Raw genomic sequence first — 72089 nt, forward strand, 5'->3', positions numbered from 1 at the left:
ATTAAAATAGGCCTTTGACTATCTCAGTACAGAGCACGGAAGCAGGGGTTCTCAGACCATCCGCTAATGTGTTGAATACAAAGGGGTTGAAAAATACTTCACAAGTAAGTTTTTGGTGCAAATACCCATATTTTTAACAAAGCTGTAAAAAAAACCATAACATGTTCTCATTTCCTTATTTTAAAACAATGTTTCCCAAACCCAGTCCTCATAGAACCCTAACAGTGCAGGTTTTCCAGGTCACAAGTGAAATAATTATACCACATGTGGATCTGTTACAATGTGTCAGTCAGTAATGAATACACCTGTGCTCCAGCAAGGAGATAAGGAAAGCATGCGCTGCTAGGGATCCCTGAGGACTGGGTTTGGGAATCACTGTTTTAAAGTATGGTACTCTGGCTTCTACCTCTACCATCCTTGACATAGTTTGTGTAGGGTTAGAGTGTCAGCTTTACTGAGGCATTGCCTAACTACAGCTTTAAAACTGAGCAGGGCTGAAGCATATGTTTTGCAAATATAGAGCAAGATATTAATACTGATAACAATGGTATTTATCTTTTTACTTTTCTGTTGAACCAAAAGCCCAATATTATTGTCAAAACCATTGTTGAATGAGATGAGCCACCAAATTGATAAGTAAATTAAAAGTCAATAAAGAATCATCTATAAATTTTATTATTAACAGCTCTTTATAAAAATAAATATAACTAAATATGGTCTTCGATAACGAAAAAAAACTATTGTTACATTCAGGTTTTAGAGCTCTGCTTTTCTGCTAGTTGGCCTCTACCTCTGTCACTTCCAGTGTCGGACTGAGGCATGAAGGGTCTACCTAGGGCAACGCTAGGGGCCCACCAGAAGGGGTGTGACTAGCCATCATAGAGGTGAGACCAGCCACTAGAAGGGGAGTGGTCAGCCCACGAAGGACAGCGAGCACCATAGTGTAGCATATAAAGAATGCAGTATGTATATAAAGAGTACAAAGCCTTGACCTGCCCCTTAGATTGGGCGGTATTCCCCAAAAATTGAGATTATTTCACTAGAATCAGAACATTTGACAGACTGTCCTACCTGTTCTTCTCACTTTCACCACCTGTGGCTGCTGGTTTCTTTAGTTGTGGTTTGTCTGGATCCTGGAATGTTGGGGCCCTATTTGGAAAAAAAATGGGTACATTTAGAAAATTACAGCCAGGCCCTGCTTTAAATCAATAGGATCCACGATTAATACTTGTGCCTTACCCCCCTCTTCTTCATCACTTTGTCCCCTTCTGCCTCCCCTCTTCTTCATCACTCTGTGCCTTTCTGTCTCCTCCTCTTCTTTTTCATCACTCTGTGCCTCGCCCCCCCTCTTTTTCATCACTCTGTGCCTTCCCCCCTCTTTTTCATCACTCTGTGCCTTCCCCCCTCTTTTTCATCACTCTGTGCCTTCCCCCCCTCTGCTTCATCACTCTGTGCCCCCCCCTCTTCTTCATCACTCTGCGACCCCCCTCTTCGCCATCACTCTGTCCCTTTCTGTTTCCTTGCCCTTGTCTTTTACTTATGTTCCTATTGGCTTCTTCCATCTCTTTTCTTCTCTTCTTGTCTTCTTTCTTCCGTGCTGGGTCCTCTTTGTGCCGCTCCTCACTCAATGTCGATGTTAGGAACCCCAACAGCCCGCAACACAAAACCCGGAGTCTGCTCAGAAGTCTGGTTTTCGCTGGAGCCCCTAGTGGTGGGGACAGACTTGGCCGCAGACAGCTGAGGGTCGTGAATTGTGCGCTGACTGGGGGGAACCCAGCGATAAAGGGTAGGAGCAAATGGCAGAGTGAGGTCCAGGCAAGGTTCGAGGCCGGCAGCAGACAGAATATCCAGAACACAAAGCCGGGGTCAGAGGTCACGGGCAAAACAGCAGCGTAGGAGTCCAAGCAAAGGTCAAATGGGCACAGGCAAACAAACGTAGTCAGTAAACAAACAAGGGTCGGCAACAGTAGTCAGAATCCTCAAGGAACACAGAGAGCAAAGGTACACAGCAGGCTTAGTATGGCAAGCAGGGACTATAACCGGCAGGAAGGGCTTGTCCCTTCCTGCCTTATAAACATGCAGGGGCCAATGAACAGTGCCCTGCACAGCAGGGAATACTTAGCCCGGCTGGGCTGTAATTATGCACATGCGCACTCACCCGGCTGCCCTAGATGCTGGGACGCGGCGCTAACCATTGCTGGCGTCCGGACCGTTGCCCGGAGCCGCCGTGACTCGTAACAGTCGAGCGTGACTTGATGACGTCATGCCCGACATTCAATGCGAATGGAGCAGAGAGGAGGGAGGATTGGCGCCTGCGCCGTGATGTGGTAAGTGTAGCAGCTCAGTAGCGAAGTGGTTAGCACTTCTGCCTCACAGCACTAGGGTCATGAGTTCAATTCCCGACCATGGCCTTTTCTGTGTGGAGTTTGTATGTTCTCCCCGTGTTTGCATGGGTTTCCTCTGGGTGCTCCGGTTTTCTCCCACACTCCAAAAACATACTAGTAGGTTAATTGGCTGCTATCAAAATTGATCCTAGTCTGTCTCTCTGTGTGTGTATGTTACGGAATTTAGACTGTAAGCTCCAATGGGGTAGGGATTGATGTGAATGAGTTCTCTGTACAGCACTGTGGAATCAGTGGCACTATATAAATAAATGGTGAAGATGATGATGATGAAGTATATATATTTGGGTTATTTAAAAAAAAACTGCTCCCTGTAACAATCTGCTTACAGCTTGCTGCTTTGTATTGGCAGCTAATGTCTCCTGGAGTTTTGGACTTTATTATTTGTGTTTCATTTTATGTGTTAGCAGCAGTACCTCTGATAACCAGAGGTGCTGCAATTGTGCCTGCCTCTTGTGCTTTAGGAGTTAACCTTCCTGATCACTAATTATTCCTTGCACCTGGGTGTGTCCTTCTTATACTTGTCTCTCCCAGCATTCATTGCTGGTTATTGATGTTAATCTCTGTTGTCACATCCTGTTGTTACTTGTTCCTGCCTTCTGATATGCTTCTGGTTACCTGCTGCTTGGGATCTGTCCATACCTCCTGCTTCCCTGCATTAGCTGTGTACCTGGTGGTTTCTGCAAATTCCCATTACCTCCTGCTACCTGCATCAGCTTTGCAACTGGCATTTACTACAAACTCATGATTACCTGCTATTTGTACATTTCTGCAAATAAACATAGAGTGTTTTCACCATATTCGTGGCTCCTATCTGTATTCCTGTATTTAACTGTGACAGTATAACCAGCCCAAAAAACAGCTTAGGAGTCAGGTAAAAGTTTTTTATTCTGGGACCTTTTTTTCTGCAATTCATTTTCATTTATTTTTTGGAACATGTCTGCTTTACCAGCTTTTGAATTGCCACAGCTACAGGCTTTACAAATGGACATAATCCTGCTACACTCCCCACTGGCTAAATTTTCTACTTTGCTTATGGACCCACTCAGGAGACTGTCAGATTCTGTCTCTCCTAATTCAGAAGCTGCTGATCTGTCTCAATCCACCTTCTCTGCTGCTGAACCTGTGCAAACAGCACCTCTTAATTGTGCTTCTACAAAATTTGCTGTTTACTAAGAACTGTGGTGTAACAAATTCCCGGTTCACAGGTGGTCCACTCCCCCATCTGACCGAAGAGGAGCAGCGCTGCAAAATAGCTAACAAACTGTGTCTCTACTGTGCCAGTAATAAACACTTCTTACAGGACTGTCCTCTCCGCAGACCACAACAGCCTACTGATCCATCCTCTGTTGTTTTCTCTCCGTATTCCGGATTTGTTTACGCTTCACCATTTCGGTTCTCTGGGATGAGACCTAATCTGCTAACCTCAGCCGCCAGCTCCAGCCGCCTGTCCTGAGGCGCCAGCTGGTTGCGAGGTCCCAGCCTCTGTCTCCTATTGCGAGCTCCCAGCCTCTGTCTCCTGTTGCGAGCTCCCAGCCTCTGTCTCCTGTTGCGAGCGCCCAGCCTCTGTCTCCTGTTGCGAGGTCCCATCATTTGCCTCCAGCTTGGAGTCTCCTGACACTGTGTCCGGTCCTGAGTCTCCTGACACTGTGTCCGGTCCTGAATCTCCTGACACTGTGTCCGGTCCTGAGTCTCTTGCCACAGCCTCTGCACCCGAGTTTCCTGCTACCGTGCTGCCTGGTCCTGAGTCTCTTGTTACCCTGCTACCCAGTTCCGAGCCCCAGCCGCTGCCTCCAGTTCCGGGTCTCCAGCCGCTGCCTCCAGTCCCGGGTCTCCAGCTGCTGCCTCCAGTGCCAAGTTTCCAGCCGCTGCCTCCAGTGCCGGGTTTCCAGCCGCTGCCTCCAGTGCCGGGTTTCCAGCCGCTGCCTCGTGCCGGGTCTCCAGCCGCTGCCTCCAGTGCCTGGGCCTCCAGCCGCTGCCTCCAGTGCCGGGTCTCCAGCCGCTGCCTCCAGTGCCGGGTCTTCAGCTGCTGTCTTTGTTCCAGAGCTACAGTCCGCTCCAGAAACCTTGCCAGTCCATGCGGTCCAGCCCGAGTTGCCAGTCCATGCGGTCCAGCCCGAGTTGCCACTTGGTGCTGTCTGCCCCCAGGCTTCTCAAAGTGCTGTCGCTACCAAGCCTGCCGCCCAGTCGGGGCCTGCTGCCAAGCCTGCCGCCCAGTCGGGGCCTGCTGACAAGCCTGCCGCCCAGTCTGGGCCTGCTGCCAAGCCTGCCGCCCAGTCGGGGCCTGCTGCCAAGCCTGCCGCCCAGTCTGGGCCTGCTGCCAAGCCTGCCACTTAGTCCGGGCCTGGTGCCAAGTCGTCTGCCGAATCCGAACCATCCGTTACCGGGGTTAAATAGCCGGCGGTTTGAGTTTTCACCCTCCAAACTGCTAGATGGTAAATCCAGCAGTTTGGACCTGAAAATTGCTGTAGATGTTTGGCAATTTGGAGTCTATTTAATACTTGCTACATTTATAATTATTTTACTGCATTTGGTACTAAAATTAAGCATAGTATTTTATGAAATGATGTTTTTCCATGAAAAAAATACTACTTTTCTACTAAAATTCTACTTTTGTCCTTTGTATATGGAAAGATACTTATTTTCCTAATGTGCTTAGGATTAAGCAGTTACAAACATCTGCATGTCAATACATTTAAAAAAGTTAAGTAAAAACATGGCAAAATTGAAATTTATGTATAATCAAAAAGCTGCTCCAAAAGAGCAAGTGGAGTAGTAAGTTTACACTGTGTAACACAGGGTCGCCATCAGCGGGGCATTGGGGGTACCCATGTAAGGGGGCCCACCATGACCTACCTGCCTTGGCCTCAAAACACTATCTAGTATTGTAGTCATACACCATCTAGTGATCAGTACTGGAACTTCTGAAACAACTGACTACATTTAGTTGTTGCTTGAGATTACCTCTGCCAGGGAAAATATAAAAATGTAAAACTTTAATGTTGGGAAGCAGGATTGCAAAAAGGTATATAACGATTAATTGCATTTTAGGTGATGCAGTTGCTCCGGGTTACTCCCTGGCCGGAAGCTCGCTCAGTTGTGACCGCATCACCGTGTGGCGCCTTCGAGTTTATAAGTGCCTGTTAGCTTCCCACATCACGTCAAAAAGCTGGAGAGGAACAACAAAAAACAGAGAAACAAGAAGGTAAAATAAATGGTCTAGAGGGTATGGCTCAAAAATACAAAATAAATTATTAATAAAAGGGAAGAGGCATAGGGGGAGGAAGGCTAAAAAATGCATAATTAAGTATTTATTAATGTAAAATCATTTAAATTAAAAACTACTTTGTAAAACTGAATCTTATTATAGACAGAAGATAAATGTTATCCCTTAAATCTTTGTGAGCCCAGAGATGTTTAATAGTGAAGAAACATTGTTAACCCTTTATGCTGGTGGAGCACATTCAGATGTTCAGCATCAGCCTATATAATTATATTGAAAATGATATACACATTATCTGTATATATTGATTAATATCCATTTATTATCCAGTGTTTATGGTAACCTTCAGGTTTACTATGTAGTTGTTTTTAATTTATATGTTTATTTTTTAAGTGAATACATTTTTTTATGCATTTTTTTGCCATTTTCTTTGACCATGAATTCTGCCTGGTTTTATACTTATTAATGCGAGATCTTTTGTAGTATCTAATGTAGTAATTTTACCTAATGCGAACCCATGAGTATCATCCTTTCTATTTTATTGGTGTTCACGTGATACTGTGGATAAACAGGTAGATTTGTGTATTGTAAACTGCAGACAAAATAGCATACCTCCCAACATTTCAGTCCCCAACAGTCGGACAGAGAATGTGGCCATATCGTGATGCTATGCAGAGAGGCTGTGAATGGAAGATACCTCCCTATGCTCCCACCCACAGGCCAAACATGTCCCCAGACAGGACAAAGCCCTAAAATCAGAATAGTTGGGAGGTATGAAATTGTGTAAAACATGCAGCAGTCTCCTGTCACATCACTGTGTGTACAAACATTTTTTTCCATGCTGGAGAAAGTCTAAGGAGTATACTGTGGGGGCAGGCCAGGGAAATCAAGACAATCTATGTGTTTTCAGCTTGCTTGTAACTAACCCTGCCCCTGGTCAAGAAGACAGAGTATATTATAACTGTGTGAACCTATTCCCCAGAACTGTGTAATAGCATGTGTTGTGGTGCCCCATTGCTAAAGTGGTAATGTTCACTGGTTTAAGTTTCCTCAGGGGCTTCTGGGTAGGTATGACAGCATCTGGGGAGGTCTGATGTACACATAATGGGCATGTAGGGAGGTCTGAGGAGTCTGTTGAGGCATGTGGGGCGTTCTGAGTGGTATGGGGGGGAGTTTTGGTGTGCATGTGGGACTATTTTGGAGCATGTGGAGATCTGAGAAGGAATTGGTAGAATTTTGAAGCAAGTGAGGGCCAAGTGAGTGCCTTTTGGAGTGATGTTGGTGTGCAGAGGTTGTTTTTGGGCTGTGGGGGTGGAAGGGTGATCAGCCTGTCTCATTTGTACTAGGCCGACATATTCTGATGGCAGCTCTGCTGTGACATAACAGTTAAATTGATTTTACAAATATCAAAGTAGCTTTTCTAATACCAACATTATTATGTCTTATTTTTACAATAAACTGGCTTAATTGAAGGGCCTATTAGCAGGAACGATATATTTCATACCTTCCAAATGTCCAGATTTTGGGGGGACATCCTGATTTGTGGGTTATACAAGGGGTTGGGCTTAAAAGTGAATGGCATTTTACCCAAATTTGCCCATTAGTGGGTGGGGTTTGGTCAGAATGGGTGGAGCTTATTTTTGTCCCAATTTTGTGATTCTAAATGTTAGGAGGTATGAATTATTGATACTGGGAGGTTTAATGTTCCACAATATAAAAAACAATGTTTGGAGTCTCTTGTTATCCCAGTGTCCCAAATTAGATTGTCCTGTTTTTCCAAACAAAATGACTTACAATAGACTGCCAACACGTATAAATATTTGCATTATTCAAGTCAATAATATATAATGATGGACTTTTATCATTTTAAGAATTGCTTCCGTATATTTGAATGTCCCGCCCCCTGTCTTCACCAGGTGCAAGCATGCTTAAGTGCCAGATACGTGCAAGACTGCATAGGCACATATGCGTGCACCTTCGAGAGATTTCAAGCAAGATATGCTGTGCAAACATCCCACTCTGCATCAGCCCTTATGTGTGTGCATGATACAAAGTATTCAGTATTTGCCCTGCATGCAACAAAAATGTTTACATATGCAGCCCTAATACATATAAATCATCCCCTATGAGGTTATATAACTTAGGGGTCTATTTATTTAGCTGCGATGAATCAAAAATATGGAGTAAACAGCCATCGCAGCTCTTCTTTCAATTCATCAAGGGGTTAAAGCAGGAAAAATCAGAGCTTTCTACTGCCTAATCCAATTTTACGCTGGTCACTGCAATGAGACACGATTTAGTAAGCATGAAAAGCTTTGCTTTTCGCCACCAGCCTTAAAAAACTATCACCTTTTCAAGATGGCATTAGCATACCTTTTAATGGAGTACATAGCTGTACATTATCACTGGAGAAGTCGGTGTGGCTCCATCGCCGGGTCCCTTCACTGTGCACATGCTAGACCTTAGCCATGTATGTGCAATAGATACACGGGAGTTTTTGGTTAGTTTAGATGGGGGGTTTTGCGAGGGCTCGCCAATGAGTTTTGACATGGTAAATACCAGCAGCAGTACATTTTGTATGGTAGCCATGCAAAATGACACTTACTGCAGCCCACTAGCCACCAATGTTATATAGACTTCTTACTGTCTGAAACTGGTTCAGACAGTATCAAAAGAGACAAACATTTTCTTGTTAAACATATCTGTAAAGACCGTACATTTTAAAAACAAACTGAATGATATGCAGAAATGTAATTTACAAGTCATTGGCTGGCATTCTAGCATCTAACATGTTAAAACAATCTTCCATCCCACATACACAAAAATAGCAAGATCTCATCTCTTCTGAGTATACCCCTAATATCCTGTACCTCCTCTGTTCCGTCCCATGGTTTCCTCTTTCCCCTGTGGGATTTTTTTTAAGCAAGGGCATCATCTGTCTAGCTCCCTTATCACAAAGTCCCTGGCGCTGCAAACCTCATATGGCTCTATCTAGAAAGACTGCCACTATTGTTGGCTGTTCAAACCTTCCCTGGCATGCAAGAGCAGGTGGCAAAGTCTTTAAGATCCTACAGGTAGAGGTTCCTCTCTGAGCATTTAAGGTATGTTTAACATAGTTATATCTCAATACTTTGTTTCCTATTACATTCCCGAGGACAACCATTTAGAACACAGATTTGAAAGAGTAATATATAGAGCCAAATAAGTAACAAATATTGGTGGGATATTGCAGAATTTATGACAAAAAACAGTGATGGGTAATTCATGTGCATATTCTAACATGACAACAAATAAAATTGGTTTACTCAAATTATATAATAATGTAACATGTTTCTCTGTTCAGGACTTTATGCTGCTAAAATACTTATATCTGCTAACATACAATGTAGTGTAAAAGGGCAGCTGAATAACAGGGTATAATGGAATATAGTTCTGCAGAATGGAGAGAGGACATCAGAGGGATGTTTAGTAAAACTTAGTGTAATGTAATATTGTCATCTAATATGTTCAGCTGGAGGGGGATCCAAATATATATTGTTGTTTTCTCATCATTTATGAAAATGAAAAAAAGGTTACCATTAATTATTAATTAGTCATCAATTAATGTTTCAGATGTCAAAAGCAAAGAAAATATTATTGAAAAATTAGTAACATATAAAACTTGACCAAATTTAACTTTAGTAAAAAGCAAAAAAAATATTAAAGATGTCTATTATTGAAGATATTATGGGCATCTCACATATATAAAACTAGTATTTCTCACTAGTGTTCTCCCCACATGAGCTTACAACATGGGGAACCCTATATAAGTAAGGTGAAGGGGAAAGTACTGTATATGTAGTAGGTGGTATAGATAATCATTTGTGCCATTTTAATTGTGCCAAGTCTAAATAATACATACATAGCCTCTTGCTCTGGAATCTTTGAGTGCCTGCAATAGTTTCCTAGAACTTTCCAATATAAAAAAAACTAAAATTTTTAACACTGCGGAAATATTTTCCATAGAGTTGCACAATAGTGAGATTTGAAGACTTTTCCAGAATCAGGACATGAAAATAATATTGCTGTATAAACTGTATGTAAACATTGTTGATTATGTAAATGTTTGTGGATGGAGTGAGCATATATGGTGAAAGACAGAGGTAGAATATATGAAATTCTGGTATATCATAAAAAAAAAGTCAGTCAAGAATGTCAGAATTGGTCATACTTAAATAATTGTATTGAATTAAAAATTCTTAGAAGAGTTTTAGAATGATAACAATGTTAGGTTTTGTGGTTGAAGTATCTACTTCATTTACATCAATTTGATTAAGAATTTCTTTTTTTTATAAAAAGGAGTAAAGAAGGTTGTACATTAACATCAGTCCCAACATAATGCATCTGCTTGCTGCAGATGTCCGTTTAATGATCATATCTTGCAATTTTATGTTCTGTTTGAAACACTTCAAGTTTGCATGAGTAATGCAACATGTACATACTAAAAATATATTTGCTTTTGTAATGTAACATATTATTGAGTGTTATTTCGTGAAATCAACAAACAGTCAAAACAAATAAAAACAATGTTTGGTAACATTGAAAAAATTCAATGACTTAGAATAGTGCAGATTTATCTACATACAAGGGCTTAAAGCTAGCAATTGATACTACCTGCTTTAGAACCTGGCAAATAATTTCCTACGGTGTGAACTGTGAGAACCTTAATGTGTCCCCTTTTTAATAAGCTCACATTTTCAGAAGGATCCCTCTCCCAGTGGCTACCCTCTATATGTTGAAACTCAATGGGCCTGTGGGGGCCTAGTAACTAACAAGATTGGGAACCCTGGAGTAGCAACTTTGTTACCCCAGTTCACCCAGTACAATAGAGAGGGGTACGTAAAACACCATTATAGCACAGAGTAAAAATAAATCACACACATGGTTTAAAATAACCTTTAATTGAGTAAAAGGCTAATCACCCACTCAATACGAACAACTGACGAGACGTGAACAAAGCCAGAATTCCTTTCAGTGAGAGCATATCAAAATATGTTTGGCTTCTTGGCTAGCGGCTAAGGGAAGTCCCAGTTATTGCCGATCACAGTAATTTAGCAAGAGTCGTTTGTAGTGAGGAGGTGGGTAGTTTTTTTATGGGGTTTTTTCTTATGATTTTTGTTTCTGAGTTGGACTATAACAGATCAATGCAGAAAAAGAAGATAATATTTAATAGTGGTTTCTGGATTTAAAGTAAAGTTTTTTTAAAATGGTGTAACTAACATAACTAATACTGGCTTATGCCTATGAACTTCACATATACAACATTTTTGTTGAATATTTAGGCACAAGCTGAAGATGTGACAATTACAATGGAATACATTATGATTTGATTTAGGTGCAATTTGCTTTTATAGCACATTAAATTATAGAGCATATAAGGAAAGTATTTTGTCCTTCACAAATTATAGAGCTAGCATTTTACTCTTGAAAAAGCAGAGAAGCTACAATGTACTATATTTAATAATAAAAGTACCCACATGGTCATCTAGGGTCTTTTGTTATAAAATAGATTTGTTTAGCCTTCTGCACAAGGACATTGTAATCTGTGAACTGAAGTACAAATTGCTAAAGGGAAGATGTCATTAAATCTTTGTGTTTGGTTTTACAGGTAAAGGACCCATGAATTATGGGGGACTGGGAGTTCCTAGAAAAGTTGTTGGATCAGGTGCAAGAGCATTCCACTGGCATTGGAAAGGTCTGGCTAATGGTACTATTTATCTTCCGCATATTGATTCTCGGTCTCGCAGGAGAATCAGTTTGGGGTGATGAACAATCAGATTTTGTCTGCAATACAGATCAGCCTGGTTGCCCAAATGTTTGTTATGACAAAGCCTTTCCCATTTCCCATGTGCGTTTCTGGGTGCTTCAGTTTCTCTTTGTTAGCACTCCCACCTTGTTTTACCTAGCACATGTAGTCTACCTTTCTAGAAAAGAGGAGAAACTGAAACAGAAAGAGGATGAGTTAAGGGCTTTGAGTGACAAAGATCAGCAAGTGGACCATGCCATAGCGGTCATAGAGAAGAAACGCCTAAAAATCTGCATTCAAGAAGATGGCAGGGTCAAAATACGGGGAGCCCTGATGTGCACCTATACAACCAGCATCATTTTCAAAAGTATTTTTGAAGCTGGCTTCCTACTTGGTCAGTGGTATCTATATGGCTTTGTAATGCCTGCTATATATGTATGTGAAAGACAGCCATGCCCCCACAAAGTGGATTGTTTTGTGTCCAGACCCATGGAGAAAACAATTTTTATCCTTTTCATGCTAGTGGTATCCCTCATTTCTCTTCTACTCAACCTCTTTGAGCTTATCCATCTAGTCTGCAAGAACATGCTTCACACATTAAAAAAATATTCCCCCTACATCTCCAACACAAGATACCATAAAGAAGAGGATATTTATCCAGGGAAATGCACAGCGACAGCCCCTGCACCTTATCAGGACAAATCATATATGTACCTTCCCATGAGTGAGAACATTTCCTACCCAACATACAAAATTCAGAACGAGGACAACTGGACTAATTTGCATACAGAGAAACAACTAGCTATGAATGGTGCAAAACAAACGCATCTAGAACATTACAACAATAGCGCTTTCACCCCTGTTTCTCCCACTTCTCGCGTTATAGTAGAGAAGCAACTAAGCAGAGCTAGTAGTTCAGCATCCAAGAAACAGTATGTCTGAGAAAACAGTTTTCACTGCATGTTTAAATTTTTCATTCAGTGTTCAAAGCTATGTTGTGAGGCTTGATCGCTAGCGCCGTCCTCCGAAAATGCTGAACAAATAAAATAATTGTGTAGAAAATTAAGACTTACTTGAATGTGAAATATTTGCCTTTTCAATTGGAATTGGAACAAGTCAACACAACCAATGTCGGGGATACCCTGCTGATTAGATTACTAACTATAACTATATATCCTTCAGTCTAACTGTGAATCTCAGGCTAATGCTACTCTTTGGAACTTATTACGAACTGTTATACATATACTTTTGCTGTTATATGTACTATTGTACTAGATGCAATACAGAATGCTGTGGGCTATTATTGTCAATATACATTTGTATCATATCTTCTGTTTTTAAATGGTGGTTAATAGAATGTTAGATGAAATATAACCTAACATTAAAAAAACCTTACTGAAACAGGATTGTAAATTAATACAGAAAATGGGAATATCATCTTGCCAAATAGATATTTATTTCTTTTGAGAACATGCACTTTTATGGTCCATTGAAGCACACTGAAGATTCATCACCTGGAAAGACCATTGAATATTTGAACTTCATCAGCACTTATTTGTTAAATTTGTGACTGAAATCTGTATCTGAATGAAACATTTGGGGGGTATATTTACTAAACTGCGGGTTTGAAAATGTCATTTTGTTGTCTGTACTAATTAAATGATAACTAGAATCTGATTGGTTGCTATAGGCAACATCTCCATGTTTGCAAACCCGCAGTTTAGTAAATATACCTCTAGGTGACATTTGGCTAATCACACAGAGAAGGCAAGTGTATGTTTCTGCCCTCATAGTTTTTATATATAAAAAAGCAAAAAATAATAAAGACAATTACTACTTTTGCAAATTGATATCAGTGTTAATGTTATTTTAAAAAAAAAATAATTTTTGCCATAGTGCATATAAGTAATTTCATCTACACACAATGTAAAATAATTTGTTGCCTCCATTATACTTTGAATCCTGCAATCCTATGACTTATTGTGTGTTTTATACATAAATCACTATGGTCTACTGTATGAATATGCATGAAGTTGTTCTTTTGTCCTTTCCTTATCTTGAAGCTGCTATTATTATTATTATTATTTACAGTTTTCTAAGCATCATGTCATTTCCATGGTAATCATCCACACCATACTATGTCAGCATGCTCATTTACAGCACAATCCCCCACCACCGTTCTCTGCCAGCATCATTCAAGGAACAAGTTTAAATGCTGAAATGCATATGCATTCCAACTGAGAGACAGCAGACATTTAAATCCCTACACAGAGAGATTTGGTAAAGGGAAGACTGAGTTATAGGCTGGCATCCTAGAAAAAGTATTGAGATTCAAGTTAAACAGTAAAAAACATTGTGGTTAAAAAAAAATCACACAAAACAAAATATGAGGAATGTAGCTTATGTCAAAATTAATTTCACCTAATGTAGCAATGCCAAAATCTCTTTTTTAAAGTGTACAGACAACCCAAAGGGTTATAACATTTCAGTATGTAATGTATTGTCATATTTATTTACTAGTACAGATAAAGTATAAATATATTTTTTAAAAAAGTTCAGTAGCACATAAGCTAAAAAAGGCCAAATAAATAAATATTTAAAAATTCAAACTATTTCCCGAATGCAGAGTTTTATTATGCATTTCTTTTTAAGGAGTGTTTTGTCAAAGGCATTAAAGCAACTTACCCAAATTACGTTCTATTTTTTTAAAGATTTATATATTTTGTTGTGATTTAATAGAATATTTAGAGGTAGGGGGCAAAGAGGGTTTGTGTTTCATCTGTTATTTTTTTAAGCTTTAGTTATATTGTTTTTCTGTGTGTACAACTGTGGAGTGAATGCTTTGTTTGTACTGTGAAATGTTAACACACTCCCATTAAACCCGGGGTTTATATATTCTCAAAGCAGGCAACTTTTTTGAGATCCATGCCCCACATTGCACTTAGTACAAAGTTGTCCCTTCTTTGCAATGTATTGCTTTCATGAACAAGACAGATTAGACAGCTAGCTCCCCATTTGTTGCCAAACAAATTAACAAAGTGGAATATTTTACTCTATATATGTCTGTAGAGTAGTGTATCAAGTAACAATTGCTATTATCATGTATTTTGCTTAAGCCTAAAGATCTGAGGAGGTACCTGTTAAAGAGTACCTTCCACCGCTGAGTATTTTGTGAAGTACTGGCTTTCAATAGCTTCTAGCGGAAAAAAAGAGGGGGTGGGGGCTGGTAAATTTCTAGAGTGCAATGTCTGGCAGTTGGGAGGAAGGGTTTTTGTGCACTATGTGGGGTTAATTTTCTGCAATATTTGATTTGAAGTAATGGGTGTATATCTCTACAATATGAGGTTTGCAATTTGTGGGGGTTGCAATACTCTTGAATATGTGATTTGCAAAGTGGGAGTATTTCTCCGCAACTAATTTGCTATTGGGATATTTCTCTGTAATCTGTTATTTGCTAGGCGGGGGAATATTTCTCCATAACCTATGGTTTGCAGTGGGGCTACTTCTCTGCAATATGTGGTTTGCAGAGGGGTTATTTTCTGCAACATATGGCTGGTAATTAAGGAAAGTAAGGCAAAAAAAAAAAGAGTAAATGTACTTTGGGACAAACCATGTTGCAATGAAAGAGGTGCAATTTAGTATATTATTTTGCATATGAATTAAATACTGGCTGTTTTTTCATCTAGCACACAAATAGTTGATAGCTTTATTTTTACTCTGAAATTTAAAGTTGACCTAAAACTGTCCTCACATTTTAAAATTTACCCCCTCATCCAATGCAACATGGTTTTGCCCAGGTACAAAGTTACTCCTTTTTAAATGCTTTGCTTTTCTTAATGACTCAGGCCCTATATGTCTGGTGATTATAGCCTATTTGCTGTGTTAAAAATGTCAGTAATTAGTTGTGCAGAAGAATGGAATGTGGTCATTGTTAGTTTTAATGTGCTACAATATTCCATTCCATTACATGCTTTGTCCATTCAAATGATATTTAAGCCAAAAAAATCCATTTTTGAGGATGTGGAATAGAGATGAATGCTAATAATATGTTGGTGCTATATAAATAAATGATGATGATAATACAGTAGTGAATTCTGGCACATACCTATTTTTAATAAATAACCATCTGATACTTTTCTGATTATTGTGCTCAGATACAGTAAAATGGGGTACAATATACATCTGATTATTACGTGGTCAATGAACACCTTCTCTGTATTTTTTTTGATTACATTTCCATTTTTAGTTACAAAAAAAGTTATATTTAAGTTGTATTGACCAGGTAAAGTACCCTTGAATCTTTATTATGCACATATGCCACACTACACTTAAATGGGCGTGGTCAGCATGCAAGTGGCATGGTTACCTCTTTAGACAGTGCTAGGCTTCCCTGCAACCCCATCTTCTCCATTAAACCACAATTACACTGCTGCATGCGCCACTGTTGTGCATGCATCTACCCCTTCACAATCTGAACGGCGTAAAGCATGCCTGCAATCTTGACGGAGTAGGACAGTCTACCAACATCTTAACATATGTGTAAGTCTAAATACAGCCGTGTTCAGACATTTTGTTTTTAAATCTAAACAAGTCTCTTTGTGTCTATCTCTAACTCCAACTCTAAGATTATTTGTGGTGTCCCTCAAGGCTCTGTTATAGATCCATTATTGTTTTCCACATTTATAAATAACATGCTGTCTGTAAATCAGCTTCAGTTCATATATATGCCAATGAAACTATACTGGATGTGCACATCTTAAACTTCCCTGGCTTTAATATGTATTGCAATCTGACTTCTCTTAACTGGAAACATTGGATAATTCAAAATAAACGGTTTTTTAATTCAGTCCCAAATAACACGGATGTTCTTTTTTATCAAAGGCTCAACTTGCAAAGTGAATTACACCTAACCTATTGATTAGAGCAAACTCCAACACTAATAAAACATCAGTGGCCAATTACAAAGTATATGGCTTAAGAGTAACCTTTCAAGTGTTTTACTGCATATCTCCCTTGGCCTGAAAGTAGTTTAAACCAGTGGATCCCAAACTTTCTCACTTCGAGGGACCCATAGAGAGTCTCAATAATTTTTTCAAGGCACCCCTAAGCCAAAATAATTACCAAGTAGTCCCCAGCCAGGCTTATTATTATTATTATCATCATTTATTTGTTAGGTGCCACAAGGTATCCGCAGCGCCGCACACAGTACTAACAGTAGACTATACAGGGTGAAACCGTACAGAACAATGATCAAAAAGTACCAGTGCTTCAGAAACTCCGGCCAGTCATATGCAGTAAAGACGGAGCGGAAGAACAGGTATGGAGATAGGAGGGGAGGGGGCCCTGCTCATACGAGCTTACATCCTAAGGGAGGGTAAACAGACCAGGCACAAGAGGAGCCAGTTGAAGCAAGAGGAGAGAAGGGAGGACGAGCTAAAGGGAGGCGATGGGGGTTAAGTAGATGGTTGGTAGGCTTTGAGGAAGAGGTGAGTTTTTAGTGCACATTTGAAGGAGCAGAGTAGGAGAGAGACGGATGGAACGAGGGAGGTCGTTCCAGAGAAGGGGGGCTGCATGGGAAAAGTCTTGGATTCTGGAGTGGGAAGAGGTGATAAGGGTGGAGGAGAGGCGGCGGTCGTTGGCCGAGCGCAGGGAGCGGGCAGGAGTGTGAATGGAGAGTAGGTTAGAGATATAAGGGCAGTAGAGTTGGAGAGAGCCTTGTAAGTGGTGGTGAGGAGTATGAAAAGGATTCTCTAGGGGAAGGGGAGCCAGTGTAAGGCAAGGCAGAGAGGGGAGGCAGAGGAGGAGCGGCGTAAGAGGAAGATGAGTCTTGCGGCTGCATTGAGTATAGAGCGGAGGGGAGAAAGACGGGAGTGGGGGAGGCCAGTGAGGAGGTTACAATAAACCAGCCCTGGCCGTGGCACCCCTGTGAGATCGCCGTGGCATACAGTTTGGGAACCACTGGTTTAAGCAACAGATGCTAACTTCAATTGAGACTACAGGGATCATCATCATCAATTATTTATATAGCGCCAGCAAATTCCGTAGTGCTTTACAATTAGGAACAAACATTAATAAAACAATACTGGGTAATACATACAGACAGAGAGGTAAGAGAACCCTGCTTGCTAGCGTACAAGGGATGCACAGTTTAGGGTATAGCACCTCAAATTTTGCTCAAAATTGCTAGCTTGATGCTCTCTACAATTTAACCTGACATTTCATTTTGCTGTCTAAATACAAAACACACCATTGTCATATAACATAAGATCTTGGCTAACTATGCCTGGACCTATGGTCCTGCAGGTAATGAAGTCACTATGGGGCCTAGAGGTGATAGAAGCAGAGCAATACCAGTTCACACTACTGAGGTCCTCCCCTGCTCTTTTAAGGGTAGCACTGGTGACCCAAGCAGACCGCTCATGCGCTTTAGATACTTCACCTGCAGGCAGAGAACAACATCTCTCAGCATGCAGTGGGAAAGAAGAGCTTGTGAAGAAGAAGTTACAAATGGCAGTTAAAGATTCTAAGAGTGCAGAAGTTGGAAGAGAAGAAGAAGCATGTAGGAGAGGAAACAGATTTGAGCAAGGGTTTCGGCGGTGATGAGAGTGACCAACACTGTATAATCAGAGGAGAGTGCCATAACAGGAGGCACTATAAGCTGGAATGCTGTGAGAGATCTGAACATGGGAGCAAAGGGAGAGAGAAAAGTACCAATGTTTCTTATATTGTATATGTGACTGGACTGAGCCAAAGTTGTTGGCTAGATAGGATTGTAGTGGGGAGCCCTGAAGAAAGTTAACTTACAACCTTTTGCTGGACTGATATATTATTACAATGTTTCAATTGTAAAGCACTACGGAATCTGCTGCCGATCTATAAATAGATGATGATGATGGGTGGGTATAGGGATAGTTAACTAGGGTGAATGGACTGAGTCAAATCAAGAGACAACTGTAAAAGTGTTCAGTTTTTTATGCAATAATTACAAAGAGGAGAAAATTTATTTGGCAAAGAGCCTATTCTATGGATGTCACAGATTGCTATGTCTACTAAACAAGGTGAGTGAAGTAATGAAGGAAGGGGAAAACTGCCATTATTGTGGTTGTTACTAAATCCCAAAAATTCAACCGGGCACAAGTGAGAGTGTGATTTAAAGGAGACTTGCCAATAAAGCTATTGTAGTAATTTCTAAAGTCAGGAGTTAAGTGGATTGGGACATTGTCTGGCACTTCAGGCTGTAAACCGCTTTATGTTGGAGCTGAAAAAAAAAAAGGGCCTATATCAGTGGTTCCCAAACTTCTTCAGTTCACGACACCCTTAGAGTCTCCATAATTTTTTCAAGGCATCCCTCCAAAATAATTACCAAGCAGTCTCATTTTATAAGTAGTTGGGTCAAAATAACGTGATACAGTTAAGTCCATAAATATTGGGACATCGACACAATTCTCATATTTTGGCCTCTATACACCACCACAATGGATTTGAAATGAAACTAACAATATGTGCTTTAACTGCAGACTTTCAGCTTTCATTTGAGGGTATTTACATCCAAATCAGGTGAACGGTGTAGGAATTACAACGGTTTCTATATGTGCCTCCCACTTTTTAAGGGACCAAAAGTAATGGGACAATTGACTCAAAAGCTATTTCATGGACATGTGTGGGTTATTCCCTTGTTATTTCATCATCAATTAAGCAGGTAAAAGGTCTGGAGTTGATTCTAGGTGTGACATTTGCATTTGGAATCTTTTGCTGTCGTCTCTCAATATGAGATCCAAAGAGCTGTCACTTTCAGTGAAGCAAGCCATGATTAGGCTGAAAAATCAAAACAAACTCATCAGAGAGATAGCAAAAACATTAGGTGTGGCCAAATAAACTGTTTGGAGCATTCTTAAAAAGAAAGAACGCACCATAGAGCTCAGCAACACCAAAAGACCTGGAAGACCACGGAAAACAACTGTGGTGGATGACAGAAGAATTTTTTTCCTGGTGAAGAAAAACCCCTTTACAACAGTTGGTCAAATCAAGAACACTCTCCAGGAGGTAGGTGTATATGTGTCAAAGTCAACAATCAAGAGAAGACTTCACAAGAGTGAATATAGAGGGTTCACCACAAGATGTAAACCATTTGTGAGCCAAAAAAACAGGAAGACCAGATTAGAGTTTGGCAAACAACATCTAAAAAACCATTACAGTTCTGGAACATCCTATGGACAGATGAGACAAAAATCAACTTGTACCAGAGTGATGGGAATAGAAGAGTATGGAGAAGGAAAGGAACTGCTCATGATCCAAAACATACCACCTCATAAGTGAAGCATGGTGATGGTAGTGTCATGGCATGGGCATGTATGGCTGCCAATGGAACTGGTTCCCTTGTATTTATTGATGATGTGACTGCTGACAAAAGCAGCAGGATGAATTCTGAAGCGTTTCGGGCAATATTATCTGCTCATATTCAGTCAAATGCTTCAGAACTCATTGGACGAAGCCTACTGCAAAAGCAACCAAAAAGAGTTTTTTAAGGCTAACAAGTGTAATGTTATGCAATGGCCAAGTCAATCACTTGACCTGAATCCGATTGAGCATGCATTTCACTTGATGAAGACAAAACTGAAGGGCTAAATGCCCCAAGAACAAGCAGGAACTGAAGACATTTGCAGTAGAGGCCTGGCAGAGCATCACCAGGGATGAAAGCCAGCTTCTGGTGATGTCTATGTGTTCCAGACTTCAGGCTGTAATTGACTGCAAAGGATTTGCAACAAAGTATTAAAAAGTGAAAGTTTGATGTAGGATTGTTTAGTTTGTCCCATTACTTTTGGTCCCTTAAAAAGTGGGAGGCACATATAGAAACCGTTGTAATTCCTAGACTGTTAACCTGATTTGGATGTAAATACCCTCAAATTAAAGCTGAAAGCCTGCGGTTAAAGCACATTTTGTTTGTTTCATTTCAAATCCATTGTGGTGGTGTATAGAGCCCAAAATATTAGAATATTTCCTATTCCTATCACCATTTCCCCTCCATTTCTTTGTTCACCATACTTGGCCTTCTTTCTTCTATTTATTATGTCTTCTTTTCTTTCTTCTTATCAATCCAGCAGCGCCCAGGACCCAGCGTCTTCCTCTCTCCTGTTTAAAGTGATTCAAATAGATATTGGTATATATATTTATATCAATATTTTAGTATAGCAAGTATTATATAAGTGGTAATAGAGGTACTTCTAATTTATAATAGGTCAGAGAGATTTGTTTTAGGCGTTATGATGCCAAATGTTATAGTATGCTTTTTGCTAAATTTATGTGATTGTATCGTTCACGCTATAATAGTCTACATCCTATGTAAAATGTACACTGTATAAACTCTAAACAGGTATGCACTGTCACACCCATTACTACTTAAAGTTCATAAGAACGGAGTACAACCTAGTTTGTTTATTTTTCGTGTAATGCCAGTATCAGAATTCCTTTTATCAATCACAAATAAAGAAATGGCTAGTATCAACCATGGCATAAGTCAGAGCTATCCAAAGCTTTCTTCTGGCCTCAAACTTCATTAAAAGCTCCATGGACTACATGGGTGACTTAATTATTCTAATTGTTTTCAACCAACAGGCATGACAAATTATTATAACAGGCATGTAACACTTTGACAGCACTGGCATAAAAATTATGTATTAAAATTTTTCCTTTACAGTATATAATTACATATTGATAATAACCAGATTATACTGCATGAGTTTCCCTTCTGAATACTAGACACAAAAAAGGGACAAACAGACATGTAAAGCTAACAGTAGGATTTGGGCTCCAAAAATGGATTGAAAAAAAAGAGAGTGAATTTACAAGTCTATAAAGCATTGTCCTTATAAAATAGTGTAATGATTATAGTAAAGAATCTACACTATACCAAGAGGACTAGATAGCTCTTACTTATTTCAGACCAAACAAACTTGTAAGATAAACGTCAGTCCTTCTACTAAACAGCCCTAAGTCCTCCCTTGACCCTATTGTTTGGGTGGAAAAATTTTCCCTTCCCCCATTTGAGTGGCAACTCTACAGACAGAAAACCTTGTTTTTTCACCTGACCACACACTATTTAACTTGGCCAGTGACTTCCTACTTTCACTAACATCTATTTCCTTCTGCTTCCTGACTCTAAGTGGCTTCATTAGAGCACATGAAAGTCACATCTCCACCCAACAACTTATTTGTTTGAAAACCTTTACAGCTCCTAATTTTCTCCTAATGATGACAGCAGTTCTGGTCAGTTTTAATTCACTAGATCACACAAGAGTATCAACATGGTACATTTTATGCATGCAAAACAAAAATGTCTAATAACATAATAATGTATATAATGTATATTTATAAAGTTGTGTGATGTCATCACATCACATCAGCATTTATTGTAAAACAAATATATAGATAACATGCCAACTAGTGTAGATAATTAATATGTTATTTATGGCTTCTCAGTGGCTACTCCTCCTCAGCAATTAACAGCAAGATATATAAACTATATGGACAAAAGTATTTGGCCACATTTGTTAATTATTGAATTGAGGTGTTTCAATCAGACCCGTTGCCAGAGGTATATAAAATCAAGCACCCAGCCATGCAGTCTCCATTTGCAAACATTTGTGATACAAAATGAGTCGTTCAGAAGAGCTCAGTGACTTCAAGCGTGGTACTGTGTTAGGATGCTACCACTGCTGGTTATTCCACGGTCAGCTGTAAGTGACATTATTAGAAAGTGGAAGCATTTAAGAACAGCAGCAACTCAGTTACAAAGCGGAAGACCACGTAAAATCATAGAGCAGGGTTGACGACTGCTAAGGTGCATGATGTGTAAAAGTCGCCAAAGCTCTGCTGCTTGCATAGCTGAAGAGTTCCGAACCTCCACTGACATTAATGTAAGCACAAAAACTGTGCAGCAGGAGCTTAATGGAATGAGTTTCCATGGCTGAGCAGCTGCAACATCACCAAGACCAATGCCAGGTGTCGGATGGAGTGGTGTAAAGCACACCAACACTGGACTGTGGAGCAGTGGAAACGTGATCAGTGGAGTGATGAATCAAGCTTATCTTTTTGGCATTCAGATGGGCGAGTCTGGGATTGGCAGATGCCGGGAGAATGTTACCTGCCTGACTGCATTATGACAACTGTGAAGTTTGGCGGAGGAGGGATAATGGTATTGGGCTATTTTTCAGGGTTTGGACTAGGCCCCTTTTCTCCAGTGCAGGGAAATCTTAATGCTTCAGCATACCAAGTCATTTTGGACAATGCTATGCTTCCAACTTTGTGGCAACAGTTTGGGGAAGGCCCTTTTCTATTCCAGCATAACTGTGCCCCAATGCACAAAGCAAGGACTGCAAAGTCATGGTTTGATGAGTTCTGTGTGGAAGAACTTGACTGGCCCTCACTTCAACCCCATTGAACACTTTTGGGATGAACTGGAACGGAAATTGCAAGCCAGGCCTTCTTGTCCCAACATCAGTGCCTGACCTCATAAAAGCTTTGCAGAATTAATGGGCACAAATTGCCACAGAAACACTCCCACGTCTTGTGAAAAGCCTTCCAAGAAAAGTGGAAGCTGTTATTGCTGCAAAAGGGGTCCAACTCCATATATATTTGAATACATTGTCATTACAGTCCCTGTTGTTGTACTGGTCAAGTGTCCGAATACTTTTGTCCATATAGTGTATATTGCAGGAATAAAAAACCAGGAACAAAAAAACAGTTCTGCAACATATTGCAGAGAAATACCTCCCATTGCAGGCCACAAATTGCAAATAAATATCCCCATTACTTCCACAGATACCAATACCCATCAGTTGCCAATCATATGCGGCATAGACACTCACTAATTGCCATTCATAAGTTGTACAACATCCCCATCCCCCCCAATATGGTGCTCAGATACCCTGCACAGCCAGGCAACATCTACAATTTCAGTAGGGTGTGTAAACTTTTTAGATCCACCGTGTATTTCAGAGAAATATCTCCAACCACCAGCCCCCTGTTGCACAGTTTAACCTCCATAACTGCCAGTCACATCTTGCAGATTACCTAGCTTATCACCCCAGCACCTCCACATTACTCTCCAGATGGTCTTGGGTAATTTAGAGCTATGAGCAAGCTCTCATTGTCTCTTTTTTATTGCCATTCCCTCTCTAACTACATACTTACACAGCTTACATTGTAATAATGCCAGGAAAAATGATTACCTATAAATTTGTAAGGGTGTGCACCGGCCACTTTTGGTGTTTTGGGTTCTGATTTGTTTTGCCAAAACACCTCACGAAAGGTTTTGGTTCTGATTTGGGGTTCTGATTTTTTTTTAAAAAAAGCATAAAAAGTGCTAAAATCCATATTTTTTTTTAATTTTTTTTTCACTCCTACACTATTATTAACCTCAATAACATTCATTCCCACTCATTTCCAGTCTATTCTGAACACTTCACACCTCACAATATTGTTTTTAAGCCAAAAGGTTGCACCGAGGTAGCTGGATGTCTAAGCTAAGCGACACAAGTGGGCGGCACAAACACGTGGCCCAGTGTCACTATATATGTACCATGTGCACCATTGCATCATTCCATCCTGTCTGATTGGATTTAGATCAGACTACACATACTAGAATACCAGCTTAATATGGCCAAAATCAACGAAACTGCTGACATAATCTAGGCATATTTGGCTGTCGTATTTTAAAGTTAAATATTTTGACTAGTGGCTATCGTTGGCTAACTAGTCAGAGAGAATTTACTGCTAGCACTTTATAATTAATGTTAATAATTCTGAGCTGCCTAAAAATGTAATTTACTAATTTAAATGAAGACAATTCTCTACATTTCTGTCTTTTCAGCATATACATGACAGTAAAACATTTTGAAAAATATGTCCTAAATGCTTTGGCTCTTTAATGGCTAAAGCTATTGTGGGGCATCACACCAGATCTGGAGTTAATTGCCATTCCAGTCACAGGTAGTCAGGGCTAGATGCTCTGCAATTGCTCATGTCAACGTTTACTGAATTACAAAAAGTCTGTCTTAATGAGATCCAGTAGAGTTTTCATTTTAATTGCATTAAAAAGGGATTCTAATCACTGCACTATTACTGGGAGAAGAAAAAGAATAGCAAAATAAAAGATCATGTCACTTCAGAGTTAACATTAACAGGCGGTGGCAGCGCTGTCTCTTTAAAGCTTAATTATTTTAACAAGCTTGTATATTAATGGCATCTTGGCAGCTTCTCTCTGCTGCTTGATTGTATTTTTTATGAGCTCATAGTTGCCAACATATTACCATTATTTCCACGGACACCTTGCTGCTGAGCAGAGTCGGGTAGCCACATAAAGCACAGGGCTGTCTAAGCAAACAAGCGTATACTACAATCCTTATATTTTTACTGACCTTGGTTATAATCCAACCTGCCTCTTCCCTGATCTGAGCCCGACTGAAGATGGCGGCCAATTTATGCGATCCAAGTCTCGCGAGATCCGACGCGAGACTTGGACGTCACAGCCTCACTTTCATTTTTTTTTTTGCCCGCCGGAAGTACCCGAACAGTGCTCAGATCCCGTCGGATCCGCACTGTTCGGGTGGGCTCGGATTAGCGCAATCCGAGCCCACTCATCTCTATAAATTTGTCACTTCATTATTGACAAGCTTACATCTTGCATTTTTAATAGATGACATTGTATGCATACATGTTCAAAGTGGAAGATTCATAAAGTACGCATCATATTTTAAACTCTTGTGCAAGGTGAGCACTTCTTCTAGAGAATGGAATGAATTAAATTAGTACATCAGCATTTAATTAGTACTGTTTTTAATAGCCTAGGATTATTGGAGGAGAATGAATCAATCAGATTTGGTTCATCACATATTTTACTTTCAGGTTCATACTGTACTTAAATGCAAAAGTAACTAGTGTTATATTTCATTTTCAATAAGCAATTCTACTATAAGTGATAACTACAGCTGTCTATATGGTTTTCTAGGATTTTACATAATAATATATAATCGGCTGATGGTTTAGATACCAACGCTGTTTTGGGGCTTTAAACTCAATGTTGTTTTCCTTCACTGCTAATAAATATGTTCCAATAACTGGTCTGCTCTGGCACATCCTATGCAACTTAGACAGCTGGAGGAAACAGGTCTGCAAGTCTTTCCAAGAGCAACACGTAGCCACAGATTGGCTACTTCCCAGGTCACTGGTTGTGTTTTTGGAGAAGGTGAGGTCTGAGTGTTTACCCAGCAGTTACCACTATCCTCCATCAACCCCAAACTGCAAATTAAGCAGAAAAGTACCTCCTTGTTTTTCTAAAACTTAGAGGGAAGGCTAGACTGAAGCTGATAAGGACCATTAATTCTGCAAAGCAGGAAAAACATTTCGTATATTAGTGGAGAAGATGAGCTGCAAGATTTATCTGGCAGAGAAAACCTGAAAAACAAGTCAATAATATCCATACAGGAAAGTGGCCAGTTCAGATCATAACAAGTGCAGGGAAGCCTTGGGAACCTGTTCCAAAAACATACAAGAAAAAGCAACATAAGGACTCTTTGCTGTCTGCCCTGTGCTCACCTTTCAGCACTCCCCAGAACACAACTGATTGCTTATTTCCTATTTTGCACAACATATTGCTTATTTCCTGACTCCTTTCTGCCAATCCCCAGGCAGCGGGATTTTAATTTCTAGGTACTTCATAAAGGTTGTTGTTATTGTATCACACTCTGTTGTCAATCAATAGCCATAAATTAAAAACAGAGTACCAACATGCGCCAGTTAAAACATTTAATCATCATCATAATCAACATCCAATAATATTATTATGAACTGTGCTTTGGCACCATGAACAAGTTGTGGTTCAGAGCTGGTCCATGTGGCTTCAGGTTGAGTGATTTTCCACTTAAACTGTCATTATTTTAATTTATTTTAATAAACTATTCCAAACTATTACAAATGGACTGAAATTATCCGATTCAGATATTTTATCTCCATGGTCCAGCTATGTTTTCCATATTGAAATACATTTACAGTGTGAGTAATGTATTGTATTAGGTGACTCTTGTTTATTGATTATATAAATACAGGTAAATAGATCAGGATAGAGCAATAACAGGCTCCCTCTTTGAGCTGCCATTAAACCAGCACTGCACAAGGTCATAATTTGGCCAGTAATGATTGACACTAAAAATAACATTACATTTTAATGTGTCAGTAAAAGCAGCATGATAAATTATGTGTTACATTGTGGTTCCCCTTAAAAGTAATTTCCACTTTTGATAAACTCAAACTGGACTTCTCCATACCCATAACTGATTTGTTCTATCTGCTTCTTCTTCATTGTGGTGGGCTCTTTCCAAAGGGCAGACCATGATGGAGCATTCTACCCCTCACCCTTACAAATATTCAGTCAGCCAGTGTTATAACATTTGAAAGTACAAGTTTAGTCACCATTGGTGTCATGACGTATGTGATTACATCAACAGAATAAAGCAGTGTAATGGGGTCATGCCTGACATGACGCTCTATTGTAGACTCCTCTGCAGATCGGGAGGCCAAATGTAACCACTGTAAACCAGGTATGGGATATGGTGAAGTCTGATAAGAGTTCAACAAACATTAATTTTTCTTTAACTCTTACTAATTAGAGTTTTGCTTAAATATCACCGTTTTGGAAGAAGTTAAATCTTTTTTTATATTACTTAAGCTTTCATGCATTTGTAGTGTTCAGGCACAAGGAAATATATTTTAGTTGCACATCTACAGTATGTGTGCAAGTCTTCTGCTTAGAAGTAAGGATGAAGGGGACAATTTGGGGGTTGCTGGTGCCATTTGTTGGAGTGTAGAGTCTTCTTCATTCTCTGTGACATTTACAAATATTTTTGAGAACATGTAACACTTTTATTTCTTATATTTTGTTTTTAAAAATTGTAAAATAAAACATTGCTCTTTTCTAATAATATTAATTATCTTGCTTGTAATTGTAAACTTCTATGAACTTAATTCCAACCCAGAACTGGCTCGACTATTAGCCAACCTTAGGTGGACGCATCCATAATGTCATTTATTCGTTGCTTTTAATTTCCATACGGCACCTCCATGTCGCTGACAAAGAGGAGCAGCAGCTGGCAGCTTCTTACCTGTTAAGCTGCTGGATACTCCTTCTCCATGTCAATAATGAGCTGTCACAGCCCCTCCCCCACAAGTTAGGAAAGGGGGGGGGGGTGTCAGGGCTAGGTGCACAGCACCTGAGGTAAAGCCCTAGGTGCCTTTACCATCCCCATACCTACAACCCCATGTTTTGGATAAAGTTCAGACCATGCATTGAACATGTCTGTGCAGCAGTCATGCATTATCGTGGCACATTGTAAACAACTAATACTGGACCTCTAATTTGCCTGCCACCTCCTCAAACATCCCATATATTTCAGCCATTCACATCTAACAGCACACAGCTGGGATATTTTTGCTACACTATATTCTGGTCGACATCAGAAGAGAAATGTTTCTTCTTCCCTAGGGAAGGAGAAACATTCAGTGAAATTCAGCAAAATATGGTTCCTGTCCCATTTATGTCCTGGGAAAGGTCAAACAGATGGGAAAATAAAAATCTATAACATAGTGGAGAATCATGAACCAGATGAAAGCGCAAACCAAGGGAGAACATTGCTTAACTACTATGCTGTAGTTAAATTAAATTGTAGTGCTAATAATTATATTATTAATTTTACCAAGTAACAACATTTTCACCAAGCTAATCTACTTTATTATTACTATTATGTAACTAAAATGTTTGACTGGGACAGATGCAGCCTGGCAAGTGACTATAATGTAAAGTAAAACAGCAAAATTAGCAATAAGAGACATAATGGGTAGATAACAAATCACAATCACAATTCACAACAATTGGAGATACAAACAACAAGGTTTATCTTTGTTGCTTAAAAAAATTGTAGTGTAGCTTAGTAGCCAGCCTCCCTTAGTGCCCCACAGCAAGGTTAGCAATGAAAATTGAACTACACTCACTACTAATATATTGCTATACATAGCTACATATTTGTATTCTGCTTTTTGGGCTCTCCCCTTGGCACCCTCTTCATTACTTTTCAAAAATCCAATAAAAAAAAAGCTTGCTTAAAAAATTTTTTTTTTTTTTTTAATGCCACTTATCCAATTGATAGAAAATCTTGCCTGAGTGGCATATGGGGTACATGAGGAGAGGTCTGAGTGGCATGTTGAGAAATTCCAGGGTGCATCTTCTAAGAGTCTGCATCCATGTTAGGGTATTTTGTGGCAGACAGAGGTCTGAGGGAATGTGGGATTATTTTGGAACAAGCGGGAGGTGGCATATAGTACAATTTTGGAACATGTGAGATGAAAAATGCAAGGTTGCAGAGTGGTCCTGGGCTATTTTTTCAGCCATAGTCTATCTCTAAATGAAGTAAAGGTAATTACCTTTATGTTTTCTGCTACTACAATCTCAGGTAAGTCACAGTTTGAGTTTTATTAGACAAGCAGTAAAAGTACTTGAAATAAAAAGAAAGACACTAGTGTATCCTCCCAGATAGGGTTAATAAGAACATTAAGAGGGTCACTGTGAGAAAGAACTGAAGACACAGAGCATGGGAAACAGAATCAAGCTAATTTTATCTCTGTTTAAAATAAAGCTATTGCCTGCAATATTGTAGCTAAGAAAACAAGATCTTTGAAGAGACTGTTATGAGAATAACACTGGTTAAGCTACACAAAAAAAAATCTGCGGCTCCTCCCAAGATGAAGGACATCTATCCATGCAAGGAAGATCTGTGTGTCCCAAAGGGTACAATGTCTTGTTGTGCAAACTGAGTCCCCAGGCTTTACAGAGCTTCTACCAAAATTACATTCTAGTCAACCACGTGGAGTATTTCTGTATACACCAGTATTGCACTCCTTTATATTATTAAAATATCTAAAAATAACATTTCCCCATTACTACTACTATTAAAAGGGACACAAACCACATATTAAAATTGATTTAATAAGAAATGGCATCTTCAAAATGAATCAAAAGTGGAGAATAGGGACCATGAAACCATTATCTCTGTTTAATGTTTCTCTTTTTACCCATTGGTACAGTAGGTCATAAGCTCAGTTGTACAGAGCCAATAGGATCCTTTAAAATGCCAGTCAGTTCTATTGTCAACGTCACTGCATGAGGTTACGGCAATTTCAGTCCACAAAAGATTTACATTCACTAAGATTAATCAAAGTCATAGTAAATTAATTTTATATTAAACTTGTGAAAAAAAGGTCAGTTCACATACATAAATATTTTAAAAAATGCACATTTCAAAAATATACAAAATGATTTTAAAAAAAATCAACCTGCATTAATCTTTTATTGTAGGAGGAAGAAGAATACTTGAATAAACTTCCAAAAGCAGAAAGAATTTTCTCTGAATTTCTTCTTATTCTGCTCCTGTTACAAATTATTCCTCCATCACATACTGAAGTTATCATAATCAAAAGATAATAGAAATACATTGAATTCATCACAGCAAACATGACCTATTACTGTCTGAAAATTGAAGGTTTTGATGAAAGTCATCCCCATTAATGCATTTTTAATCTTATGGCTCATACACATCAAAGCATTTGCCCTTCTGCAAACTGCACAAACCATTAAAAAAAACTAAAATCATAAAAAAACATTGATAAAATATAGCTGTTATAGAATAATAGAAACCACTCAATTGTCTTATCTCGTCAGTCTCTATGACATTTGTATTCTGCAAAGTTTTCAAGTCGTTTGAATAACTTATAATACTGTAATAAGAATATTTAGCACATTTGCAAATAAATCATACTTACACACTCTCCCTGAATGACTCACAATTTCCGGGTAGGTCTCCTGGCATGGGAGGGCTGGCAAACTTTAGCACGGGGGGCAAGAGTCAACTCAGCAGCCTATTTTAAAGGAAATAAAATGCAGGTGGCCCAGTGATCCAGCCTTAGGTAGGCACATGCCCCCTTGCCCTTCAGCCCCTTTCTCCTGCACTCACAGGACAACAGGCCATTGTCCCGCAACTTGCCACTTACTAATGAAGTGGGCAGGATGGGGACCTCCATGATGTGATTCATGGTCAATGTCACTGCGCAGTGGTGCAAAAATAATGTGATTCGCCGCTCACTGCCCCCTCCATCCTCATACACCTCTCTTCCGGGATCTCCCGGAGATGAAGAGTGAAATGTCGGCAAGTGTGAAATAAATTATTGCATTTCTTTTCACTGCAGTAAGTTGAATCTATACTTCAGTTACTTAAAAAGTGTAACTAAACATGAAAAATGCTGCATTATTAACTTACTTTAATGAATAAATATAGAATCTGTCTTGACCTGTTTTGATATTGTGTGACTATCTGTTATTACTTTATCCTTGTTATATAGTTCCTATTTTTACTTGCTTAGATCTACTTCTCTGATAGAAACATGAGACTGAGTGTGCCATCGCCATGTGATCATCTAGCCAACTCCATCTATCCGTGTAGCACAGAAATTCCGCATGAATCAAACACTTTGCAGGGCAGCATGAATTATGACATACTTTTGGAGTACCCCTGCCTTCAAGACAAATTCCCCAAAATAGGAGAAATTAGGAGGTATGTATCAAGCTGCAATTTGCTTTATTTAGCGATTTTCTCAGGTGAATTTGAACCCGCCGATGTATGATAGTGTGAGTTTATAGTAAATTGCAAGTAAAGTGATGTAACCAAAATCGACACACTACAAATCGCCACTCCTCCTTTTGGCCATTCTAAGAGTACAAATCGCCATATGTATGAAGCGGCAATTTAGCAAACTTGTCTGTGATTGCTGCGAAAATGGCCAGAATCAACATGCTGCTTTGGGTAGGCGAGATTAGCAAACACATCAGCTTTCCACTGCTGGCCAATGTTAACATAACAGGATGCACACTTATAAGTTTTAATTATGAGGGTAATCATGACCTTTTGTTTATAGGGGCAAAAATGATTATTAAGTATCTTACGGGGACCAAATTATTTTATGGGCAAATTTCATTAACCATTATATATAAGGGATTATTTATTTATTATATTATAGTGGCATACTATGTTATTACCAATGGGACAATAATATTTTTTTATGATGTGGCAACACGTAATATTTCCAGATGGGGAAACCTACATACTTGTGGCGCTACAAGTGGCAGCATTCACATGGGCAAAATTGTTTCTTACATATAATCATTAACAAAATTTGGCCCAGTAATTTATTCATAAAATAATTTGGCCCTGTAAGATAATTAATAATAATTTTTGCCCCTCTAAACAACAAATCAAAAGTACCCTCATAATTAAAACTTGTATTTTGCCTCCTGGTATGTTAAGAAAGGACAGATAGTTCTAACAGCATGCTTTTTTTTTCTGTTGAATCTCGGGCAAGTTGTTTGTGTTTCTGTTGAAACTTGGGCAAGTTTCTGTTGAATCTCTGTAGAGTTGACTAATCTGCTGGTGGGATAGGTGTTATAAAATCGACACACACACCCAGAGATTGGATTTTGGAATGTTAAAAATCGCAGGTTAATACATATGGCGACTTTGCACATAAAATCGCCTGTGATCTCTAAAACGATTTACAGCGATTTGAAATCACTGAAAAAATTACGTCTTGACACATTTACCACAAGGAATGAAATTCAGAGGAATTTATTCCACACAACAGCAGTGGATCTTTTTAAAACTTTAACGCAGAGGATGCGCTCTTCAAAGGTGAAGTGCTATGTAAATCAGCAATATGCAGGGCCATTATATTTAAATAACATGCATTCTTGATAAAAAAAAGAAATTCAACCTGAGACATATGATGTACTCTTTTAAGAATATAGCTGTTTGTGGGAGCAACAAACACACAATAATATACAATAACAAACCTTAATGAACAATGTCTAGTATCATTAATATGTAATTACCAGTGTCTGCATTTTTTATAATGTTATGATCATCCATTTCAAACATCAACCTGACACTCGCCAGCTTCCAAACGTCATATCACTGGCAGTTTCACATCGAATTCTAACTTTTCCTACACAGAAAATATGGAAAAAAATGGTAAGGGAACAAGAAAATTTGCAAACGTGGTGGAAACAGAATATGAACGAATATGTGATTGGGTTGAGTGGCTTGGAGCATATGTGATTCACTTTGATCAGCTGTTTAAATGTTTACGGTAATAGCAGCCCCTCTTGAGAAGTTTAAACTGTTAAAAATTAATTTGTCATTTTTATTTCAATTAAAATTGAATATCATTTTAAAAATGTGTTGTAAAGATTAGCACTATGTGGGGTAGTGTTATATGGGGTCTGAGTGTATGTGTATATATATATATATATATATATATATATATATATATATATATATATATATATATATATATATATATATACTCTGTGATATTATGGGTACAGTGTACTAGTTAAATATGCTTGAGCAATTACATGTAAGTTCTTAGCCAATCCAAGTGAGACTAATGCAAAAAGAAAAGTATATACCAGTATTATGTGGCTTCTTTAGGCATCTGGAGAAACAGTGATGTCAGTGTATCAGTAATAAGTTCATTACATTAGTCAATAGTAGTGGGAAGTCTGCAAACTATGCCTAGTCTCACTTCACAGGGCCAAGCAGTTCTTTCTCTACAAGAACACAATGCTCCATTTTTATAACATTTCCTTTAACCTGTTATCCCAATTTCTTATTGAATTATACATTATCAAGATCACTTCCTTACTAAGTACCTCTCATTACATCCCCTACAAGCTCCTTCCTGTGCCCTTACAAGAATAAGTGAAGACCTCAGAGAACATACACACTGATAAGCTAAAGCAGTATATCATTCCAAGGGCTGGCTTTCCCATACCCAGGAAGACGCCCGATTCTGCTACAGTAAGCTGCACCCATTCTCTCTGATACTAATTGTATTTGCAACAATAACAAGAAACTTTATTTCCGTGTAAGTCCCCATGTTTTGTTCTTCGCTTCACAATGCTAGCATTTGTAGGTCTTTTTTATGTTCTAATTAAAAACGCCTTATTGTGAGCTTCAGACATGCCATTCAGTCTTTCTCTGCAACAGGAGACTGAAGGGAAATGTTTACTTAGGGAAAACAATGCATTGTAGATGTTATGGGTTTCTTTTTTGTATTATTAAGTTAAAAATGATTACATCCTTTTCTACAGATTTAACCCATTTGCATCTACTATGTAATACTTTATTACAGAAAGTGCAAAATTACAAATACATCTCACCTATTTACACAAACATTGCTTACTTCTGTTTGTGACTTCTAAAGGAGGGCATTTAACATGGCAGCCTTACATAATTATGAGTGGTTAAAAATCATGTACATTTTTGGTGATTTAGAAAAGGTTCTGAAAAGGAACTTTAAAGTGGGCCTGTCAATCACACACAGTTGAGGCAGTCACTTGTGAGCTGAATGTGGGCATGAAAAGGAGCATGAAAGTGCAGTTGAAGCAGGGCCAATGCAAAACACAGATAAAACACTGAATATGTCACTCATCCAGTGTTTTTAATATCCCAATATGGAGCACAGAACACTGACATGAAGCAGAAGCAGCTGGAAGCTTCTTACCTGTGCAGTTGCTCCTCAATGTATGTCCTAACCAAGCACCACAATTGTAGTGTGGTGCGCAGAGCCATTCACCAGTTTAAGCCCTCTCATTAGTGTTCACTCATTGCCCGCATTATTTAAACCACCTGCTTTATTCCTCCATTGCCGGATCTTTGTGTCGCTTTGCTTGCATTAGGACTGGCTCTCATGATCTCGCTGCACCATTTTTACTCCTTGTGTCAGGCTGCAGAACATCGCGCCAAGTCTACACCTTGTTTCAGATTCCAGAACATCACACCAATTCTACTCCTTGTGTCAGTCTGCAGAACATCGCACCAAGTTTACTCCTTGTGTCAGCCTGCAGAACACCGTTCCAATTATTTTCCTTGTGTCAAACTCGCAGAACATCACACCAAGTCTACTCCTTGTGTCAACTTGCGGATGATCATGCCAAGCGCGCCCCTGTGCCCGCTTATCGATTCCCTCAGTCAGCATTCTTGCTCCACTATCCTAAGTGGTAACACGCAGCAGTTTACAGGACATCACATCAAATATATTCCTTTCCGGTCCCACTCTCCAAGGTCCCATGGGGTACTCTTTCCCGAGGACCACGACCTGAAGTAGAGGCAGAAAAGTCCATATCTTTGCGCTGTTAAACTCCGCGCCTCTAGGGGGAGTAGTGTCAAAACCCCAGCAGATCAAAAGGATCCAACTAGAGTCTTAGTGAACCGTAAAGTCTCAGTGAACCGATATTAAGAACCGGCCTTTGAATGACAGATCCTGTTGGAGAACCCTCCGCCAAAGATATGCTCCACCATCTGGTAGGAACTGATAGGATTGAACGACAAGATGCGGTTCAGTTGCAATTATTACAATGTATACAAAATTTGGCTACTCGCTTGGATACCCTTCAGGTAGCCACCTGAGTGCCCCGGTATAGGCAGAAGTCTTGGACTCTCCCTCCACCTTGCGGCTACCAACCCCTTTCAAATTTGATGGGGCTCCTAAGTCCTATCGGGGGTTCTTAAATCAATGCTCTATTCAATTCGAGTTGCAACCTTCGACTTTTCCTACACACAGGTCGAAAGTGGCCTATATTATATCCTTACTTTCTGGACAGGCCTTGGCATGGTTTCTCCCCTATGGGAACGGGATGACGCCATTCTTGCTGATAGTGCTGCCTTTATCTCCGCCTTTTGCATAAACTTTGATGAACCCGGTCGGGTCACGTCAGCAGCTTCCAGCATCCTGAGACTCCGTCAGGGCTCCTCTACAGTGGCGCAGTATGTCAACCAGTTCCGGACACTCTCATCCGAATTGCAGTGGAATCAGGAGGCATTGGCAGGCTTCTGGCACGGCCTTTCAGATAGAGTCAAGGATGTGTTATCTTCCCAAGAATTACCCTCAACTTTGGACGCCCTCATCTCACTTTGCAACCGAGTGGCTCTTCTGTTTTGTGAGAGGTCTTCTGAAAAAGAACCCCATTGTCATCCTCCTTTCAAGTTGGCTCCAGGCTTCCAACGTTCCATCCAAGCTGACGAGCCAATGTAGCTAGGCCGCTCCCAACTAACACCAGAAGAACGGGAGAGAAGACTGAGGAACAAACTCTGTATTTATTGTATCGATCCTTGCCACGTCCTCAGTTCCTGTCCAAAACGTTCGGGAAACGACAAACCCTAACCTGTTCAGGCCAGCTCAGGCTAGGGGTGTCTAAATCCTCTCCAACTCCCTGTGTTCCTCTAACCTGTTCTATTCCTGTTACCTTGCATCATTCCTCAGGATCATTTCTCTCTAACCCCCTATTGGATTTAGAGCTGCAGGGAATTTTATTTCACTCTCACTCGTTTCACAATGGGCCCTGCCCAAGGTTCCTATAAAATCTCCGGTGGTCGTCACTGCCATTGACGGATCTCGCATCACCCATATGCTCATCTTGAAACATACTAAACCTATCTTGTTCCAAATAGGGGCTCTACATCGGGACCTAATTTCCTTTTATACATTACCCCTCACTACTAGCCCTATTAATCTGGGATTACCATGGCTCCAATTACATTGTCCCCATCTGGACTGGTCCTCCTCTCAAATTCTAGCCTGGGGTCCTGCTTGTGCTGGTAAAATGTTTAAACCCATTCGCCCTCCAGGCGCTAGCCTTCCGCTTCCGGTCTCTGAATTCTTGCCACCTCAATATGCCTCCTTCTCGGATGTATTTAGCAAGGCCCATTCTGAATGCCTACCTCCACATCGTGATTGGGATTGCCCCATCAATCTAGAAGTCGGCAATATTCCACCTCGTGGCCGGGTCTACCCACTCTCATTGCCTGAGACTGAAGCCATGTCAGTATATATTAAAGAGAACCTTCAACAAGATTTTATCAGACCCTCTTCTTCTCTGGCTGGAGCAGGGTTCTTCTTCGTGATGAAGGAAGACGGACACTGAGACCTTTCATTGATTACCGTGGCCTTAACAACATCACCATCAAGAATCGTTATCCCATACCATTAATCACCAAGCAGTTTGACCGTATCAAAGGAGCCAGTTTCTTCCCGAAACTCGACCTCCGTGGGGCTTACAACCTCATTAGAATTTGGCCTGGAGACGAATAGAAGACGGCTTTTAATACGCGGGATAGCCACTACAAATACCTTGTCATGCCATTGGGGTTATGCAATGCCCCAGCCATTTTCCAAAGTTTTGTTAACAAGATTTTCCGTGACCTCCTTAATTCCTGTGTAGTCCTCTACCTCAATGACATTTTGATTTTCTCCCAAAATTTACTTCCCATCGTCTCCATGCATCTGAGGTTCTGTCCATATTACGGGAGAACCAACTCCACTGTAAACTCTAGAAGTGTCTCTTTGAGGTCCCAAGTATACCCTTCCTAGGGTACATTGTCTCAGCCTCTGGCCTACAGATGGATCCCTATAAAGTTTGTGCTATATTGGATTGGCCACAACGGTGTTTTCTGGGTTTCGCAAACTATTTGAGACGCTTTATCCTTGGATTTTCAACTGTTGGGGCTCCCATAGTTGCACTTACTTGCAAAAGGAGCCGAAAACCGATTCTGGCCACCAAAAGCGGTCACGGCTCAAATTATCAGACAGCCTTACATGTTACTTCCTTTCTTCTTTGAAGTGGATGCCTCCTCAGTGGGTGGAGGAGCTGTACTGTCCCAGAAATTTCCTCAAGGCAAATTCCTTGCCTTTTATTCCCGAAAGTTTCTACCTGCTGAAGAGAACTATGCTATAGGGTACAAGGAGCTGCTGGCTATGAAACTAGCCTTAAGCGAATGGTGTTACCTACTGGATGAGGCCCTACACCCGGTTACCGTGTTTACAAAAATCTTTTATATCTACAAACTGCTCAGTGTATGAATCCTTGACAGGCTCGGTGGCCTCTTTTCTTCTCGCGTTTTAATCTCTATATTACCTTCAAACCTGGTCTGAAGAATAAGAGGGCTGACGCGCTCTCCAGAGCCTTCAACACTAACTCAGACACATCCTCGGTATCGAACTGCACCATCCTGAATCCCAAATGCTTGTACGCTTCTTCTTTGACTTCCGTTCCCACTCCTTCCCCTGGGAAAACCTTTTTTGCCTATTCAATTGCAAATTAAACTTCTCTCCTGGTTTCACGCATCTCGCTTCTCTGGTTATATGGGCGCCCATAAGACGTTTTCCCAGAACAATTGGTGGCCAAACATTTGAACCTGCATTAGAGACTTTGTGGCAAGTTGCAACATCTGTGCCCAGAATAAGTCTCCTCGTCAAGCTCCATCTGGGTTACTTCATCCTCCTCACGTGCCTACCAAACCATGGACACATCTCACCATGGACTTTATCACGGATCTCCCGTCCAGCCGAAAGTATAATACCATCTGGGTGATCGTGGACCGCTTTTCTCAAATGGCTCACTTTATCCTGCTCAATGGTCTTCCATATTCTCTTGTGCTGGCTCACCACTTTGTGAATGAAATTTTCCTTCTGACTTCCTGAGGAGATGGTTTCAGATCATGGGGTCCAATTTGTGTCAAAATTTTGGAGAGCTCTCTGTCATCTAATTGGGATTCACCTGAAATTCTCCTCCACCTATTACCCCCAGATGGGCAAACGGAGAGGGTCAACCAAGACTTGGAAACCTTTCTAAGAATATTTTCCTCTGCAAATCAGGTTCCAAACTACCTTATTAAGCAAGTCTGCACAAGAACTGTTCGTTGGGAGTTTCATAAATTAGGTTTTCATGGCCGAGCAGCTGCATATATGTCACCATGGGCAAGGCCAAACCGACTGTAATGGTGTAAAGCACACTGCCATTGTACTCTGGAGCAGTGGAAACTTGTTATCTGGAGTGGTGAATCGTACTTCATTATTTTGCAATCTGACGGAAGAATGTAGGTTTGCCAGGAGAATGCTTCCTACTCGAATGCGTAAAGCCAACTCTAAAGTTTGGTGGTGGAGGAATAACGGTATGAGGCTGTTTTTCATGGTTTGGCCTTGGCCCCTTAGTTCCAGTGAAGGGAAATCTTAATGCTACAGCATACAATGACATTCTAGAGAATTGTGTGTTTCCAATTTGAGGCAACAGTTTCAGAAAGGCCCATTCCTGTTTCAGCATGACAATGCCCCATGCACAAGCTAGGTGGATCAAGAAATGGGGTCCTGTGTTGTCTGCACAGAGCACTGACACCAACCCCTTCTATGACCATTGGGATAATTTGGAACCCGGACTGCTAGCTAGGCCTTATCGCCCAACATCAATACTCAGCCTCACTAATGCTCTTGTGCATGGATTGCAAATTCCTGCAGCTATGTTCCAAAACAGTGAAAAACCTTCCCAAAAAAATGAAGGCTGTTATAGCAGTAAAGGTGGGACCAACTCTATATTAATACCCATGGTTTTAGAATGAGATGTTCAACAAGCACATATGTGTGTGATGTTCGGGTATCCACACACCTTTGGCCATGTATTGTATGGTCCATGCTTGCCCCAGTGAGCCGGTGGCACACACTACTGTCTCTGGTGCATATGGAAATTCAAGGGTGTTTTCAGGGAGGTGTACAGGTGGCCTAAATGCCACCAAACCCCCTTGTCCTGATTCCAAGGAGACCAATGTTTGGAGATACACTTAAAAGGAAAACTATTTTAAAAACAAATTTATTGTTTGAAAGGCAAATTTAATTAAAGAACTTAAGATATTTGAAGTTGTTATTTCTTTGTTTTTGAGCCAATTTTCTTTTGTATTATTATGAAGCTTGCAAATAATACTGGATGACAATTTGTTAAGCTTTGGACTTTCAATATTTCCCATAGTCAGTACCAGTCATAAATATAAAGATGCAAATTAATGCAATATTAACAGAACACCAATATCTTGGACACATAGGGGCTGATGCTGAGGCATATGTGTTCAAAAATATGCTCTAAAAAGCTGCATGTAAAAAGAACGTATAATTCATATGCTGAAGCACAGTCATCTTAAGATGCATCCAGTTCTGTACCAGTAGCATATGTGCCAGGTTTGCTTCAGGCATCTTTAAACCCAGATTCACTTACACCCAACCAAGTCATAAACACATTTGTTTTGATAGTGAAAACAAATTGAGTGCTTTGAGTGGTCCTGATGATTGTTGTCTGGGAAGGTGTTGTTCTCCAGTTTTGTTTCTGAAAATTAGGTGCTAGTTGTTTGTGAAGTGAGATGCTAAGCTGTAAAGGGATATATATATCAGTATTGAAAAGTGAGAGATAAAGTAAAGATCAGAGGTAAGTAGTGAAGAATAGACTAAAAGAAAAGAAAAATATAAGGAAATAAGGTAAAGATATAAACACAGTGATATATGAATAAAATAAAAATTAATGTAGAATAAAAAAATTGTAAAATAATAGTAGAATGAAGAATATAAATAATATTATGTATAACATATAATAGGGGGTGAGGGGAAGAGAAATGGGATGAGAAAGCTAGTTTTGTAAGGTATTAGGGTGAGTGGTTTTTGGTGACAATACAAATAAGGTGCAGGTGTGATGTGTGAGTGTCAAGGAAATATGGTGTAGGTGCTTGGGACAAGGATGTGAATAAGGGATATGTATTGTGGGGTGAGGTTAAGGGACATAGAATGAAGAGGATGTGAAGAAATAGGAGCAAGTAATTTTATTGTATGTAAAATATACTTCTAATGTGGTTATCATTTTAGAATAAATATATGTTAAATATATGTATGTAGAGATAGAAATCTAGGTAGGGAGAGGAGATATATAGGTGATGAGGGTGTAAGTGGAGAGCAGGATGAGACTAGGGATAAGATTTGGAAGGTGAGCATGTGAATCATTGTGTGAGGTATTTTGTCAGAGAAGATTTCAGTTTTGAGCAGAGTAGAGTTCTTAAGTATTTTGTTTCAGTTCCAAAGTAGACAGATCGACAGGACAGAGCTGACAAAAAGAGAAACAGGAAGAAGTGAGGTTTTCAAGACTGAGATAGAGTTAAAAAAAATATTTTGAAGACGTAGAAATTGCTTGCTATCAGATGAGTATAGCACAGTATATTGCTATACTGATCTTAGTCAGATGCTAAAAAGTAGGGGTGTGCACCGGCCACTTTTAGTGTTTTGTGTTCTGGCAAAACAAATCAGAACCCAAAACCTCAAGCTAATCAGAACACCCGTCGAAAGGTTTTGGTTCGGATTTAGGGTTTTGGGTTCTGATTTATTTTTAAAAAAGCATAAAAAGTACTAAAATCCCGTTTTTTTTTTTTGTTTTTTTTTCACTCCTACACTATTATTAACCTCAATAACATTCAATAAGAATCATTTCCACTAATTTCCAGTCTATTCTGAACACCTCCCAGCTATCTGGACTGCGTAGTGGAGTGGCCCCGGTACCCAATTTGGTACCGGGGCCACAATACCTCCTCCAACTGGTCTGAATTACACTGCACAGATGGCTGCTTCTACATCCTCTGCAGCATATAGAGGGTGTAGTTCGAGCGCGTCACTACCTCTTGTTTTTGACGATGACAGGTCATTTTCATTCATTTTTGATTTGGCAGCAACAGTCAACGTATTTTAATATCTGATACGCATCTATCTGGACTGCGTAGTGGAGTGGCCCCGGTACCCAATTTGGTACCGGGGCCACAATACCTTCTCCAACTGGTCTGAATTCCACTGCACAGATGGCTGCTCCTACATCCTCCAACTGGTCTGAATTCCACTGCACAGATGGCGGACACCGGATGCACGTCTAACACCAACATAGCTGTTGAACGTAGTAATAGAAATGGCAGTTCCTCTTTTTTGGAACTACAGAAACAATGACCGTAGTAATAGAAATGGCAGTTCCTCTTTTTTGGGACTGCAAGAATATATTGCTTTATTATTTTTTTTATACTTTTTCAATAATTTTTTTATATTTATTTTAAAAAAAAAATTGGGTATTTTTTTTTACATTTTTTTAAAGATTTTTGGCTAATTGACAAATTGCTATGGACTTATCAGAAACAAATACAGGACAAAAGCAACACTGGACTCAGCAGCACAGAGCACTGGGAAAAGTACTAATGGACTCAGCAGGACAGAGCACCACTTGACTAAAGTAATCAGCAGGACAGAGCATATCAACCTCCCTCTTCAGTAACCACAGGGAGAATGAAGATGGCGGCCGCGAGCGGGGCATTTATGAGATCCGAGTCCTGCGAGACTTGGATGTCATAGCCTCGTTTTGGATTCCTTTGGCGGCCAGAAGTACCCGAACAGTGCTCGGATCCCGTTGGATACACACTGTTCGGGTGGGCTCGGATTAGCGAAATCCGAGCCCACTCATCTCTACTAAAAAGCATGCTAAAAGTAGTACTTAAGAGGTGTTATGGCTTTAACTACCTCCCTGATAAATTGCAGTTAAGCACAAATAACGAGAGGGTCAGTATCCGACAGCGTGAATGTATACTAATGTGAAGATTATGGGGTAAATTTATGACCCCAGAGCAATAAACATCAATATGCATTGATGAAAATTGCAGCAATACATAATGAAATAAAGCTGGAATTTAGCATGTCGGGACTGCAGTGGGAGCCCCTCCACGAAGCCTTTCATCTATGCACTTGTATCCTAAAACTGACGGCGAATGGAGAAGGAGCTATACGCATGCGCATAGTACTTTTACAGGTGAGGGATCCAGTTAAGCCAGAAAGACTTCCTCTGGATCAAATTGTAAGTGACAAGTAACTCCTTCTTGAGATGGCATTACTTTACTGCAAAAAGCAATGCTTTTTGAAGCTTAATGAATTAATTAGTGTTGTTGCCTATGGGGACAGCAGTAATCTCCCATAATAGGGTTAAGGCCATTGAAATGTCGGATTTAAATCTATGTTGAATAGCAAAAAACGGTGAGAGAGAGCTGTTACATAGACCCCTATGTGTCAAAAGGTAGGAATTGCATGATGCCTAAATCAGCAGAATCAACCAGGTGTAGTTCTTCAAGTAGAGTCAAGAGAAACAGAGGTAACATACCATAAAGGCTCAGTGCTGGAGGAGAGACGCCAGAGAATGACAGTCCCACAAAGCATTAGTATTCGCTCTTGTGCCAAGTGACTTATTTGCGCATAGATTTACTGTGATAAAGTAACTCTTATGTTGCAAAAATAGCGTTATAGACAATGCAATTTATATTGCAATGTGTTTGAGAAGCATCTGCTTTGCACCTGTTCTTCTGTTCAATGCATTTTCAGGGACACCCATTTGCACAGAATGATGAGGTTGGAGAGATTAAGCTTCAGTTCGGATTGACCTGAAGGTATTACCAAGTAGGAGTTATTCAAAACTTTTACTCAATGGGGCATTTATAATTTCTGCACTCTAAACACCACTGACAGGCAGGTAAACTGTACCTTCAGAACAGCTGAGCTGACATACTGAGTTGGGGGGGGGGGGGGTAGTCTGGTAGGCATATTGTGTAAACTTTCTTTCTGGCATGTGGAGACTAACTGGATATAGTAAACTGATAATCACGCCTGTAGAATATTTTTGCACAGTCCCAAACACCAATTTGCATAAAATCCATAATTTGTCACAATTTGCATAAAATGGATAATTTGTTTTTCATGGCACACCCTGCACAGGTCAAAATTGCTGGTTCCTAACATTTGGCTCCTTTCCAGAGGCAGTGTTTTTCTCTCTTTATAACATTTCATGGATTAACATTAATAGAGAACCTTAATTGATGATGCCAACTTCAGATGTATACATTATACTTGACAATTTGGATTATCTAGTGTTTTTCCTCAATCTCTTTTTTTTGGATTGGCATAATTGCGGGCCGGATATACAATATAGAGCACTCTTTCACAATATTGTGACCATGCCATTCAAAGTTCCACAAATGCATAGTACAAACAGAAAAATTGTGTCCCGAATTTAGATACAAGCCTATCCATTCAGGACATATTCACAACATATTTATCTTGGACAGTAACATGACATATTCGAAATTCAAATACTCATTCAAAGTAATAATGACAATTATGAAGCAAAATATGTGATACTGTATTGGACTAGAGTGATAGCATAAGAATCACTGAATTCTACCAACAAAGCAACAGACAGGGTGTTTTCCAGTTGCCCCTAAGCAGTACATGCAGCAAAAATGCAGCTGCACATCTGTCACTGCAGAAATATACTATACACAGAGCCAAACCCAAAACATTAGGGATTATTAGATGCTTTTTTAACTCTATTTAATAATATGGCTTTGTATTTTACTAAATAGCATTTAAAAGCATCTAAAATTAGGGCTCTTTGTCCCCCACCTCTCCCATGTCAGACACATATGTTGGTACACACAGAGAGACAGAAAGACACACACAATACACATAGGCAGACACACACAGAGCAGAAACTGAAAATAAAATCCAGTATGCAGAAATCTCACTCTATTACTAAAGTACATGCTAAGGTCCTGAGATAGATGCTGAGAATGGTGTTGAATAATGAAGAAATAGATATAGAATTTCTGGTTTGTTCATTCTGCTGCTGGTCAGATCCTACATAAAGTTTTGCCAAATCATCAGTTTTAGTTGAATTAACTTTTATTTTACAATGTGTTTCTATTACTGACTGGGTATACAAATGGCAGACATTTTTGGGAGACCAAAACCCACCGAGTCCTATATAAAAATAGCTTAAACGCTGTGGCTTTTGCATTGAAGACAACTTTATGACAATTGATCATCAAAGACAGGGGCAGATTGGCCATACAACCAACCGGGACTTTTCCGGGTAGGCCGCTTGTGTCAGGAGACTGCCGAATGTTCTTTTTGGAATTAAAAAAAAAAGAAAAATATGTGTGAGTCCCCCCTGGACAGGTGCCAGCAGGGGGGTGGATGTAGTGTAGCACTAGGTTGCTGGCCCCTCCTTCGGTACCAGCCACCTTCCTTAATGTGGCCGTGAATCCCTGTGTGTGGCTGCCTCCTCCTATCAGTGCTATAGACAGGAGTCACATGGGGTGGCACTTTTCATGTGACTCCTGTCTATATCTACGATAGGAGGAGGCAGTATGCAAAACTACAAGAGAGGCTGCCTGCATCTCTCACACAGCGGATGTTACAAAGTAAGTGTGAGGAGGGAGGGTGGGGATTTTAATACAGTGTGTGTAATTGTGAGTGAGGGATGGAAGGGAGGGGGGGATTCTTAATATAGTGAGGGAAGGATGGATATGTTAATACAGTGTGTGAGTGTGATAGAGGGGCTTTTCATTATATATATATATATATATATATATATATATATATATATATATATATATATATATATATTCCATAGACAAAAAACCTTACGGTTTAACATGTTCGATTAAGGTTCCTTACACTTATACACAATTTCAAATTTAAGAAAACGATTGAAACTCTTCCACTCAAACTCCAAAAAGCAATGAAATTACGACGATTAAGGCAGAAACCTTAATGGACGTGTTACTTGCGCAATACAGACATGGTATTATATCACATCCTGTGGTTAGCTGCAGATTCAGTGCTATCATGGAGTGAGATTGCTGTCACTCACAAAATGGTGGAGCTGCTAATTTACAGATTTGTGTGTTCACTGGAATACACACACGCAGTACTATTACATTTTCTTAGTTTAGCTTTATCGTAGTTTAGGGCCTGCGTGTCTTAGAAAGAGACATTAGAGCAATAAAAAAGTAGAACTACAAAAACCCCGCAGAGCATTCCTCCCTCCAAGACTGTGCCTGTTCATAAAAGATACCTGCAGAACATAGCTCATCACCAAACAGTATTTGTACCCGAAAAAACCCTGCAGAGCACCCCTCCACCCAAGACATTCCCCGCTGCTGACAAACCCCTGCAGAGTATCCTTACACTCAACATACTACCCCCTCCTGACAGATTCCTGCAGAGCATTCCTCCCATCACTGTACCTGCTCCCAACAGATTCCTGCAGAATATCCCTCCTTCGGAAACACAATACTTGCTCCTGACATACCCCTGCATAGAATTCCTCCCTCCAAGACTGTGCCTGCAACAAGAAGATACCTGCAGAACATAGCTCATCATCAAACAGTATCTGCTCCTGAAAAAGAATCCTGCAGAGCATTCCTCCACCCAAAACACTCCCTGCATCTGACAGACCCCTGCAGAGCATCCCTCCATTCAACATACTAACCCCTCCTGACAGATCCTTGTAGAGCAATCCTCCCTCCAATATTGTGCCTGCTCCTGAAAGATAGCTGCAATACATGCCTCTTCACCAAATATGGTTCCTGCAGCTGACAGATCCCTGCAGAGAATCTCTCTGTGCATTTGGATTACACTATTTTGCAGTTTGCTAAATTATTTCCCGATAAGGTCTTGTTGGCTTTATGTATCCTTAAAAGTTAGCTTAGACCTTGCAAAAGAATGAAATGGAAAACATTGCTCACTGAAAACCAAACTAAGCAGAGGCTTATACACCATTTTAATGTAATTTAACTCTAATGTAATTTTGTAGTTCTACTTTTTTTATGAAGTTGCTCCAATGTCTCTTTCTAAGACACGCAGGCCCTAAACTACGATAAAGCTAAACTAAGAAAATGTAATAGCACTGCATGTGTGTATTCCAGTGAACACACAAATCTGTAAATTAGCAGCTCCACCATTTTGTGAGTGACAGCAATCTCACTCCATGATAGCGCTGAATCTGCAGCTAACCAAGAGGATGTGATGGCATACCATGTCTGTATTGCGCAAGTAACACGTCCATTAAAGTTTCTGCCTTAATCGTCGTAATTTCATTGCTTTTTGGAGTTTGAGTGGAAGAGTTTCAATCGTTTTTTTAAATTTGAAATAGTGTACAAGTGTAAGGAACCTTAATCGGACATGTTAAACCGTAAGGTTTTTTGTCTATGGAATTTCATAGCTTTTTAAAAAGTTACAATATTTATGATTTCAAAGTTAAAAACAGAAATTAACAGCAGATAAAAACCAATGGGCCATCTGGTTTATCCTATTTTTCTATATCCATAATAACCTCTGGCTATTCCACCTATCCAGTACCATTTTGTAAAGTTCTCTTTCCTCAGATATGATCTAAACCTAGTTCCCTCCCTTCCCAGTATATGTTCTTTTCTCAAATAATCTCCCCACCTGCCCACCAGATTTTCCATCATACACAACCCCTCCTACGCACCATCTTTTACCTCACATTCTTCAGTGCCCACCAGCATTTCTTTCTCTTACATCCATGGGAGACACTGAAGAGTGTAGGGGTACACAATGCTGTGGCAGGAGCTTGGGCACATTTAAATTTTCTCCAAAAACTCAAGCTCCTCCCTTCAATACTTTGGAAGTTCGTAATGAACTTCAGTATTTTTTTCTAGGAGCCAGTTGGAGCTGGGCAATTTTTTTCCATGGCTGCCATAGGCAGCCTCTACTTTATATTTAATTTTATTGTACTTGGACTGGCATCCGTCAGCCGCAGCTGGGGTTGCCTAGAGCTCCCTGTGTGGGGGAGAGGGGAAACACTTATCACTGTGCAAGACAATTTTGCTCTGCACTTTATGTCTGTATTTTAGCCCACTTTCAGCTTGTTACTGTGCTCTGCAGCTTTACTTTGAACTTTAGCTTTTTATAGATGCTATAAACTTTTATTATACATTGCAGCGGTCCTCTATATCTCCCCTCATGTTTCCTATTTTGTCAACTAAGAGGAGTATGTCCAGGGCCAAGCCTGGAAGGTGAGCATCCTTTTGTTTAGTGACCAGTCAGGTGCTTAGGCATAGGGTGTGTGGTAGAGGTTCAGCAGAAACATTAGCTGGCAGGGGGAGGGGGTCCCACTGTAATGGCTGAAACTGCCTTGGAAATTTATTTGGCCTGGTGCATTGCATACCTGACATAGTTGTTTTTCTCCACAGTGCAAGGAGGGCTTCTACCCTCCTCGGCCAAACCAGCTTATCTCTAATGTGCCACCCCATATGCCCCATTTTTCTCATATGGTACCTAATATGCTCACTACCTTTCCTCTTATGTCACCCGTAGATGCACACTAGCTTTCTCTTAAAAGACTGGTGGGCACATGACATTTCATGTGAAGCGTCTTTGCCGGCACCTAGTAAAAATAATTTGTGGAGGTAAAAATGTGTGCACTTCTCTGGGGTGTTCTGTTTAAACTCTGAGAACATTAAGACAATCACAATGGAGTTCAGGAGCCTAGTAGGTGCTCTTGCAGGTTGGGGGATATGTGCACTGTGGAAAATAAGGGTTCTCCCCACCAGGCAGGGAAAATGGGTTCTGCAGTGTCGGATTCAGGGGCTGAAGTAGAAGCCAGAAGTTTGATGATGTATGCAGTGAGCAGTACACATCTCCAGCTGTGGTAGCTTCAACATCACCCGGTAGACCAGCCTGGGGAGCTTAGATGCTGTGCTGGCTGAGGGAGGGGAAAGTATGACCTAAGTATCTACTGTCACCTGAGGAAGGTGAGGAGAGCAAGAGCCACAGCTGTATACAGGGCTGTGTGCATCTCTATGCACCTTCACCACTCTGCCAGCAATGTGCAGGTAAGTAAACAACAAAATTGTCAAAATACGCACCCACCAAGCAGATTAATTTACTATGTACACATTTACCCAATGTATTTATATTGATTAAACATGTGTTGCTCTTCCTACTTCGTGCCACAATAATCTGACACCCTAAGATGCTCTGTGTATTACGTATACTGTACTGTGACACCATACACTGCTCTCTGTATTACATGTACTGTACTATAATATCACACTTATGTATTCATACCTGTGCTCTTCCCAGACTTGTGCACCCACAACCAATATGATATACCCACCAGCTTTTTCACACCACCTGCTCACCAGCTTTTCAAAATGCCACCTGCCACTAGCTTTCTCTAACATGCTAATCTGCCCACCAGCTTTTCTTAAACATGCCACCCTGGCAACCTGCTTTTCTCTCAAATGACACTGTACCAACCAGCTTTTTCTAACATTCCTAATAGCCCGCAATCTTTAGTCTCATAACTTATGTTCCCCTCACATGCCCCCCCCCCCGCCACCAGTTTTGCCCTAATGTGCTCTGCCCATCAGGGTTTCTCTTACAACTTTCCCCCTCCTCACCAGCTTTTCCCTCACTTGCCAAACTGTCCACCAGCTTGTCTCACATGACTTCCTGCCCAGATTTTCCCTCACCTGATGACCATTGCCTACCAGCATTTCTCACACGTGCCCCCAGCTTTTCCCTCATATACCTCTTCTCACCAGCTTTTTCCCTCACAAGTTACCCTTTGGCCACCAGCTTTTCAGTCACATACACCCTGCCCTCCAGCTTTCTCTAATATCTGCCTACCAGGTTTTCTCATATGCCCCGCTCCCACCAACATTTCCCTAATGCGCACTGCCCACCAGCTTTTTTCACACAAGTCATAACGTGCGCACCAGTTATTCCCTCACATGCCCCCATCTATTCTCACAAGTCGGTCACTACCCACCAGCATTTTCCACATGTCCCCCTACCCACCAGCTTTTCCCTCACATTTCAACCTGCCACCAACTTTTCTCTCACTTGCCAAACTGTCCACCAGCTTCTATCGCACGACTTTCTATCCATCAGATTTTCCTTCACTTAATGCCCATTACCTATCAGCAATTCTCACACATGCCCCCAGTTTTTCCCTCACATACACCATTGCCACCAGCTATTTTCTCACACAACCCCCTGCCCAGAAGCAGGGTGTGAGCTCCTTTCATTCATCCCCGCCATGGAAATATCAGTACACACATTACTAGGACATTTATTATCCTGTCTCCCAGACTGACCTGCTAAGAGGATGAAATTGGGGCAGATATGTAGGGGGTAATAAGGTTGAAATAACTGAATATCCAGAAAAGAAGTAAGGAGAAGGTTTACTTAAAAATAAAAGATAAATATCAGCAAGTAAAACATCTGCTTTAAAAATACTGATATACAGGTCGCAATTTAAATTGATGTCAAAACAGGCTTCCGTTATTACTGCTGATCTTGATTTCTTAGCACACTGTCGGGGACTTGCTTGATTATTCTCAGTCAGCATTTATTACAAGTCGGGAAAGTGAGTTTTGCTTATTTGTTTTCGTTCTACTGCCTGTCATTTTATTCACCTTCACAAATTTGTACCCCACCCACTGAGAGGTCAGGTAGATAGTGTAATAAGTCCTGTATTAACATGGCAGTACTATCAGGTAACTAAGTGTTAAGGTAGTGCTAATATAGTTGTCGAAGTCAGCAAATTGGATAAAGTCATTTCAATTAAAGTTGGTTGTCTTTGTCTGAAAAGATGCGTACGGTTCGCTATGACGTACAAGGGCACGCTACGGCGTGAAAGGGCGTACGCATCCACTGCACGTGGCAGCAACAGTAATTGGTCTTTTACCATACATTCGCACAAACACGCATACTTATAAAATAGTACACATTAATGGTAGTTGCAACACATAGTCAGTTATGTCGAAATATAGTAGTATTTATATGTTATATCAGAGTTACATGCATATTAGTGAAATACACGGAACGGGTTAAAGGAATAACCTCATGAGTGGTATCATAATGAACCTTGTTACATATCCTACTGTTTGGTTCACTCTGCGAGGGAATCGCAGAGTGCATACGCAAGTTATGAATGATAGGGAATTATGAACTACTTAAGACTAAGGAATCCTGGCGGGAAGAGCAGAGCATACCCCCTGCAGAGATGACCCCCTCCTTTGGATTCTTTAGGATGAACCAGCCAATGATTGACGACCCCTTGGACATTCCTGAGACCCGGACCAATAGATGCAAGATATACCATCTTCATTGTATTACTGTATTTGATTGTGTATATAAGCAGCAGCTTGTGATCCAGAGTGCAGACATCTTGTCCCCAGACTTCAGGATTGAATGACTGCACTGGATCCAGAGCGCCTGCGATAAGTAACGGCTGTATTTACTATTACTTCGCTTGAGCATATTATTTCACTTATTGCGAATAAATCTTTGTGCTTTGGAAACACAAATCGAGGTACGACAATCGTTATTGGTTAGCGACAATACGCACATAACATAGTATACAGACTGTTCATGTAGGTAGTATTTCACTGCTAGTAGAGCACCTACCAATGCTACACTGACAAGGTAGGTAGGCGATACTGCAGTGCTATTTAAAACTTTGTACACTGATAGGTCAGGCATGTGGTACTGTAGTGCTAAAATTTAATACACTAACCCAGCGGTTCCCAAAGTGTGTGCCGCGGCTCCCAGGGGTGCCATGGTCAGGAAGAAACGAAAAAAAAAAAAAAAAAAAAAGTTACCCATTCGGCATCACCTGGGACCCAGCATCCTCCTCCCTCCTCGCTTCTCACTGAATCTCGGGCGTGACCTCATCATGTCTGACATATTCAGTGAGAAGCGGCCGGAGAGAGGAGGATGCTAGGTCCTGGGCAAGAAGACAGTAGAAATAAAAGAAAGAAGGCCAAGTATGGTAAGTAAAGAAAGGGGCGGGGAAATGGTGATAGGAAACAGCAATGGAGGAACAAAATAATGAAGGAGGGCACAGAGTGTGCGCGGACGAAGGTGGGCACAGAGTGTGCGCGGACGAAGGTGGGCACAGAGTGAGCGCGGACGAAGGTGGGCACAGAGTGAGCGCGGACAAAGGTGGGCACAGAGTGAGCGCGGACAAAGGTGGGCACAGAGTGTGCGCGGACGAAGGTGGGCACAGAGTGTGCGCGGACGAAGGTGGGCACAGAGTAATGATTTCTGTACATGTGGTTTTATTTTTTGATCTTATTCCTCTTAGTATTAGCTGTAAATTATTCTTTGACACAAATATAATTAAAAAAATATATAAAAATATTCTTTTCCCTTGGATTTATTTGTATTATTTTTTGCAAATAACTTACTAAGTATTTCTGTCCTGACCTAAATATTTATTACGTTATTTTGACCCAACTACTTATAAAACAGGACTACTCAGTAATTATTTTGGAGGATTGCCTTGAAACAATTATGGAGACTCTAAGTGTGCCGCCAACTGAAAAAGTTTGGGAACCACTGCACTAACCGATAAGGTAGGTAGTATTGCAGTATTAGTAGGGTACTTATTACACTGACTGATCGGGTAGGTAGGTGTTAATGGTTAGCCGTGTTACTGTTACAGGTAAGACAGACTGGTATATGCTGTTTTGATGCCTATTTCGAGGAGGGTTGCATGGAGTCTAATGAAAAATACATTACCTTGAGAGAGTAGGTAGGTGATAATCCAGTGCTTATAGGTTTGATAGGTAGAGAAGTGTCAATTCAGTTGAAATAGTTACCTAAATAAATAGTTAATTAATTGACCTGGCAGTTAGTTAATAATGCAGAGCTAGTACAGTATATAGGAAATTCAGGCAGTAATGCGTGTTAGTACAGCACCATGGGATCTGTGAAAGATAGGTAGGCATCCAGGAGTAATGCAGTGTGACAGTTTTACAAGACCTGCGTGATTTATAGAAATGATTGCAGAATTGGAAGGACACCTTAGCTCACCTTTCAACGCAGGAGTGGAAGGAGGATGTCTCTGTGATTCATTCTCTTTCTATGTGACCAGACCCTGTCTACAGGACACATCAGCAGCCAATCAGCAGTCTCCATCCATCGACCAATCACAGCCATGACTCATTCATTAAAAAAAAAAAATACCCTAAACACGTGCATAGAATAATAAAAAAAAAAAAGGCACATCGCGTTTTATCTTTTGGAAATGCCACAAAAAAGGTCCTTGCTACTACAACTGTCTATAAAAATACTAACGCGCTTAAAGGGTAGCAAATATTTTTTTTTAACACTTCATGTGGGTTTTTTCTCATTCAGACTATTATCGACTTTGGCAAATCATTTCAAAATCTTGCTGAATATATATAATATATTCAGCAAGATCTTGAAATGATTTGTACATGACAGTAAATGCTCTGCCCCCCCCCCCCCCTCACCATCCCAGCAAAGAAAATAGAAAAGAGGAGTGCAGTGCGCGGGGAGCAGCCTAGCCGGCGGGGAGTGCAGTGCGCGGGGAGCAGCCTAGCCGGCGAGGAGTGCACTGCGCGGGGAGCAGCCTAGCCGGCGGGGAGTGCACTGCGCGGGGAGCAGCCTAGCCGGCGGGGAGTGCACTGCGCGGGGAGCAGCAAAGCCGGCGGGGAGTGCACTGCGCGGGGAGCAGCAAAGCCGGTGGGGAGTGCACTGCGCGGGGAGCAGCAAAGCCGGCGGGGAGTGCAGTGCGCGGGGAGCAGCAAAGCCGGCGAGGAGTGCAGTGCGCGGGGAGCAGCAAAGCCGGCGAGGAGTGCAGTGCGCGGGGAGCAGCAAAGCCGGCAAGGAGTGCAGTGCGCGGGGAGCAGCAAAGCCGGCGAGGAGTGCAGTGCGCGGGGAGCAGCAAAGCCGGCGAGGAGTGCAGTGCGCGGGGAGCAGCAAAGCCGGCGAGGAGTGCAGTGCGCGGGGAGCAGCAAAGCCGGCGAGGAATGCAGGGAAGTTTGTGTGGAGTGTAGTGTGATGGGTGCAGAAGAGAAGCAGTGAAATCAGAGTGCAGTGTATGAGGGGTGCAAGTAATGCAGTGTGGGAGGGGTGATTGAAATGCAGTGTAGAGAATTGAGGGGTGTATACTTAGGGGTACAGTTCTCATGTGTGAGGAGACGGATACTAGTTGCAGTCCATGTGTCTTCGTTAGGTTTAAGGATCAAGGTTATAGGCTGATACTTTGGTGTTATTAAGGGGTTCAATGGGGTACACAGAATGATAAAATTGTGAGGGGTGTAGTGAAGTGCTGTAAAGGTGTAGTGTGAGGAAGTAGTGCAGTGCTCTAGAGGTGTAGTGAGAAAGGTGTAGTGCAGTGCTCTAGAGGTGTAGTGAGAAAGGTGTAGTGCAGTGCTCTAGAGGTGTAGAGTAGTGTGAGGGGATGGGTGCAGTGTGAGAAGGTATGTACAGTGCTGCAGAGGTGTAGTACAGTGCCGTAGAGCTGTAGTGTGAGGAGGTCGGTGCAGTGCTGTAGGGGTGTAGTGTGAGGGGTGCAGTGCTGTATTGTCAGGCGGTAGGTGCAGTGCTGTAGAGGTGTAGTGACCGGGGGTAGGTGCAGTGCTTTAGAAGTGTAGTGTCCGGGGGTAGGTGCAGTGCTGTAGAGGTGTAGTGTCCGGGGGTAGGTGCAGTGCTGCAGAGGTGTAGTGTCCGGGGGTAGGTGCAGTGCTGCAGAGGTGTAGTGTCCGGGGGTAGGTGCAGTGCTGTAGAGGTGTAGTGTCCAGGGGTAGGTGCAGTGCTGTAGTGTCCAGGGGTAGGTGCAGTGCTGTAGAGGTGTAGTGTCTGGGGGTAGGTGCAGTGCTGTAGAGGTGTAGTGTCCGGGGGTAGGTGCAGTGCTGTAGAGGTGTAGTGTCCGGGGGTAGGTGCAGTGCTGTAGAGGTGTAGTGTCCGGGGTTAGGGGCAGAGCTGTAGTGTCCAGGGGTAGATGCAGTGCTGTAGAGGTGCAGTGCGAGGGGTGTAGCAGAGTACTGTATGAGTGTAGTGTGAGGAGGTAGGTGCTGTAGGGGTGTAGTATGGTGCTGTAGTGGGCTCTCTGTATGCTCCCCCGTCCTCTCTAAATACCTGCATATCTCTATATACCCCGTCCTCTCTATGTACCTGCAGCTCTATATACCTGCATCTATATATACCCCGTCCTCTCTATGTACCCAATATATTCCCTCTGTATATTTCGCTATACCCCCTGTATCTCTCTCTATATCCACTGTCCCCTCTACATACCCACTGATCTCTCTGCATCTCTATATACCCCCTGTCCTCTCTATATACTCTCTGTATTTCTCTCTATACCCCCTGTCCTCTCTATATACTCCTTTCTCTATATCCCGTTTTTCCTATATACCCCTGAATCTCTCTTGATACCCCCTGTCCTTTCTATATACCTACATCTCTATATTACCCTGTCCTCTGTATATACCTGCATCTCTATATACCCGCATATCTCTCTCTCTCGGTCACTGTCTCTCATTGGACTGAGGAATGAATGTACCACAGGGGAAAACAATGGTAAAGGCCCATGAAAGGGGGTGTGACCAGCCAATAGCCCATATTAAAATCTGCCACAGCAATGCCCACAGCAAGTGAAGCCCACCATGAATGCCACTGGAATCCTGGTGATACAGTCCTACACAGCCTATCACCTCCACACTAATACATTATAATTTAATTCCATACTAGCTCCTGGCATCCTTAAACCTTCAAAATACTGTCTGAACTGACACACAAAACTATGGTACAATTATAGACCCATAATTCCTGACACCCCATCACTCACCATGCTGAACCCTTACAAGCCCAAGTGACTTACAGGTACCTCTATACCCTCACTTCCCAACAATAACAACTAATTAACCCATGTACACCCATATTATTGGCTGAATCACACAGCAATCCTTGTAAACTCTGTACCCCTATAAATTCCTTGTAGCCACTACATATTATGGTTGACACTGCTGTCCCACACCAGGCAGCACTTACCTCTACACATCAGTGTGTTTGACAAAGCTCCACCACATCCCAGGCTTCTCTACAGCACAGCCACATTTCCCAGGAGGCTGAACCCAGGGTGGAACTAGTCGTTGTTAATCACTCCCCCTTTAGTCTGATTAGCTAGTCCCGATTGGCACCGCCCCCTGGTCGCGATTGGCCCCGCCCCCTTTGACGGCATCTATTCTTTACATTTTAAAGTATTTGCTTCTGCTGCTAGGGGGGGCGATTGGGGGTTGCCTCCCCCCCATGGATCTTCCACTGCCTGAATCCCTCCTCACCACAGGCTGAGCACATGGGCAGTAGAGGGTGTGCTGTCTGTCACTCTGGGTATCAGAGTCCATTGCTAACTGTAGCCTCACCCTGCAAAAACCTAATATTTGAAAACTGTTAAAACTCATTCTTCTGGGATCCTGCCTTTAAAGTCATGCTGTTAAGGCCAAACGTGATAAAATCAGGGTATAAATGATCACGAAAGCCGCTTATCGGGGCTGTCCTCCAGCACGATCAGTACCACATAAAAACAAGGCAGTTTCTCCACCAGAGCTGCGGGCACCACCTGTTCCTGATTTCCCCCCCACTGCTCCATCGTATAGTGGGGAAGTCCACTCTGCTCCTTTCACTGAACACAAAGATTAAACCCATACGCCCCCTCCCGCCCTCCAAAATGGCGTGATTCACCGAGAATCGCGTCAGTGAGATTGGGATGCGGGAGAAATGCCAGCTTGCCCGGGAGACTGACCCGAATTTCGGGAGTCTCCCGGACTTTCCGGGAGAGTTGGCATGTATGATTAAACCTCAGAGTATATGCTGCAGCCCAGCATATTACATACATTCTTACTGTAGGCAGGAACTCAGATATATTTCATACATGCCAACTCTCCCGGAAAGTCCGGGAGACTCCCGGGCAAGCTAGCATTTCTCCCGCATCCCAATCTCACACCAAGAATCGCGTCATTTGACGCGATTCTCGGTGAATCACGCCATTTTGGGGGGCGGGATGAGGCCAATCGCGTCATTTTGGCCCCGCCCCCCGCGACACAAATTAAGTTTTAGCGGGGGGCAGGTCCAAAATGACACGATTGGCCTCGTCCCGCCCCCTCCTGCCCTCCAGTCACGCCCCCTCTCCCGGAAACGAGTTTCCAGGAGTTGGTAAGTACGATATATTTCCATATTGTTTAAAACATTGTCCAGATAACCCCACTCCTATTCCCCTCAGTGATCACCACAAGAACATCAGAGCACTTTTAAATCTCCTGCCCCCAGGCTCAGTGCAGTGAATAAATTAACTGAGGTCACTGAGGAGGCGGGAAGTTTCAACTGACTCACACAGCTCTGGCACCACTCGGAAAGATTAATAAACTGTGAAATGAGAGCGGTGCCAGGGCTAATACTAGTGTAGTGTGTCCCCCCTCAACCCCAAAACACCAACCAGCCCCCCCTGTACCCAATAAATATGGCTAAATTCTTCTGCTCACAGAAGAAAATTTCTAAGCGAGAGGGTCAGTCAGCCATGTTTGTGCTCTCAAGTCAAGCCATTTTTAGTACACCCAGCACAAGACTCTATCAGACATGCGCAATGTTATGCAGTTTTTTTAAATGCCCTATCTTTAAAATGTTTTACCAAATTGTAAAAAAACTGTAACTTTCTCAAACTTGTGAACCCTCAAAGGCACTCCTCAGCCCTAATAGCTTTCTAACAAAACTTACCGCGTGTCTTTAAACGCCCTGTACACTGAGTTACGCCCCCCCCCCCAAAAAAAAAACCCAGAAAAACAGCGACTTTTGCGAAACAGGAAGTGGAAAAAAACGGACAGATTTTGAACTTTAGATTGTTCCTAATTTGTCATTTTTATTCTTTTTTTCTGAAATTTCACATGCGGCACCCGTGGACAGTTCTCCATTCGCATGCCAAATTTTAATAGCTTTAATACTTTTTAAAATGTAGACCTTCACACACAATGTCCCCCCTCTCACAAATTCCCTATGGGAAAATGACGTTTTTTAGATCTAACCTTAATATAAGGGCACAACTGTGCCCTTATAATATATATATATATATATATATATATATATATATATATATATATATATATATTGTGTGAGGGGGGGGTTCTTAATATGATTGTGAGGGATGTAGAGGACGGGGGTTCTTAATATAATGTATGAGGGATGGAAGAGAGGGGGGTTCTTAATATAATGTGTGAGGGATGAAAGGGGGGTCTTAATATAATGTGGGTGGGAGGTAGGCTATTAAATTAATGGTGGTGTTTAGGTGGGGCCTAGTTATTTAATGGGTGATAGTTTATTTGTGGGGTGATGATAGAGCAATTTAATTTATTGGTGGGGCCAATTAATTTAAGATGGGGTGGTTTGGGGGCTATTAATTAAATGTGGTGCTGAGTTTGGGGAGGAGAGCTATTTATTAAATGTATACGTTATTAATTTAATGTCAGGGCTGGTTGCAGGGAAATAGATCTTTTTATCAAATGTGAATATTATTATTGTAATCTTGGGGCTGGAGGAAGACCTAATTATTAAACGTGGGTGCTATTGATTCAACACGGGGCTGGTTGGAGTTTTCTAAATTTCTAATTTTCCATTTTTTTCCAGATAGGACTCCCAAAATTCCAGGATCCAGACAAGCAGCAACTGAGTTAAAGACACCAGCAGCCACAGGTAGAGAAAGTGACAAGAACAGGACACATATATGCGGGTACACACACTGGGCACACATACACTGCACATGCATACTCACAGTAATAGAGTTTCTGGGCCCCCTCCACACACAGTAGGAGAAGGGATGTGCGCCTCTGCGACACTGTTGAAGGGTGCGTGGTCACATAGTGATGGGGGTGTGGCCAACATGGGCTTTGGCTGCGCCTCTTTACACGTGACATTATGTGGGGAATTCAATTAGCCACAGAGTGTCTGTAGAACGTCCGTGAGACACTTTGCGGTAGAGATTTTGTCAGAAATTTCTACCGTAATTACAGGCAATGTGTTTGGGGCAATGTCCACACGCCATATCGCCGGCAATTAAATTCCCCCCATTATGTATTAAAATGGTGTTGCTCTCACCAACCTGTTACTGCAGCTTTCACAGCCTGGTACTGGATTCTTGTCTGGATCGAGAGAATGTTGGGACCTGTTTAGAAAATTTATAGGTACATGAAATAAGGAAAATAATTAGTAAACAAAGTACACAGCACAGATCACGCAGTATATAATTATAGAACAAGAAAAATAAGTGTGATAAAAATAATCACAGCTATGCTTGGAAATGGTCAGATAACGAAACACAACTGTAAGTGTATAAGAGAAATGGCTGCCTCTGCAACCCCATACAAAGATAAACACACAATAAAAATTAAGGGGTGCTCAAAAACCCTTAAACATAAATTCAAACTTGAAACTAATTTATTCATAAAGGTCATATTATTCATATGGAGGAGATTCAATTGCCAGCGATGTGGCACGTGAACATTGCGCTGCGCACATTGCTAGCAATTACAATCTCCGCTGCGAAGTGTCAAGTGGACTTTCCTATATATGGGCAGCACGGTGGCTAACTGGTTAGCACTTCTGCCTCACAGCGCTGCGGTCATGGTTTCAATTCCCAACCATGGCCTTATCTGTGTGGAGTTTGTATGTTCTCCCCGTGTTTGTGTTGGTTTCCTCCCACACTCCAAAAACATACTAGTAGGTTAATTGGCTGCTATCAAAATTGATCTTAGTCTGTCTGTGTGTGTATGTTAGGGAATTTAGACTGTAAGCTCCAATGGGGCAGGGACTGTTGTGAATGAGTTCTCTGTACAGCGCTGCGGAATCCTAGCCGCTATATAAATAAATGATGATATATATAAAAATATGTTTTATTCGGTGGTACTCATCGGTGACTGGTAAGCACATCATTCACACTGCTGACAGTCTGCTGACAGAATGATTGCCGCTTTTAAGGCGGCAATGGGTGGACCCGTCACCTCTATAATGTATTCTGGCGGAGGGTCCACCCATTGACACCCTAAAAGCGGCAATCGCACTGTCAGCAGTGTGAATGACGTGCTTACCAGTCGCCGACTTTTCTTTATTCGCCATTGACAAGTGACGGGTATAAGAGCTGTCGCAAATGCTGCACATCTAAATTAAGGTATGTAGATGTATACTCACCATCACACTGATCTTAAGCGTTATTTTTATGTCGCTGTCATTCTTGTTGGTGTTACTGTCATAGGGTATACGTACCCCACCCATTTTATAAAATTTTAAATTTTAAATTTAAGAGGCGCTCAAAAACCCTTAAACACTCACAAACATATATATGTTTAAGGGTTATTGAGCACCTCTTAATTTTTTAGCATGCAATATATAACACATACATTATAATAAAACATAACATTCAACACGCCACACCCCCAGCCAAAACACGCCAGCCCCAGAGAAACATTACTCCATCGCCACATTACAACCCCCTCAGACACATCCTAACGCCCCCAGACACATCACAGTCCCCCCAGACACATCATAAACCCCCCCAGTAGACACATCATAACACCCCCTACCCAGCTCACTTACGTTATTGAGCAGGAACTCCTCCTCCTTGTTCTCCAGCCTGAAGGGACAGTGTGTGATGTCACACACTGTCAGGGGACTGTATGCTGCTGACAGCTGTCAGCTTGCTCCCCCCCCCTCCCCCTTAACATTCCCCTTACCTGCAATTTGTAGTAAATGTTCTTTTCTTTTTGTTTTCACAATAAAAAATACCAGACTATGGGGCTCGGGGCCCCCAGGCAGGCTGGGCCCCAGTAATTTGTAAACACCCCCCCACTCTCGGCTCCCCTGCACACACACACAGGGGCAGACACACTGGGCTTACACACACTGGGCCGCACGCACACATACAGGGCAGACAGTGGGCACATACAGGGGCAGACACACTGGGCACACACATCCTGGGCTCCGCCCAGGGGTAGGTTGGGCTGGGGGGCAGGAGGGCATCTGCCCCCCAGGCCGGTCCCATAGTGGGCTACTTTGGGCTGGCTCACTGGGCTACCTGCATTTTTTTCCTATTAAAACAGGAAGCTGAGTCAAGTCTTGCCCCCTGGGCTGACATTTTCCAGCCCTCCCCTGGCCCCACCTACCATTTATTTGGCCCTGCATACATGAGGCCACTTTTAGACTTTTTTTCCAAGGCCACTTTAAGTTCCCAATTCACCCCTGATCAAGACTAAGCAGTGGGGAGACGTGCTGGTATTACATACTGATGTATACCAGCCCACTTTGACCACTAATTATCTATATGTAAAAATTATTATGTATTGTCAATACACAGAAAAATATTAATATATACTAATAATTAGATCCAGTGCGTTAAAATTTAATGGTACACAGCATATATAATCAAAGCATTGAGCACTAAATTCAGCATACAGTAGATGAGAAGTGGCATTGTAAAAACAAAATGAAAATACCTCCCTCCTTGCTTAATATTACCTTTTTGTCCCCACAGACAAGGGTATTACTACCATAGTTGCAAACAATGCAGCTGCAACAGGGCCCACAGCTGAAAAGGGACCACATTCCCTTTCAAAGCTCTATGTGTTCATGAGAGTTCTTTACCACTGGGTGGTATATTGGGGACTTTACAAAATTTTGCTATGGGGCCCACAAATGTATAGTTATGCCCCTGACTACAGTGCTAACCTCACAGTGATTATCAGTGATTATGCAGTAGGGATGCTCAGGCTCGGTTTTTAGAAAACCAAGCCCCCCCGAACTTAGGCAATCCGAGTACTCAGTCGAGCCGGCTCGCTACTTTCGCACATCCTCGGAACTGAAATCTAGGCAAAACGACATTGGTGGGTCGTCAGATCTTGCGACTTCAAGGATATCCGGCGCCATTTCACAGACAGACACAGAAGGGTTAGCACTGTTCTTGGCAGTCTCCAGTGTCATTGCTCACACAGAAACAGGAGGGGTGGCAGTGTTCTTATCAGTCTCCAGTGACATTGCTCTTTTGCATTGCTCATACAGGAACAGGAGGGGTGGCGGTGTTCTTATCAGTCTTCAGTGACATTGCTCTGTTGCATTGCTCATACAGAAACAGGAGGGGTGGCAGTCTTCTTATCAGTCTCCAGTGACATTGCTCTGTGGCATTGCTCACACAGAATCAGGAGGGGTGGCAGTGTTCTTATCAGTCTCCAGTGACATTGCTCTGCTGCATTGCTTATACAGACACAGGAGGGAAGGCAGTGCTCTTATCAGTCCCTAGTGACATTGCACACACAGAAACAGAAAGGGTAGCAGTGTTCTTGTCAATCTCCAGTGCCATTGTACAGAGCCATTGCTCACATAGAAACAGAAAGGGTAGCAGTGTTCTTGTCACTCTCCAGTCTCAGTGCCATTGCTCAGTGCCATTGTTTACACAGAAACAGAATTGGTAGCAGTGTTTTTGTCACTCTCCAGTCTCAGTGCAATTGCTCACACAGAACCAGAATGGGTAGCAGTGTTCTTGTCACTCTCCAGTCTCCAGTGCCATTGTACAGTGCCATTGCTCACACAGAAACATTGTTATTGTCAGTTTCCAGTGCCATAGCTTGGCGCCATCGATATGGCAAAGACCTGCTGGCAACAGTCATGATGATACTAGTCCTTCTAAGTCATCTACTAAAGCCTATGCTCAAGGGCATTGTGGGTTTAAATCTGGGAAACTGAAATCCAAAAAAATTGCTTTTATTGTTAAAGAAAAAAACACCTCTCTAATGAAGGGAAGGTTTACTGTGGAAAAACATAATATTGCCAACATGCCATTCTACCCAAAATATTAACAAGCATATCAGCATCAGCTAGTTCCCTTCTCTCAGCTAGATACCAGCACCTGCAATCTACACTGTCATCATCCCCACCCTCATTCTCTCCCTTATCAGTGTGTACATCATCCTCACATAATATGAATTCATCCCCGCTGGAATATACCATTACAGAAGTCTCTGTACTTTGATGTAATTGCCAGTAATGGTCTTCCTCGATGAATTTGTAGTTCATTTTACGACAGAGCTGTCATGATTTTTGGGCAACTCTTTTAGATCAGACCAGATGTCCAAATGTTGTGCTGACTCATCTTCATCACCACTGGGTGTCTTGGAAAAGTTAAGTTTTTTTCCTAGCAGTAGCTGAGTTTCTGTACCACTTGAGCTGTCAACTTACTGACCAGCAGCTCACTGCATCTCTTGAGATCTGCGTCAGTTGGAAAGAAAGAAAAGACATAGCTCTTAAACATAGGATAAAGCAAAGTTGGCAAAATGTAGGGATCCGATTTCAAGATATTGATAACTCTTGGATCCTGGCAAAGTGAATAAAGTACTTGATCTACAACTCCGACATACTTAGTGGAATTGCTTTGTTTCATCTCCTCCTTCCATATATTGAGTTGCTTTTCCAAAAGTTTATTTAGGGGAGTCACTTGACTCATGCTAGCAGTGTCTGAACTCACTTCACAGGTAACTGCTTCCAGTGGTTTCAGCACTTTGCACAACACAGAAAGTATTCTCCAGTGCGCTGGGCTAAAGTACATCAAATTATTTTATTCTTGTATCTGCTAAAATCTCCTACATGCTGTTGCTGAATGCCAAAAATGACCCGAAATATTTTGTGTCACAGACTGCATCTCCTGCATTTCACTGTCATATTTTAAAAAGCTCTGTACCACCAAGTTGATTGTACGAGCAAAACAGGGAATGTGATGGAATTCTACCTACTGTAATGCTCTAACAATATTTGTGGAGTTATCAGAAATCACATATCTTCAGGAGAGTCCAAGCGGGATAAGCCATGCTGCAATGACATCCCTTAGTTTTTCAAACAGGTTGTCAGTGGTATGCCTCTTAGTGAAGCAGGTGATACAGAGTAGCCTGCCTCTGAAAGATCTGGCATTGTTTGTTAGATGCTGCTGCTGTTCCTGCTGCTGAAGGTGATTCAGCAACCCAGTGGGCTGTCACAGTCATATAAGTTTAGTTTTCCCAGTTCCGCTTGTCCACATATCTGTGGTTAAGTGTACAGTGGGTAGAATATCATTTTGTAGCCCAATAATTTTTTTTGTAAACTCCTGGTACAGGTGAGGAATTGCTTGTCTAGTAAAATGGTATCGAGATGGAATTTGGTAACAGGGACACACGACTTCAATTAACTGTCTGAAACCTGCTGCATTAATTGTGGATATTGAATGCAGATCTAATACTAGCACAGTTGCATTGGCGCCTGTGATCCACTGTGCGACTGTGTGACAGCTGTCATACGTGCTTGAAAATTATTGTTTAACAGTGGATTGTTGCAAAAAACTAGTAGTCTTCTTCTTGGTTTGCTTCTGGGTTGAAGATCCACCCCCAGCAACAGGAGCAGCCTAGAATGGGGAGGAGTCATGTAGCATTAGCAACTTGGATGCAGGACTAACTCTGATCACTAATGAGGATATTGATGATGAAGGTGTTGGGGGTGTAGATTGCAGGTGCTGAGATCTAGCTGAAAGAGATGGGAGCTAACTGATGCTGGACTGCTTGTTATTTTTTTTAGCATAGGTTTCTGATTTTCCCAAGAGCTTGCCATTATCTCGCTGATGGCTAGACAACTGTTGTCAGGATTTGGGTGAAAATAATTCCACACATAAGAGGTGGATTTTTTGGTCTTATGTCCAGGCATGACAATGGCCTACTTTTTATCACTGGCAAGAACTACTTCCACTGGTGCATGACTTGCCACTGTAGAGTTCATTAACAGCACTATTAGCTTAGCTGACTTAAGCCCATTGGTAGCTTATTTTGTGGAAGCCCAAACAAACCAAGCACTTCAGCCACAAAACTGGCACTCCTTGTTGCTGAAGTGCTTGGTGCGTTAAAGTGTGCATGTCCTTTTTATTATCCAACATAAGGGTGCATAGGAGGACCCAAGATCAATTCCATCTTGCACCACTTTTCTTTTCAGCTACCATTGTGTGGCAATGTTTCCTAGATGTGCTATAAACTGGCATGTGCTTTGCAAAACATAGCTTTCCAAAAAGATCCATTAGTGATGCAAATGAGTCAGCACAACATTTTGACATCTGGTCTAGTCTAAAAGAATTGCCCAAAATTTATGACACCTCTACCGTAACTCCACCCAATCCTACTATTAACATCCAAAGAATGGTGGAGGATTATTTTAATGACAGCGTACAAATAGACATGTCAGACAGTCTGTTTGCATACTGGGAGGAAAAAAGGCAATTTGGAGACCCATATACAAACTTGCTTTGTAATGCCTAAGCTGCTCACCCTCCAGAATGTACTCAGAAAGAGTTTTCAGCACAGCTGGGTGGGAACTTTGTCAGCGATCGGCGTAGGAGGCTACTTCCTAAAAATGTGGTTAAGATGATGTTCATCGAAATGAACTACAAATTCCATGAGCAAAGCTTTTACCGCCAATTGCATCAAAGTACAGAAACTTCTGTAAATGTGGATTCCAGCGGGGATGAATTCATATTGTGTGAGGATAATGTACACACTGACGAGGGTGAGAATAAGGGTGAAAACAACATCTTGCCACTGTAGAGTTCATTGACAGCACTGTTGGGCTTAAGGCAGCTAAGGTAATGGTAGCTTGTTTTGTGGGGGCCTAAACAAACCAAGCATTTCAGCCACAAAAATGGCACACCTTGAAGTGCTTGGTTTGTTAAACTGTACATGTGCTTTTTAATATCCAACATAAGGGTTGGTGGGAGGACCCAAGAACAATTAAATCTTTCACAACTTTTCTTTTCTGTCACTGCAGTATGGCAATATTACCTAGATGTGCTATGAACTGCCATGTGTTTGTGCCGTTGCTCTGTCACTTAGCATCCAGCCAGCTCACTGCAGTCTTTGGCTGAAAATGGATGAAAACTATATTGTGACCTTTGAGGTTGTAAAAATTGACTGGAATTAGTGTTATTGAGGTTAATAATAATGTAGGAAGAAAAAAGAGCAGCATTATGTGATTTTAGCATATTTTAAATTTTTTTAAAAAAAATACCAATCCAAAACCAACAGCTACACGAGGGTAGTTAATACAGATCCAAAACCAAAACACGGGGAACAGTAAACATCTATATTATGCAGCAGTCAGTAGTTTTGGATCTGTGTTACTGCAGGGGTGCAACATGTCCCATGCAGCATGGAAAACCTATAGAAAGTAATATCTGTGCTTTCCTCCAACAAAATTGTAGTGCCTCTATCCCATTAAATCATTGGTTGTTTCATCCAAAAAAAACACTGTGATTTCTTCTTTATAGTTTCTCAATTAATCTGAGTAGTTTTTTATTTTTAAAAAATAGTTTATTGAAGTTTTAAACAACGTTTGGGAATGGGAAGAGGGACAGAGGAAAGGAATCCAGGGAGGGAAATGTACAACATTCAGCACAATTGATTTTTTTTTTTTTTAATAAACATCATTGGCAAGGTTGAAACAAGTGACATTAGATCAAAATCAATAAAGAGGTAGAGCTCTGTTGCAGTAAAGGGGAGCAATATAGGGAGGAGAGAGGAAAAGAGGTAGGTATACCATGGAATTTTAGTAACAGTAGGAGGCATTGGAAGTAGAGATAAAGAAAGGAGAGGGAAAGAGTGATAAAATAAAGGAGATGTTGAGTTCACTTTTATAATAGAAAATACAAAAGAAAGGAATTCAAGAGTCAGTCCAGTCAAATGGACAAAAATTGATTGGAACGGTCATGTATTATGCTTGGGATATGATGTAATTTACACACTTGACAACTATTTTTAAATTAGGATAGGGATGGTAGGAGGTTCAGGATTTTTCCAATTCTGGGTGTCTAGGCACCTAGCTGCAGTACGAATATTGCCAGGGAGATTCCAAATCAATCTGTGGATTTCAGGCGGTAGGCAAGGTAGGAGATAGAAGGAGAGATGGAATGGGGCTTGTAGTTACCTTATAAATAATGTGACTGGATCACTCATAAATAACTTATTTTTGGCTGGATAATGTAGAAATAATTTATTGTAGAAATGTATTTCAATTAGTGGTGCAGGCACCAATGTATAATTTGAAATGCACTTATCGTGTTACATTGGGATGTGTTTTGTATGGAAGTGTCATTATTTGGGTTTGTAACTTTGCTAGAGAAAGTCTGTTTGCTGATAGCAGGAAATGCTTTGTAAGTTTTTATGTGAAGTGACAAACACCTGTTTAGCCTGTATACCCACCAGGTGGCCGCTGTCTGGCTGTCTGGCGTGGCTGCATCTCAGATAATGCAAGCATCAAGTTTTAGCACATAACAGAGTAGTGTAAATATTGTTAGCTTTGTATTTGTATGTAAATTGTATTTGTAATTTGTATGTAAAGCTTTGTATGTAAATCCATGTTTGGGAAACATATATCGTATCCTGATACTAAAAATAGCTCAGACGTTGCAGCACCATCTCGGATCAGGGGGCTGGCCTACCCCCTGCGAGAAATTATGTCAAAACTGTATAAAAAGGGAGCTGTTTGAGAATGCAATGTATAATCATTCTTGTTCCATCTGACCTGATCACTGGTACCTTTAATCAGTGTGACTGCAAATAAACATCACTTACTTCAAAGACCTGCTTAAAAATGTCTTCCATGCTGAAAATCCTGTGACCTACAGATTAGACTCAAAATCTAATCCGTTTCCAGCTGTCTAAGGTTTGGACCCAGCTTCCCAGCACCACCGCTCTGCCCGCTACCCAGCACCTCTGGCCAGTGTGATAGGCCAGGGGAATTCCTTCCACAGCAACCCTGGTCCATAGTAAGCGGTCAGGAGTACCAGCCCAGGTGTACCAGCGAGGGGTTACCCTAGCAGTGACAGTTACCCAGAAGGAACCTGGTACTGTGTGCCGGTAAGGAGTCCAGTGGTGGCAGCATTTGTAAGCCCCTCCTACTGCAGTTAGAGGGTGCATGTGGGATAATGAAAGGGAATGGTGGCAAAGTAAGCCCAGCCTGTTGCCAGCAACAACAGAAAGGGTGGCATAGGCAGTCCATCCTGTCACAAATAAGATCCGGCACTTTACACCAAAATGGCTAAATTTTAGGGCAGCTCCACTAAACATGGGACAGTTTACTCTGTGGGCCGGAGTTCCGCCAACAACGGTCTGAAAATACAGAGAAGATTGCTTTCAGTCTGGAAGAGACAAGATACCATCGAAAGAGGAGCTTATAAGAATTTTCCTTCGTTCGAGTACATATGGAGGATTTGGCTACCGCTTTCCAGATAGAAGACCATTCTTCAAATTGAGTGAATCACCCGTGTCAACCTCCCAATATAACTCATGAGGCTCTTTAGATGGTGAGTTAAATTGTAGAAACAGAGTAAAAGGTGGAAATGAGTCTCTGGAGAGGACCTGTGAAGACAGAACATCTCAAGCAGGGAGGGATGGTAGTGGGTATGCAGATTAATTTGGCTATTATAGAAATGACATGTTTGGAGGTAATGATAGAATGAGTGTTGAAAGGCAAAGGTGATCCTGGAGCTCATCAAACTCAAGGAAGAAACCCAAGGGAAATATATCTGGAAGAAATTAAGAGTTGTGCTTAATCCAATCAGGAAAGGCCTTAGGGTTGAGATCAGATTAAAAGGACAGGTTGTGCCAATCCAATATATATAATGGGAGTTCCTGGTGTTCATATCCTGTTTTAAAATAAAAATTAGAGGGGGAAAATTAACCATGAATAATTTATCATGGTGTTAGGTTACCTAGATAGTTAAATTTCTGAGGTTGACAATTAAATTTGAAGGTAGAGGGCAAATGTTGTTGAGTATCAGGAGGGTAGTTGAGGACAAGAGCCTGTTTTATTTATGTTAATCTTAAAATTTGATTATAGGCTATAATCTCTGATCTCAGACATTAAGGGCGGGATTGATACATGGGGGTTCGTAAGTGTGAGAAGGACATCGTCCACATAAAGAGCGAGTTTGAGAGCTTGAGAACCGGTAGAGATACCAGTTATCTGTGTATTATTATGAATTCTGGCTGGTAGTGGCTCCATCATCGAGGCAAAGAGAAGAGGACAAAGGACAGCCTTGTCTCATGCCATTACAAATCAGGAACGACAGGGAAGAACAGTCGTTAGCAAGCACTGTGGCCGTGGGGTTAAAATTTAGAGAGGCTATACCTTTAAGAAAGAGGCCTCGAATTCCAGCTGTATTAAGACCTTGTTGCATGAAGGGCTAAGAAACTAGGTCAAAGGCTTTTTCGGCATCAAGGGCCACCACCAGAGCGGGGTTCTATAATTTGTCTGCCTTTCTAGTATTATCTGCAGCCTGACTGTTAGGGATGAAACCCACCTGATCTGGATGGACGAATGAAGTTATAACCTAAGCGAGTCTGTTTGCTAATATTTTGGCAAATAATTGGGCAAATAATTTGAGATCCACGTTTAAGAGGGAAATGGGCCTATAACTCGCACACTGGTTGGAGCTTTGCCCTCTTTAGGGATTACTACTGTATTCACTTTGGTGGTGGCCTGGTCGAACTTCTTGTCCTGGAGTATGGAATTTAATAAATCTAATAGCATAGGAGAGCCAGTAACAATTTTTTGCAATAAATCGCGATGAAGCCATCTAGACCCAGAGTAAAAATATTTTTGAGAGATTTGATACTCTTCAGCGGTTATTTCCATATTGAGGGAAGTTAACTGGGTTTCAGACAGAGGGGAGATGACATTCCCCTAGGAATTGGTGAGTCTGAAAAGCATTGTTGGATTAGGCACTCCATGAATTTTGGAGGGGAGTCAGCATGTAGTCTCTAGGTTTTTCTTAAAACTGACATTATTTAGTTGGGATTGGTTTTCAATGTCTTATATATGACCTTGCATATCTACCACAGTATGTTGGACCTCTGCCAACTCACGTTTAATTGTTTTTTGATAGCTGCAGATGTCATTCAATTTATGCTCTAAGGAGTCTGTTCAAGAGCCCAGAGCTGTCACATCAGATTTAAGATCCTGAATGATCGCTCTCATCTCAGTGGTGTGGAGCAGATCAACCATGAGGATTGGCATTCTTCCAGGTCCGATTCTGGACAGGGAGTGGTGGTAGAGGTGGTGGCATAAAGATTTGCTTTCTCCTTTCTTGCAAACATAATAGGTTGGACAGGCTTTTTTGTCTGTGTGACATGGTGTGAATGAAGGAAAGTTCAGTAGAATAAGTGTGTCTACGAGAATCAGTGGTTACAATGGGTCCATAATTGACTTAGAATAGGACCTTCATAGGAAGGTTGAAAGGGGAGTAGATGAAATGTCTTTGTTGGATACTTTGTGAATGTAAGAGTCGCACTTTGGCCCTCAATTGTAAGTGGATTGATCTGTGCCTGGTATAATGATAGAGCCAGAAAACCAACAGCTTCTACTATTGTAGTGAGAGAGGGTTTCTTTGTTCAAGTGAAGCAGTGTGCTTGGGAAAACAACTCTGCTGGATAATACAATATTTAAGTGAAAATGCATCAGGAGTGTTCACAACTTACACAAGGGAATCTCTTCAGTTCCATATAAAATCAATGTGAAAAGGACTACATCCAACTTGAGTGGCAGGAGCCTAATAGGTTTGACACCTATATTTGAAGTATAATTTGATCTTTGGGGCTGGAAACGATCAGGTCTGTGTTATGAGTTCACAGTGGGACATGTGGGAATTGAATCGTCAGCAACAGCTTCTCCTGTCACCCTACCTTGTGTGGAGAAGAAGATTGGGGAGCAAAAAGCAGAGCCACTTTGGCACTTAAGGCAATTGGGTATCTTGGAGATCTGCTGGGTGGGTAATGGCGCCTGTTGCAAGGTCCTGTTTGTAACTACTGCAGGACAGTCCTTGCTCTATGTTCTTGCAGGGGGCTCAGTAAGTCGGCCACTAGTAAAGGTTTGTAGAGTCAGTAGGGTTTGAGTCCTGCGGTGCTGTTGAGTGACCGTTTAGGAAGATGGCTGTGGGGAGAAGCCGCTGCTTGCAGTCATCTGTATGTCTGCACTACAGTGAGAGGGAACCAGGAGATAGTGGAGGAAAAGCGGTGTGAGTGCAAATTTATTTATTTTGTTTTCCCCCTTATCTCCTCCCTTGATAAAGATGCCACCTGGCACTGTAATGGAGCACCGCTATGGGGAGCGAGTTTTGCCGGCCCTAGGGTCTTGTAACCGGGAGCAGTATGGCAGAGGCTGCAGGAGCAGGCACACTTACAGGGCTTCAGCCGCAGCGTTAGTCTGAGTAGCAGCACAGTTATTGGGTGACTGGGGCCCAGAGACTCACTACAGAATGCTGGGAGTGCAAAGAAGGAAAGACTCTAATCACATTGGTTCCCCATGCACTGTGGTCCCCTCTTCTGCAGTGCGCTTTTGGATTGGATGCTCACATCTGCACAGCGACCTCTCTCCCCAGGCTCCGCTCAATGGAGATTCGCCTTCTATCCCCGGTATCAAAGCTCAGTCCGCAGGTAGATGGTGAAGCCTTACCATTTGTGGTGAGAAAAGGGAGCAGGCTCCAGATCTCTGGCTACTAGCAGCCAGCATGTGAGATAAACACTGCCGTAATGCTTCAGATTACAGGATGCAAGATGGTATTCAATTGCTGGTCAGGGCCACCTTAACCTTAACAACTTTATGGGCCCCCAGGCAATGCAGTGTACCGGGCCCTTAAAAAATAAATAAATAAATAAATAAATATATATATATATATATATATATATATATATATATATATATAAATAGTGTGTGTGTGTGTGTAAAAAAAATATATATGTATGTAAAAAAAAACGTAATTATATATATAATCACTTTTTTTTTTACATATATATATATATATATATATATATATATATATATATATATATATATATAGGGGCCCCCTTAACTTACCTTAAGTCCGATCCTCTTCTTTTTTCCGTGCCGCTGAGTCTCGTCTGCCCTCTTCCGTGCTGTGGTTGCAGTGAATGCTGGGCGTGACATCACGCTCAGCATTCACTGCAAGCACAGCACGGAAGAGGGGACCAGGGAGGGAGCCGGATCACTGCTGATGTGACCGCAAGGTAAGTATTTAAAAAAAAAAAAATTGTTTTTTTTTTAGGATTCGGACGGGCCCCCCTTGCCTGCAGGGCCCCCGGGCACCTGCCCATCGTGCCCAATGGAAGAGATGGCCCTGTTGCTGGTAAATGAAAAGAATCCTCACAGGAAGCCTATGTTAGACATGTCTGGTCACCATGGCTGCCATTCCATGCCCCCTAATCTGAGCAGTTTTAATGAAAAACTCTAGGAACTGCTAGTGAGGATGAAACTATCAGTCTTAAATGACTAACAGCACTCATCCATGCTGCCGTATTTCACAAATATCTGTAGAGTAGTAGGTTTTAGACCTTTGTGCCAAAAACTCCTCTTCATGTGGTTTTCTGCCAATCCCTAATGTTCGTATGTTTTGTTACTTAGAAGTTTAATCCTGCCCCTGTTTAGTCTTTAAGTGTACAGTAACAATAGATTATAGAGTCACCAGATTGTAGTTTCCTCAAGAAACCCATTACTGCACTTATCAGATGAAGTCAGCAAGTGTTTCCTCATTATGCTGAACCCAGAGCACAAGAAGTCGAGGTCAAATACATCACACTAGAGACATGCTGGTTATACTACAATACACATAAAAGGATTCACTTAATTTATATTTTATGATAATAATAATACATGTAACAAACAAATAAACAGCCAATACTGAAGTAAAACTAGTGAAGGTGTGTTAAAAAAATAAGACAATAATAACTTGAAAAAGAGACCATAGTGATCTTGAAACATCTCTTCTAGATTTGGAATAAATATAATTTCACTTTTTCTTGCATTCCAGAGTGTTGTGTGCTTTGTTCCTATCTACAATAATAACTTGTATATTGGGAAATATAAAGATAACAAATATATGGGTAGCAAAATATATGTGTTTAGCGATTACATTTCTCCATCCAATTATTATTATTATCATTTATATAGCTCCAATCATATTAGA

At 41.3% G+C, this 72089-nt stretch overlaps 1 protein-coding gene and 1 long non-coding RNA gene across 5 annotated transcripts; one reads left to right on the plus strand and one right to left on the minus strand.

Moving 5' to 3' along the window:
- Window positions 1-5383: 5383 nt before the first annotated feature.
- On the minus strand, window positions 5384-55190 carry LOC142109658 (uncharacterized). Of its 4 annotated transcripts, none has more exons than XR_012680426.1 (4): window positions 55070-55190; window positions 52082-52209; window positions 32394-32506; window positions 5384-5571 (listed from the first exon to the last, which is right to left on the minus strand). It is a non-coding gene; the product is annotated as an uncharacterized LOC142109658 (long non-coding RNA). The 4 variants fall into 4 exon arrangements; XR_012680425.1 differs by lacking the exon at window positions 5384-5571 and adding an exon at window positions 20315-20539; XR_012680427.1 differs by lacking the exon at window positions 5384-5571 and adding an exon at window positions 20315-20539 and having other exon boundaries at window positions 52082-52235; window positions 55066-55190.
- LOC142109656 (gap junction alpha-4 protein-like) lies at window positions 8549-13260 on the plus strand. The gene is made up of 2 exons (XM_075193723.1): window positions 8549-8726; window positions 11273-13260. The coding sequence occupies exon 2, from the start codon at window positions 11291-11293 to the stop codon at window positions 12350-12352; it is 1062 nt and encodes a 353-aa protein (XP_075049824.1). The 5' UTR covers window positions 8549-8726; window positions 11273-11290; the 3' UTR covers window positions 12353-13260.
- Window positions 55191-72089: the final 16899 nt, after the last annotated feature.

The sequence above is a fragment of the Mixophyes fleayi genome (genome assembly GCF_038048845.1).
Source record: "Mixophyes fleayi isolate aMixFle1 chromosome 2 unlocalized genomic scaffold, aMixFle1.hap1 SUPER_2_unloc_5, whole genome shotgun sequence".
Lineage (NCBI taxonomy): Eukaryota > Metazoa > Chordata > Amphibia > Anura > Limnodynastidae > Mixophyes > Mixophyes fleayi.

What these genes read in the sequence shown, in the direction of transcription:
- LOC142109656 (XM_075193723.1), top strand. Translation starts at nt 11,291, where the DNA reads ATGGGGGACTGGGAGTTCCTAGAAAAGTTGTTGGATCAGGTGCAAGAG.